General features: G+C 42.8%; 1 protein-coding gene across 1 annotated transcript; it reads left to right on the plus strand.

Annotated features, from left to right (window-relative positions):
* The first annotated feature begins 7,175 nt into the window (after positions 1-7,175).
* On the plus strand, positions 7,176-59,890 carry LOC144769728 (ly6/PLAUR domain-containing protein 8-like). Its single transcript, XM_078653909.1, has 5 exons — positions 7,176-7,227; positions 17,272-17,391; positions 37,726-37,881; positions 49,207-49,356; positions 59,760-59,890. The coding sequence occupies exons 1-5, from the start codon at positions 7,176-7,178 to the stop codon at positions 59,888-59,890; spliced, it is 609 nt and encodes a 202-aa protein (XP_078510035.1).
* Positions 59,891-72,089: the final 12,199 nt, after the last annotated feature.

Raw genomic sequence — 72,089 nt, forward strand, 5'->3', positions numbered from 1 at the left:
GGAACCCCTCCCCTACACGAAAAACGGCTTCAATCTGTACTAAGAATAGCACATTTAGAAACTAGCACAGCACACAATAGGAGCAGTGCAGTATGGCAACCTCTGATGGAATGGGCCAAGGAAATGAGGCTGGTAAGAAACCCCGAAAGTGTCCAATGATTACACCTGGCCCCGGAATAAAGGGGTAGCTGGGTCGGCTCTGGGTACAGCAAGAACTTCAACCCGGGGCGCCCAGGACGGACAGTGGGTTGTGAGTGTTCATTTGTACGTGCCAAGGTGAGATGAGGACAAAAAAAAAGAAAAAAAAACAGGAAAAAAAATCCTTCTAAAGAAGACTTTATAGAGTTTTTCCAGGATATTCCTAAACCTAAATCTCTCCCAGATATCTTTTTGCCACTAGAGGAGGACATTTCTCTTCAAGAAATATCTAATGCCTTCAATACCTTGAAGAAATCGAAGGCTCCCGGCCCTAATTGCTTTTCAGTTGAATTATTTTTAGCCATTTCCTCAATTTTTGCACCTAAATTATCAGAACTTTTTAATTCTTTCATTCCCAATTCTAAGGCTTGTGGTTCTTTTTAATAAGCACTTATTATTGTTATCCCTAAACCAGATAAAGACCCTTCCTTCTGCAAAATATTTCGCCCTATGTCACTAATCAATTATGATTGTAAAATTTTGCAAAGATTTCGGCTTCCCGTTTGGAGAAGGTTATTCCTCTTCTTATTAACCCAGATCAGGCTGGCTTTGTCAGAGGACGTTTAGCCTCTGATAATGCCAGAATGTTTTCTAATATTCTCACTATTAAAAAATACCCTTCTCCCCTAGCTGCATTATCTTTGGGTGCAGAAAGAGCTGTTGATCGAATTAATTGTGAATTCATGTTACACACCTTAAAATGGTTTTGATTTGGCCCAAATTTTATTTCACATATCAAAGTATTATATACAGATCCAAAAGCATGTGTTTTTGTTATTGGTCTTTTTTCCACATATTTTTCTCTGCAAAGAGGTACACATCAAGCCTGCCCTCTTTCACCATTACTTTTCTTGTTATGTTTGGAACCCTTCCTTGAATGAATTAGGAATAATCCTCCTATTACTGGGTTTACTCTGAAATCCCACCAAATTAAACGTTCTGCATATGCAGATGATGTTCTTATTTATATGTCCAATCCTGTTACCTCTCTTCCCCCCTTTTTACATGAATTTAATAATTTTCTACGGTTTCAGGATATAAACTAAATTTCTCCAAGACTGAAATGTTACCTTTAAACTCCTCCTGCTACAGACAGGCGTTTGATCCTACCAACTTTACATGGTGTCCTCAAAAAATTCAATACTTAGGCACATGGTTTTCCTCTAATGTTCGTGATACACTATCCCATAACTTTAATGCTCTAAAACTCAAGATTACCAATCTGTTGACCTCTTGGTTTCCTTTATTTTTATCTTGGTGGGGCAGACTTGATACAATTAAAATGATGATTGTTCCCCAGATACTTTTCACATTGTCAATGTTACCATTTAAAATTCCTGATTATTATTTTACACAGATTAATTCTATATATACTAAGTTTCTTTGGAATAATAAACATGAATGTATTGCCCTATCCAAGTTATGTTGCCCCAAAAATGAGGGAGGTGTCAGATTTCCTGATTTAAAATTGTATCATAATGCTTTTTTGATCTGTCAATTTTATGCTATGTCTAAAGATTATCAGGATTTACCTAAACCTTCTTGGGTTACTGTTGAATGTTCATTGCTAAATGATTTTTCATTACAGGATATTGTTTATTTGACTAATTGTACTTTTATTTCTAAATATCCAATTTTGAAATATTCTCAATATCTTCTACATACACTTTTCTTTAAGAATTTTGATAAATATCAACTTTTCCTTGCCTACTCACTAAGGTATAATAAACACATCAAATTTCGTCACAAATCATTTTAATACAAACATTGGAAAGAAAAGGGTATTTTTTATGTTAACCAAATGATTGTTAATAATAACATTTTATCTTTCCATCAATTATAAGAGACTTTTAATTTACCTGATTCATGTATTCAACAATATAACATTCTAGCTCCAATACTCCAGCCCTATTTACAGAAATTCACCTCTCAGTCAGTTCCAACTTCATTCACACCTAATACACCCTTGTACCAAGTTTCTTCAGACATTATTCCCAGTGCTTTGTTTATATATAGAACATTATCTACCCCTAATTCCACACGGGATAAGTCAACTATTGAGCTATAATGGGAACAAGACTTATCCCAAACATTGTCTGTTTCTCAATGGGACAAGTTTTGGCAAAAACTCTTCAAGACATCCAAAGCTGCAAATATCACACAATACTTATATTTTATTTACAATATAGTCATTATTACTCCCCTACCTTTATATAAATGTAACCAATCAATCCCAACATCCTGTTGGTCATGTCTCAATGCTGAAGGTTCTTTAATACATTTACTTTACCATTGTCCTAAAGTTTGTGCTTTCTGGAAAGCTGTTTGGTCATAGTGTATATTGATTTTTTTCCTTTAATATTCAACTTAACATCCATAATGTATTTTTAGGTACTATGTCGCCGGATTTTCCTCAAACCATCACCAAATCGACTCTATTTGATCTATTTATTGCTGTCGCTTTTAAAGTTATATTAACATGTTGGAAAGACAATTCTAAAATATCCTTTTTACTCTGGTGGAATTTGATATGTGATGAGCATAGAATTGCCTCAGTACCTCATGCTTCAATTTATTCACAAATTAAATTGGATTTATTATGGCTACCGTTTACTACTTATCTGCCATTGAATTTACCTTCTACATACCTTCTTTCTTTATATCCAATATTGTCTCTTTATTTTCTATTTCTTTCCTTTTCCTTTCTCTCCCTTCTTCATTTCCTATCTCTCTATATCTCTTTTTATTTCTTCCCTCCTCTTTCTTTCTTTCTTATAAAAAATTATTCTTCTAATATTATATGCTCACTCATATTTTCACAAGTTTTTTAGTATACCAGTACAAAGTTCGGTACTATTTTTATTATATGTTATTTATTTGTTAATTTTTAGGAGTACCGATACAAGTGTTATACAATCTATTCATCTTATACTTTTAATTCACTTATTTGCTGATGATATTAAAATATAACTGTATACTTGTATTTTCATCTGAACAGATTATTATATTTGTATTCCTATGTTATTTATCTTTAATAAAAATTATTTAACAAAACAAAAAATGTACCCTGCTACTATTTCCAAGCAAAACTGCGGGTGAACCTTCCAATATTTGTTGCTGCTTTAAATTTTACATTCCAAAGCCTTTTTAACACAGAATGTGCTTAGTATATTTGATCAATCAAGCCATACCACTTGTGTATGACTTTCCCAAACTAATTGAGAAATATGGTACTGACCTAAGGCCTGGGCGGCTGATTTCGGATCTAGGGAACCAGATTCGACTCCAAGCATTGGTTCAACACCCTTTGATTCTGGCAAATCACTTACTTCCCGTCCTTAAAATAAAATGTATCTGATCTTGTGTAATATAATTTTGTGTTCCCTGTAAAGCACTTTAAGACCCCCGGACTGTGCTCATGCTATATAAAACCGCAAAATATATAGATTTGAGTCCAAAATGCCCACCAGGCCCTTGTTTTAACCTAAAAATGAATATAAGGCCTTACCTCATATTCCTTTACAGTAGGGGTTCCTCACATATGCTAAAATCATTGGTACTAACACTAATGATTTTCAGAAACCTTGTGATTTTAGTGAATGGGTTCCACAAGCCATCACCCCACTCTGAAAAGTGTTCCAGCCCCAGACTCCGGTGCAGTTAAGTTCACAACCCACCACTTGTATTGGCAGATCAAAATATTGTTAATGGTGATGTGTACTATTTTTGTATTTTAGATTCCCCTGACGGAGGGATGTTTCCCGAAATGCATTGGGACTTTTTTAAAATAAAATTGTGACATTCTGGATATATTTCACGGCTCCTGTGTTTTGATTAAATTTCTGAATGACATTGGGATAAATAAAAAGAATTGAAATAAAATTAGAAAAAGAATGAAAAAGCAGTAGAATAACAGAAGAGGAAAACGATTAAAAATGAAAATTTGATTGATTGGATTCATTCTAAAATGGCCTTCGCTGTGCAGTTTGATTTGAAACTCAGTCTGGTTCCTTCGTGTTCAGATCAAAATATTGGCCACATTCCCATATCGAAAGGCGTAGTCAAGGTTGTGACGTTTACAGTAAATTGCTGTATTTATATTAATAAATCGCCCCACCTCATGTCCCCTAAAGCTAGGTGGACTGGAAAAATTTGTGGCTCCCAAAATTGAGTCGTGTTTGTTGAACAGCTTGAGGGATTGGCCCAGAACCAATGAACGTTCTAAACAGAAGTTGTTAAATTAATTACAGTGATGTTCTAAATGCTCTTTCTCAGGCCAGCTCCAGTTCACACCTGGGCTGCACTTGGCCAGGACCCAGACCAAGCATTAGGAGCACATGACGTTCTATGGCAGCAGACCAAATGAAAGATATACAGCATTGAACACAATCCCTTTCAATGCTTAAATTCTCCATTAGCCTTTTCGACAAAGATTAAGAGAGGCATAAATGCATTATGATGCTTTGGTTAAGACACTAATGAGAGAAGAACCTCTTGTCAGTTTTTCAACTCTGGTAACCCTGAAGAGGGTAAGAAAAGGTGGGATGGAGGCTTGAGTTGAATCCTACTGAATGTAGTGAATCTATTGCGATCTATAGATAAACAACTGAAACGTGTGAACTCGTACAGATGGAGTGTGTTGTATGAACAGTGTGTATGTAGTATGTATGAGGTTGGTTGCATGTTTTCTCTACCCAGGGATGGATGTGAAATGTTAGAAGTTTTATGTGTAAATAATTTTGTAATACTGCAAATTGTGAAAAGGAATTGTATTTGATTTGTAAAAAATTGTTTTTTGATAGCAAAACAGTGTTTTAAAAAAAGAGAAGGGGAAAGAAAAGAGAAAATAAGAATATATAATAATTATAAAGGACTATACAAGATGAATAAATAAAATGAAATAAGAAAGTAAAAAGAAAGAATTGGTCTTTTTTTTTCATGATTTATAGTGTCCTAGTTGGAATCTTTAACATAGATCCTTAAAATAAATGGGTCGTGAGGGAGAGCTTGTATAGGTTTATAGAGGCTTGAGTGGGCAGCGAGCTACAACTGGATCAACAACAAAGAGATATAGCCAGAGGTTACCACCAAGGAGATGTCTGGATGTAGCACGAAATTAACAAAAGAGGGAGGTAGAGTAGTTGAAGTAGGATTCTTACTCCACAAACTTATATGCATAAACAAAAGGAATCCTACCCGGAGACAAGTGTTGCCCAAAAGGGTATGGGAGCACTCAGTGTTTTGTAAAATACCCCTCACACACCAAAAGGCCCCTTGGTGTCATGCTTCATCATCGGGGTCTTCGCACCCCTCTAGCGGGATGCGGCGTGCTGCGACCTACGACTACGCGGGAGCACTGATAAATGACTATGTGTGGTGTGTGTGGTGCAAGTGATAGGGATAATAATGTGAGTGGTGGTTGATAGTGAAGAGTTAAAAAGTACCTGGCTCGTAGGTGATTGGGAATTTTTTTTATTCACGACCTCGAGCTGGCACTACTAAAAGAAGTGAAGTGCGAGGTAAAATCTGTCGTGATAATGGACAGTACCTCATGTGTGCGTCTTTTTAACTCTTCACTATCAACCACCACTCAAATTATTATCCCTATCACTTCCACCACACACACCACACATAGTCATTTATCAGTGCTCCCGCGTAGTCGTAGGTCGCAGCACGCCGCATCCCGCTAGAGGGGTGCGAAGACCCCGATGATGAAGCATGACACCAAGGGGCCTTTTGGTGTGTGAGGGGTATTTTACAAAACACTGAGTGCTCCCATACCCTTTTGGGCAACACTTGTCTCCGGGTAGGATTCCTTTTGTTTATGCATGGATGTAGCACATCCCAATAAATAAAGGGACTTGAATTCTGTTTGTCCAGAGGTTTATAGTTTCTTTTGATCCCTACTTTGAGGATGGGATTCTGGAAAGGACAGAGGTATCATGGACCATGTTGAAGAGTACGCAGTTGCCCAAGGCTTTAAGATGGAACAACGCCTGCGACAGCACATTCATCACACTGGAAGGAGAACCTCATGCTTGCCGGTGTCATGTCTGATGTCAGGGGACATGGATTCACCTGACACATCTATGAAGAATGATGGACAAGTGCAGCGGGCTAGTGTTGGCCTCTGTGCATGGCCTACACAGATCAATGTGCTGCTGGCATGGCACATCTGCTGACCAGGGTAAGGATTATCATTTAGAGTCTCTGCAGTCTGTGCCTTCATTATTTTGTTATTTTTGTGCATTTCTAAACTGTCTGGGCACAGGTACCACCTAACCTTAATACCAGTTTAACACCCAAATACAGCAATAAGCAATAAGGTGACCAGTCAAGCTTTTCAAATAGCCTTCAAATGCTTTAATCTGTTTTGGGAAGTTTTCGGGATAACTGCTTTAGAAAAAGTCTTTTTGGTACAACATTTTTCTTCATTGCAATTTATTGATATAGTTAGAAAACTGCAAACAAGTTCTATTTGTTCCATTTTCCTATATCATTTCAATGTTCTAGGCTAGCATTACTGTCATCATCATTATGTGGGAACAGAATAAGGAGGTTTCTCGGATATTGTAATAAAAAAAGAAAAGTAGGAAGATCCAAACACCACAATGTGCAAACACTTTTAAAAGGTTCTGCACAGTTGCTGTAAATTAATCCCCTTAGCAATTAATAGGTCTCAGGACGTTTTTACTGAGAGGATCCTGGATCACGTCATTCCACGCAGCTGTTTGAATCCTCTCTGGGGGCAGATCCATGAGTCTAGACAATACTTGCAATGACAGAGCAAGTATAAACCACGTGATCAGTTTATTTCCTTTTTGGGAAGTTCAGCTTTCACCCTCCTCCCCACCTTAACTTCGCAGAATGAAAAGTAGTATAAAAACCCTGCCCAGGTCTTGAAAACTTCACAGGACAAGAACAACTGCGCAGACCCAGAACCTCAGCTACACCACCGCCACCATCTTCTCGGCACCATGAGTGCGCTCCTCACCGTGGCAGTCATCTTCGCCGCAGCCTTCCCTGGAGGTAAAACTGAAAGCCACAAATTCTCTATTGTATTTTCAGGTCACATATATTAATTCATGAGACACATGAAGGGCTGGGTACCTGAGAGCGATTAAGTATGGGAGCCACGCAGGCAATGAGTTATGCGTTTTGAAACCCAAAAAATCGAAGAAAGTAAAGAATTGCTAACACCTTATTGGCCCGATGTAGGTACCCAAATACCGATCGGTAATGGCCGAAAATACCGAATTTCGGCCGTTACAGACCGGTATTTGGTGTTTGAGATGTAGGGGGCCTAAAATTTACCGATTCGGTAAATTTACCGATTCGGTAAAATACCGAATCGGTAAATTTACAGAATCAGTAAATCTAGATGTAGATGGCACTGAAAACAGTGCCACAGGCCCTTAAGAATTCGTTATTTACCACGAAATTCTATTTTGTGGTAAATAACGAATTCCTGTGTACATGCACATCTGTGCCCATAAGTGTGTCAAAAGTTAATATTAAATACATGAAGCCAGTGGATTGCAGGGCTACATATATCATTGTAGAAAAAGTGGTCAAAAGTGGAGTGGGCCTGCAGGGAGGACTGGATTCCTACCAACTCCAGAGGGCATGGACTGTGAAGGATTCCATCACCCAGTAGGAGTACATTCTTTAGAGAAAGACCTCTACCTCACAATCAATCAATCAATCAAAGATAACTTAATTTCGCCAACCAAAATGGTGTCATAAAAATTATTCTAAAACATTTACAATAATACAACAAGCTAAGATTACAAGTTTTACACATAATACACATTAAAAAACCACAGAATCAAATATGCACATAATTAGTTACTCTGTTCATATCTTTGATCCATAGGTTAGATGGCTGATTGGGAAATTGCTCTTCTCTTCTTTAAAGCAGACAGAAAAAAGACGCCAATGAAAAACATGTAAAAGTATCAGGTAATAACTCTAGATAAAAAAGGGTCACACGACATTGACTAAAATTCAGTTTACGCATAAGAGGGACAATTAACCTTTTCTTTGTTCCTGATAAAATGTGCAGAAAAATAAAAAAAAATTAAATTATTCTGAAGAGATTGATCATCACATGTGCAAAGAGGCAATTCAGAGATTACATAGGTTTTAGCAGGAAGACCCAACATCAAGGGGATATAGTTTAGCCAAAATCTCAGCAATATGAATCTGTGTTGCAAGTTGGTAACAAGTGATAAATAGCTCGCATTCTCATCCATTGACACGATGCTTGGGACAGCGAGGAATGCTCTAACTGTTGTTAATCTAGGGTTAGAATTCTGCCTCCTTGCTTGTAATCTAGAGAGAAGATGATTTTTCAGATATTTTTTTTGTGATAGACCAACAAGACGATGGATCTACAAAGAGACGATGTAACCCAGCTGTCTTAAGCGTAGATTCCACATAGTTTAGCCAGCTGATCTTTCTCACACCATCTAACTTCAAAACATCATCAATTATATCTCTAGTTAACACGAGAGTTTCCTTTCGCCAAACCGAATGCCACATTAGGATAGGTGAAATACACATTTTATCACTGATGTATGGGACCCCCAGTTCTATATGGCAGTTAAAATTAGAGCATGATTGTGGCAAGGAAATAGCTTTTTCAAAAAAGTGTCTTCAATTCTACGAAGTTTAGGGCAGTCCACAATGCCCCACACTGCTGCTCCATACGTGGCTGAAGATACACTTTTGGCCTCATAGATTTTCTTTATTATTTCAATGGGCTTTGATCCAATCTTTTTTACGAATTTAAAAAATGCCTCGATATTCTTTTCCATCTGTGAACCTCTGTTAGAGATCATACATTTGCAGTTACTTAGTTCATCAAACATAAATAATCTAAAACTCCCAGCTTGCCCCCTTCAGTATGGATATAAGGCTGTTTCCTCTGCTTTGCACCTGCCACTAAAACAAAGGACTTGGGGGCACATTATCAAGAAACGCCGTTAAAATTATCGCTGCTTTAGCGGCAGGAAACTGCTGCTAAAGTGGCGATAATGGGCTTGATAATATGCCCTTGTGAATTCCCATATAAGCCCATGTTCTGGTGTGAACATGGGCTTCTATGGGAATTCTCCAGGGCATATTATCAAGCCCATTATCGCTGGTTTAGCGTCAGTTTCCTGCCGCTAAAGCAGCGATAATTTTAACGCCATTCTTGATAGTATGCCCCTTGGAGTAGTTGATTTTCATATCCAGATCATTCATGAATTCAGTATGCCCCGTTACAAGCCGATGCAGTGCATTACCAGTGCGAGCTAGAAACACAGCGTCGTCTGCATAAAGAAGTAACGGTACCTGCAAAGAGTTAATATAAGTAACATCTGGCGTAATACCCACTAAAGCGGATTCAACAGCATTAGTGTACAACGAAAGTAGAAAGGGGGAGAGAACACATCCATGCCTTACACCTCTAGTAATTTTAAAATGTCTAGTACACTATCCATTCTTACCAAAGCGTATGGATGCTGAAGCCCCACTATACAAATCCTGAATTACATGAATAATCTGCATATTAACCCCAATTGCCTCCATGATCTGCCATAGCCTTTGCTGTGCCACGCAGTCAAAGGCTGCTGACAGATCCATGAAGGCAAGGTATAAGTGGCTGTTCTTAGCTGCCGTATTTTTTCCTACAATCAGATTCAAGTTTAGACACAGGTCCACCGTTCCTTTTCCTTTCCTAAAGCGATATTGGCACGGAATTATAATGTTCTTCTCCAGTGCCCGTTCCTTGAGTCTATTTAAAAGCAGCCGACCCTTTCATTTTGCAGTGGAGTCTATCAAAGATATCGGCCTGTACATTTTTGGCGATGACCTATCTTCCTTTTTATAAATAGGGACGATTATGGTCCTCTTCCAAGAGGGGGTGCACCAGTTTGAGTAATTGTATTAAAAACATTAGTTAAAAACGGGGCCCAAAGCTCTTGATTATCTACAAAGAAATCAATCGGGACACCATCATGTCCTGGCGCCTTCCCACATTTACATTGATTAAGAGCATGTAGTGTTTCTTCTAGTGTTTCTTCTAGGAGACACTTATTCCTACATTGTCAAATCTGGAGGAGGAGGACTGAGTAATTACATCCTCTGTACTCCCAAATAAGCCTTCAAAATGTGTTACTAAGTCCTCCTGGTTAACATGGGATATCCAGGGACATACTTGTTTCCTCTTTTAGAAAGGGAGTGTTAAATCTCAGACCAAAATGCCTGTGAACTCTTTAATGTTACAGCATTTTGGAAGTTTTTCCCACCACTGATCCTTTAGAGAAGTTAGCCTTACACTACTGCATTTCTTAATGACCTGGCATAAAGATGTAACCACAATTTTATTACGAGGTTTTGCCTTGAAAGTCATATGCAGATTTTGAGTGGTTTTTCACAGTCTTCGTCAACCCAATTAAGTTTCTTACGGTGCCCATTACGTACAGAACAAATTAAGATAGTCTTAACTTCCCGCAGGATAAGTTCAAAAGCAGTAACCATACCATTATCCGAAAATGGATCTAAACATGTCTTTGTCTCTAGTGCACACTTAGAAAGTATGTTACCCAAAAACTTCACAGGATCAACTTTTTCTCATTTCAAAATGATCGCATTCTCCCTTGCAATCACTGGAATAATAGGTAGATCAACAGAGCATTCCTTTTTCTTCAAAGAGGGAATGAAAAAAGTAATTGCAGCATGGTCACTAAAGACATAAGAATTAATCTGTAATTGGGAAAAGAGCTTCCTTATAGAATCAGAAACCAGGAGATAGTCAAGTGTGGAGGAAAGGGGACAACTAAAAAAAGTAAAATCCAGCAGTCCAGTTAAAACTATCAATAGTGTTTAAAAACACAAGATTCTTTGTAATAAGTAATCTATTTAAACAATTACCATACTCATTATGGCTAAAATGAGTGACAGAGTCCCCATTATCATCTACCATCCCACATGTTGTGTATCAATTTTACCACAGGGATGGACATTATAATACTCAAGCCAGATGATATCAAAAGGTTTATTGAGTACCTTCTCTAGGATAACAATGTCTCTTTCCAATGGAGCGAGTACTGCAGCCTGTTTGTTACCAAAGTTATTATAATAAAAATGACTAAGTAGCCAGTATTGATCAGCACAGTACTCTAAAACAATGATATGATAAAATAAAGACGTATTTAAAAATGACTTCACTTTTAGGGGAAAGGTATTAGAAAGTAGGGTTATCAATCGATCCTTAGCACACCCTGACAAAGAAGGTGGAGCAGAGGTACAATATGAACGATACGCATTCAGGTGTATTGGGTCAATTTCCCAAGTTTCTTGTAAACATAATATATCCTTAGTCATTAAAAAGGAAAGCCACTCCTTATTAGCTTTCTTTTGGTTATACCCAGCAATGTTCCATGGAATCAATGCAACAGGTGGTGTAGTGCAGACTAACAGGAGTCCTAGTTTTCAAAGCTAGGTCCACAGCACCATTGTGAGTTAGTTAACATGTGCTCATCCAGTCAATCGCATTCCTGCATACCTTTCAATAAAGAAAAACTATTGCTAAGTGGTAAAGGCAAAGCAATTGGAGCACGGGGCTGATTAGGAAAAAAGCATAGAGGTCTCTGACTGATATTTCCTCTTTGAGACAAGGCCTGGGATAAAGTGTAAGGTTTATAAAAGAAACCAAGCGGAAGTGCACAAATTTCAGAATAAGCTGATGGGAAACTTGGTAACAGGGATAGTAACTCACCCACTGTATTGGTAATTATCAAAACTAATATCAATACAATCCCTTTAAATGTTTTAGGAGCCCTTCCTTCCCGATTGACCCTCCTAGCCATAATAATGTGCCTATATACAACATGGTTGTTACCTGTGCAATTAAAAAGCCAATGCTGCACTTTATGTATTAACTGCTCAGTGGTTTGTAGTTGATTCATTTTTAGTGCCGGTACATTGGCCAGCACTATAATATAAGGGCGGGCTGCTGGCGGGAGATCTAATCTTTCTCTAAAGTTAACAGCCCCATCTAAATGCTGAGTGGCCCCCTAGCACTACCGGAGATTAAAGCTCCCCCCTCCTGAGAGTGCAGGAATTGTGGAAGGTTGGGCACGAAGAGTATGTGGAATCTGCCGGGCCAAGGAAAAGGTACTAAAGGGATGAGATGGAGGAGAACAGGTATGCTCAGTACTACTGAAGCGTAAATTGGACGAGTCAATTGGTTCTCTAGAGTTTGTTTGAGATTCGGCCTGTAACGGAATAACACTCTCAGTATGAGTTGAACACCTGCAGTGATTTGAGTCGGCTTCTGAAGGTGACTAGGTGCCACTAAATTAGCGGACACCCCTTTGACAGGTTGAGAAACATGATTTCCTATAGATGCCATCAATGCCATCAGTATTGTTAAGTATCATTGTGCCAATGTTGTGCCGTGACTTGAGTCAAGACTAATGGAAGACCTGTGATGGGTCAGTACATGTATTGCATTCTGAGACAGCCTCCTCTTCAATGATTGGTCTAATAATTACCTTTATTAAAGTTCATTAAACAGTGCCATGCCCAAAGGAGCCATTTATGATGTTTCTGAATAGCGATGAGGGAGCAGCTTTTGGATTTGGCCAGATTTGGCAGTAGAAGGTCCTCGTGCTGAGAATGCTGGTCAATGGAGTCCAGGGGAGAAGAGCAGAAAGTGCCTCGCAGTCCCCCCGCAGCTCTGGGCGATGTGAACAAGCGCTACCCTCTACTTCAAATATGATTGCACAGGAAAAGGATCTAAGGGTTAAACAGACATGACATTTGCATCAACACAACTGTCTCTCCTCCTTAGTCTCTTCTACTCTTCGTTTGTTTTTGGGTTTACCCCTTCCCTCTTCTTTCACCTCTTTTGCTTGATAGCCCCAATCTCTTAACACCTTATCTGCTGCTGATTAGGTGTAGTATTTTGATTGTCCGGCCCCTCTTATTGCACCCTTCAACTTTGATCCGCCTTCCTGCATGGGTCAAGACTGACATAAAAGACAGACTACAAAGGTCTGCTTCTTCCCTTTTTGAGAGATTCATTTAAAGCAATATACAATCTATAAGAATTTCTAATTTATATAGAATTCTCTGGTAATATTTTGTCATTCTTGGGATTTAAAACTGGTTCAACTGGGTTTTCTTCCCAAATGAATACATATTGAGCAGAAGGTATATTTTCACCCTCCAAACTCTTGGGCTATCGACTTGACCTTCTACTGCCAAATCTGGCCAAATCCACAGGCTCCTTTGGGCATGGCACTGTTCAATGAACTTTAATAAAGGTAATTATTAGACCAATCCCTGAAGAGGAGGCTGACTCAGAATGCAATACATGTACTGACCCATCACTGGTCTCTTCCATTAGTCTTGACTCAAGTCACGGCACAACATTGGCACAATGATACTTAACAATATTGATGGCATTGATGGCATCTATCAGAATTCCTAATTAAGAGAAGGTAGATATTATCATGTCTAGTACCTCTGGAATCGTAATGACAAATCCTTTTTAATGGTAAAGTTCGATTTGTAGTTACCATTCTTTAGAAAGTTGGACATTTTCCTGCTCTTAGCCCTTTTGATGACTGCTGCTTGTCTCTGATCACTGGCTGGACTGGATGACAATTAAATCTGTATAATACCTTCTAGACGGTGCCACACAAAGGAAAGGCTGTATGTAACCATGCATCTTCCTGGGAGGAAGAGGAGGAGATGGGCACAGCCTCACACTTACACCTGAATAGGTGGGTCCCTGTTCACACACAAAGGCAGCATACCTCCCTGTAGTGAGTCTGGAGCCAAGACAGGAAGAAAGGACCTCTGCACTTCCAAGACCCTTCTTTGAAGTCATCCCCACTTCATTGGCGCAACTAGGTATGAAGTCACCCCCACTTCATTGGCACAACTGGGTATGCGTACAGGACCTCTGAACCTACCAACTGAGTATACTTCTGGACCTGAAATCAACTTATCAAGAAGAAGGACTGCTGTGCTAATGACTGCTACACTGCTGCTCTGGAAGACTGCTCCCTTGCTGTGCTCTCTGCTACTCCCTCTGACTGGACCTTCATCACTTGACCCAGACAGACTCCAAGCGCTAGCTGAGTAGCCTTCTGTTCTTCAAAGACTCACATGCATCAAAGTGTTATACCCTGCTTGTGTGCCTGGTTTATTGGAAGTGAACCCAGGTGCTCGCTCCAACAAAACCAATGCATCCTGTACTGTGATGACTAGGACCAATGCAGAGCTGCTGTTGGGTGACATACCAATCGCATCACATTTGGAACTGCTGTATTCGCCATCAGAACCGCGGAATCGCCACCACGACAGTGATAGACGAATGTCGCATCACCTCGACTGTATGGAGAAATCAGTTCCATCGGTTTCGGAACCAATGCATCTCAGAACCGGTGCTTAACTACGTAACCAGTGCATCACCATTGTTGCATGGAGAAAACCAACACATCTCCTAGACTATGCGATTGACACCGACGCATTGCCCGGCTGTCCCCCACATCTTATTTTTTGCGACCCGGATTAAGGTACTTTTGCTCAGCAGGGCCTGCGTGGGTCCTGTATTCAATCTGCACTCCTTCAGTTTGGCATGAAATTTTGACTTTGTCCCAGTCCAGCACATCTAATAAACTTTTTAAGCACTTACTGCTTCTACATTTAGGGCCCGATGTAGGTGGCCCATTACCGGTCGGTAAACCAGAAATTCTGTAAATTTCAGGCTTACCGACTGGTATTGAGCCATTTCTGATGTGGGGGATGATTTGGTAAATACCGAATCAGTATTTACCGATTCGGTATTTATCGATTCATTATTTACCGATTCGGTATTTAACGAATCTGTAAATGGCATATAGGAAGCACTTTTAAGAGTGCTTATGTGCTGTAAGGATTCGTTATTTACCACCAACTATTAGTTGGTGGTAAATACCGAATACCTTTGAAAATGCAAATCTGTGCATTTTCAACAGTGCCATGTGGCAGACATACATGCCCTTAGGGCATGTATGTCTGCCACATTTGCACACAAGCACTTTTCAGGGGTTCAACAGGGTGTCAATGTGACACCCTGCCACCCTTGATTGTTTCCCTATTTTACTGAATCAGTATTTACCGATTCGGTAATTCACATTCATTCCTATGGGCCTGGAGGCCCATAGGAATGAATGTGAATTACCGAATCGGTAAATACCGATTCGGTAAATACCGAATACTTACTGAATTTTTATCTGCATAGCAGTTACCGATTCTAAAATACCGAATCGGTAAAATTCTGTATTTTAGAATCGGTACATTTTCATTACCTACATCTAGCCCTATATCTTAAAAAATCATATCTTGACGTCTACTTATTGAAGTTTTGTCATTTCGGTCTTGTTTCATTCATAAGATCATACCTCATTTTTCCAAAGTGGTGTTGCGTCTTTATGTGGCGTTTTCACTGTTTTATTGTTTGTTGCATTGCTCAAAAACTTTACACATTGCCTCTTAAGTTAAGCCTGAGTGCTCTGTGCCAAGCTAGCAGAGGGTGAGCACAGGTTCATTATTGGTGTGTATCTGACTTACCCTGACCAGGATTGTGGTTCCTGCAGAGTGCATACCTCTGCCAACCAGAAACCCAATTTCTAACGGCTCCCCACTTGATCACAAAATAAACCTAGAATTTCATATTCATGTGAACAATGGAAACTGAAACTCATAAGATTGACCGATTACTTCATATCTCAAAAGGTCTACAAAAAATAATTCAAGCATTGGTTATATCACGAGGGATTAAGATCTGACTATTCACTGCCTCCTGTGATTCCTACAACAGCCCTAATAGTGGTCCTCAATGTAGCAATTACAATAATTACTAGCACAAACAATGAAACACATTGCACATGCTCTAATCAAACAACCAAACACATTCCGCCTGCTCTAATCAAACCTGATTGGGATCTTCTTAAAGATCACTACACTTTCAGATTAGCTTGAATGATCATTAAAACCCTGAAACTTAACACTCCTGACTCTCTGCAAAGAGAATCACCACCTGAGAAAAAGGTAGCAATTAGCTCCATTAAGAACGTATAAAATATTAAAAGGCCTTCACATTTCCCCACCTTTTTTCAGGATTTGCTATCAGCATTTGAAAATTTTAACCAGTCAAAATAAGACAGGAACCCAATTGTTCTTCCTTCAAATCACATCTAGAAAATCATCTACCCCTAAATCAGACTAACATTTCATAACATGTCTCCACAATCATGTTGTTTGCATGTGCTGCACCCACTATAGCTGGTTTGCAGGTTAAAACAGACCTCTGGGCTCTATATCTTGCACCAGAGTCTCCAGAGGCCTGCCTCAGCTTTACTACTTCAACCTTATGTAAATGTAAATGTATTTGAGCTTGTAAAGCGAGCTGCTACCCGTCCGTAGGTTTCCTGGCACTGTATAACTCTGGGGAACCCGTCCTGGCTTTCCCTGTGGGATGGTCCCTGCTGGGAGTCCCCAAGGTGGAGCCAGGCATCCCCAGAATTGATGGGGCCGTTGTGGAGATTAGGCAAGCTAATGCCCAGAGTTGCCGAGTGGAACCCCTGATTAGAGTAAGCACCGAAGCAAGAATTATCGAGTCCGCTGACCCAAGTCCACGACCCTGCCGCGTCGGGAATTGAACCCTGGTCCCGGCCCGACTTCTGCTCCCGGGTCTGCCGCCTCTAACTAGTGAGCCACACTACTCCACCTAGATCTTGGGAGTGGCGGAGTGCTAGAGGATTGGGGACTTGAGAAAGATGGATCTTGGAAATGCGTGGGAGTTTGGAAGAGGTGGAGCTTAGGAGGGCACTGGAGTTAGGAATATAAGAGGTACACTATTTGGCCCATTCAGAGCCAAAGGGGCAGTTATACACCCAGCATTTCAACATGATAAGGCCAAAGCCTGGAGCCCTGATCTGTCTTTTCTTCTTGTCTCTGTACATTTAAGTAAAACCTTGAAAGAACACTGATGCCTATACATATGTGCTTCTTTTTTTTATATTCCAGTGGATTCTCTGTTTTGCCATCAGTGCTATGAGGTCAACCAGACCAGCTGTACCGGCCCTTCTGTACGTTGTGAAGAGGATGTCACTCATTGCATCAAAGGTCTGGAGAACAACACATTGAGTAAGTGTTAATACTGATACTAATACTATTTATAGCACTCCTAACACTCCTCATAATACTAATAGTAATACTAACAGTACTACTAATACTATTTATAGTACAACTGCTACTACTGATACTAATACTATTTATAGTACTACTAATACTATTTATTGAACTCCTAAGATTAATACTCTTTATAAATAAACTACTACTAATACTATTAATTGGACTACTAAGACTAACACTATTTAAAGACCTACTAATAATACTAATACTGATTTTATTTATAGTATTATGAATACTATTTAAAGTACTACTAATAATAGTAATACTAATACTATTTTTAGTACTAATAATAATAACAATACTAATACTATTTACAGTACTATTAATAATACGATTACTAATACTATTTCTAGTACTACTAATAATGCTAATAGTATTACTAATACTGTTTATCGTACTACTAATAATACTAATATTAGTATTATTTATAGTACTACTAAAACTAATACTATTTGCTGTAGTGCTAAAAATACTATTACTAATACTATTTATAGTACCACTAGTACTAATAATACTAATTCTATGTATAGTACTACTAACACTACTAATAGTAATACTAATAGTATTTATTGTACTTGTAATAACACTAATACTAATAGTACTACTACTTTAGTTAAAACATTCAAAATAATACCCAGATAAAGCTATAAATAAACAACTATCATTCATACTAGGAGAGTAAAGAATAAAAATATATATATCAATAGACTAAAACCAAACAATCCCACTGAGAAGACATAATAATATTACATTAGCAGCAAAGGCAGATATTAAAAAGCAAATCACACAACCTGGTCTATAGATGGAATGGTAGCCCACTTCAGTCTACACCTCCACATATGTAAAAGAAGCCGGGAGACTTCAAAGACTAGTGGGCGAATTGCTAAGGCAGAATTGTGGTCACCTAACCCCAGGATTACGGCAAAGCAGAACAATACAGGTCCTCCTAGGAAAATTGTACTGAGGGCAAAAAACAAAACATGATCTACAGTTTCCTTGGTACCATTACAAAAGGGACAACTCCTGCTTAATAAGGGAATGCTGACATCTTGCCGACAAAGGGCAAAGAGGCAGGGTCCCAATCCAAAATTTAATGTATAATGTGTTAACAGCCGGAGGCTTAATTTTATCCATATGCTCTTCCAAAAAATAGGAACCTTTGAATTCCAAGAATGCTGCAGTTAGGGGGCCCACATTACCTGACTTGTGAAACCCTTCATCTATGTGTCTCTAATTGATTGCTTTTAACATGGACTTTGTCACATAACAAACAGTTTCAGGATGTACCCAAAGGGTCTCACAACCGATCGCAACTAGGTTGCATTTGAAATATTCTAACCAAGCAATTTTTCCTACCCCCCCTGGCATTTTAAAATGTCTTCAAAACCCAGCCTATAATGTGCCAATTCGGCAGTGGGCCAAATCCTATTTCCAGTACAGTAGCAGTCTGAGTTTAACCCTATATGCAAGAGATCTAATATCCAGATTTAACCAACAAGATGCTAGGGGAGAACTTGCTGGCAAATTGTAGAGGGCACATAAAAACTGGTTCTCCACCGTTACATTCTCATGTCACCACAGTTCACCACAATATAGCAACCCTCCCAATGCCTGGAAGCTATAGATATGTAGCGCAGGAGTAACAGGACAAAAACTAGAGCCTTGGACAGCCTTCAAAATGCTGCCCGTATGACTCTCCAATCTAAGTTTACTCTTCTGGATCTGACAAGACCAACCAAAGGAGTCATTGACGGTAAAGCCCAAATAATCAAAAGTACAAACTCTTTGCAGGGGGACACCATTGTAAATTGGTGGCGACCTTGTGGTGAGGCAAGAATTTAAAACCATATACTTGGTTTTACTAATATTGATCTCCAGCCCTCTCTGCCAACAGAAGACATCTAAGCGATAACGCAGGTTCTGTATGCCCATCGGAGACTTAGAAAACAGCAAGTTATTGCTGGGATCTTTCTATTGTCCAGGGTTGGTGCATCATGCTTGCACTGCTCCAAATGAGTCACTAGGTCATTAATAAAAAGCAAAAATAGGGTTGAGGATAGAACACATCCTTGTCTCACACCCGAGAGACTGGAATAGGATCAGTTTAGTCCCCAGAAATCCTACATCTGGCCTGGGACTTGGACACCCAGGTACAGTAGCAGGCACAGATAGACACACTGGGACTTTGACATAGAGGAAAAGTACCAGGCAGGGATAGACTGACACTGGGAGTTAGACACACAGGCACTGTTCCAGGCGCTGGTGTGCAGACACTGAAATCCAGAGACACAGTCTAGGGGGTGTAAATAAACATGACAGATTGCCGATCCAATTTAGGCGCTCGGGGGCAGATTTATGAAGGCCTTGCGCCGCCGGTGCGTCACTTTTTCCCATGTTAAAAATGACGCACCGGCGGCGCAAGGCCTTCATAAATCTGCCCCTCTGTGCGTATGGAGGCGCAATGAAAAGCGTGCCCTATTAGCTACGATGGTCCAAAAAGATGTTCTGAAAGTTGCAACCTATAGGCAGCGATCCTCCAAAGGAGATCCGGCCCGTCTTGGAAAGGCCTCTCAAAGAACGTTCTACAATCACCGCCTTGATTAGTGGAGAAGGGCTGCGGTGCAACTGGCATGCGTTGAGAGCGCTGAGAACATCCGGTGTTCGTTCCAGGAACATAAGACTTTTTCCAAGTGTTGCACACAACCAACCCCTCCCAACCACAGGAAGGGCTGAAAGGCCCAGTGCTCGTGATCAACGAGTCAAATCGATAGCAATATTGCACAATTCTCCCTCCAGTGTGCATCACGCTGCTTTAAATTGTAATAACGGTCCACTCTGGCCCTCTGGGAGACACCGGTTTTCATCCTTTGTCCTCCCGTTTATACGCAACGCTCTGCAACATGTGCAATAACCCACTGAGCTATCAACATAATTTACTAAAATGTGACCTATAGGTCCTGAGGAAATAACATTGTAAGCAAGACAATGATGATATGGAATGTAAACAATATATACACGTACTGTTTATGGAGTTTTAAAAAAGACGTCATAAATAATGACTGAGTGTAATCCTATACCTTTCTTTACAAATATTGGCATAGCGCATAGAAGTGCTCGCATTGCTCCCTGATGTTTTAACAATGAAAACTGCAGTGCAGCAAATAAATGTGCGTAAAATAACCTATAGTTGGGAATGTTGATGTGTTGTATTACATTGCAACATTCATGCAGCATTTAATTGCCATGACGGGGGCGCTAAGCGCTATGGCTTGTTTATAATATTCAAAAAGCTTCCACTTAAATCCCTGGTGACACCATGACAATGTTGCTGCTCCTGAGATTCAAAAAGAGAAGAGAAATCCAGAGAGAAAATGACTCTTTAAAGGATTTCCCTTTCCCTACAATGCTCACCTGGCATGACGTCATGCTGTAACTTCTCCACTAGTGAGAAGTGGGCAGTGTGAGCAGCGCACATACATGTGCCTGCTGTCACTGCAGTCAGAAAACAAGCATTGGCATAGCCAATAGGTCTCGCCTTTGTGACCTTATAAGCGTTTAGCCATGCAGCACATTATCACCCACCTGGCAGATTTCTGTAAAGGAACTAGTACTTATGTAAAGTGCTTTGATACCTTCATTTGCACTACATAATGCAAAAAACAATAAGGAATGAATGGGACATTAAAAGTGTTTAGCCATCCAACAGTCGATGTTGCACCAAGGATATTGTACTGCATAATTAAATACTTATAAGGTCCTAAAGGCGAGACATATTGTCTATGCCAATGCTTGTTTTGTTTCTGCTGTCGGCTTGGGAAGGCTGTCTGGTCGCACAGCTGCTCCCCCTGCTGCTCCCCCTGCTGCTCACACCCTGTGCCGCTGCAGACTTCCAGGAATCAACCTTTCCCATGTGCTCAAATTTCAAAGGAGGCGAGGCAGCCAGTGAGCCAGCCATACAAGGCCGCATGGGGTTGGAATGGACTGTTTTGGTCTTAGGTCGCCATTATACTGCAACCCACCCATACAAAAGTCCATGCTAGGAACCTTATATGCATGCAAAGACATGCTTTCCAGGTGACACTTTTCTCAAGGTAAAATTTTTAGTATGTTGTCTTTCCAGATTTGGGTAATGGTCTTTTTTTAAAAGTTTATACACTAAATTTGAGTAAGTAGTGCCTTATTTAAAGGGTCCGCAATGTATTATACCCACAAAACAATTAGCTAACAAGTACTTTGTAAAAAATGTCAATGCTGCAGTGATTATGTCTTTATTTCTGTTTTTGAGTTTATTTGTCGAATTTGATTTTATGGCTTAAAATACATCATTTAATTAATAACACAGAGCATACATCTCTTTTTATCCTATTTTACAGGGATATGTTTTAGGTTTAAACTTTATGAATTTATTATCAGTACGTTGTATTTTTTAATTTAATTGGAGCATTCCTTCTACGGGTAGACCTCTGCGTCAGGAAATAAGTGTGGACTAGAATAAGCAAATGGTGCAAAGCAGATGTACAGTAAAATGGGTTTTGTACAGCAAATCTGAGGTATGTAATAACCAAAAACTGTCTCCAGCAGTTGCACCAATGACCCCTGTTGTCTACCATATTTTAACTGCTGCACACTTGTCTTAATTTAGAAATCCGGCAGGGCTGGCACAACCCTTTATCCCACTAATGCTAATAATGGAATCCCATTTAGCTGGTGAAAATTCTGATTCTTCTATATGTGGTCTAAATTGCCTGTAACCTGGCTGTCTAAAGAGCTCACCCACCCATGGCTTGCCTAACTCCAAGAGGCCCAGCTCTCTTCTGAATACTGCCAATTATAAATTTTGCAAAATGCAGGTTTATTTCTATGGTAAAAACCACATTATTAATTGCAGGCTGTCATGTTCATATTTGCCCCTGTTCCCATACATCTACGGTAAAAACACACACCTAACCAAATCAAGTAATAAGAATATATTTCCAATAGAACTCCTCCCTATATTTGTTTTATAACAGCACCACCACAGCATCCCTCACACCACTTTAGGACCAACTCAGCACCACCTCAGCACCAGCGCAGCACCACCACCTCAGCACCCCACAACATAATTAAACTCCACATAACACACTGGAACGTGGCTGCCCTGGAGCTTAGGAGGGGCCACAGACAGGGCCGGACTGGGAACCATAGTGGGAACCACAACCGGCCCTGGCAAAGTGCTCAGCCGTGCCCCCCCCCCCCCCGTGGTTGGAGGGGCCGCCGAGCTCTTTGCCGGGGCCGGTTTTCGGCCGATTTTGGTACAGGGACGATTTTGCAGCTGAGCTGCAAAAACGGCCCTGTAACAAAAACGGCCCTCCCAGGGGCCCAAAACCAGCCCCCACCAGTGCGGCGCACCGGGGGATTGTCCGGTGCCCGGTATGGCCAGTTAGGCCCTGGCCGCAGAGCGGCGGCTCGCGGACTCCTCCGGGTCAACGGAGGCAGCCCCATTATCAGTCAGTTCTTCGACTCGACGAAGATGCTTGGGGGAGAGCCGAGAGCGGCTTCCAAGGAGTTTGTTTTTCTGGCCATCCCTGTCATTCCTGCCCCTCCGGTCTGTTTGGGAGCGGGGGAACTACCCCCAGTAACAGTATTGGAGCAGCTCCGGGAGAAGCGACAGCTTGCAGGGGTTCAGAAAATACAGGTTTGCCTCCCTCCGCAGGTGAGAGAAGCTTCAAAAGTCTCTGGGGCCTAAGGACGGTTGCAAGGGGGGGAATAAGAAGGGCAGGAAACGCGGGCCGCCTCTGGTCTTGGGAGGACTAATGAGATCGCAAAAGCTAACAAATAACCAGCTGAGGAGCAGTATAAAAATCAATTTTTGGAAGGCTCACCAAATGAGGTAGTTCCCATTGACTGTACAGTGTTCCAAACTTATCAGGTCAAGGGCAGAAGCATAAATTATTATTTATTATTATTATGCGTTCTTATATAGCGCTCGATTACCCGTAGGCATCTCGGCGCTTGCCTTGGGAACCCGTCCTGGGTTTTTCCCTGTGAGATACCCGTACTGGGCATCCCCAAGGTGAAAGCCAGGCATCCCGCCGCGGGGGGCCATAGTGGAGATTAAGCAAGCTGATGCCCAGAGCTGCAGAGTGTGAACCCGTGATTCGAGTAGGTACCGAAACGAGAATTATCGCGAGTCTCAAGGGAGTGTCAAAAACAGATGAAATCTTGGGCCCATCTCCCTTTAACTATTCTTGGGAGGGTGAATTTAGTTCAGATGGTAGTATTACCCTAGATAACCTTTCTCTTTAATTCAATCCCCCTACACTTTGACAAACAAGCCATTGATACATTACAGCAGGCCATAAACTCTTTTATCTGGGAATACAGAACCACCAAAATAGCCTGGAAAAGTTAAGGCGTAGGAGAGAGAAAGGGGGTCTCACACTACCTGACTTACAATATTACGCTTGGGCATTTCAATTTTCACATTCCCGGATACTGCTAAAAATGCCGTAAGAACAGGGGCAGGAGGCCTGTTCCTGGCCATGTTAAGAGGGGCTGGTCTACCTGAGGAGGGCTTTTTGTTTATATCTGGGGAGCACATTTTTAAAAAAATGTTAAAACAGGTCCTCCAGGCAATGGTTAGAGCATGGGCTTGACTAAAGCACCTGGTGGGCCTCAATTATTTTTCAAGTTTAGCACCACTTTGGGACTCACTGGGTTCGCCGGAATGTCTTCAGGACAGGTTCGCTTTACCACTTAGAGAAGCAGGTCTGAAAGTATGGGGAGATATCGCCCATGAGGGTACACTCATTTCATGGGAACAACTGAGAGAGAGCGTGGGAGTGGGGCTTTTAAAGTTCAAGTACATCCAGCTGCAGACCTGGGTCCAAACCCAGCAAAGCCAGAAAAAATCTATTGGTGGGGGCAATAGTCTTGAACAACAGCTAGTTGCCAGACCAATGTGAAGGAAGAAGGTTTCCTACTGGTACTGGGCAATAGAAGAGGCCTTGGATGGTGAATTCAAACTCGCACATGAAGTGTGGAGTGAACATCTTCGAAATGTAAAGTGCGAGCAACTGTGGCGTAATTCATTTAAGACTCTCTTTAGCATAGTAAAACCTGCATGGCAGAAGAGAAATCACTTATTCTCTGTAGATAGGGCCTAAGGCTGTCAAAGTTTTCAAATGGGTCTCAAGTCAGCTGAAGGAACTGTGGTTTACTTGAAGCCAAAGTCATCCGTATGTTCAAAGATTGATATGCCATTTTTCCATTTTGAGAAGCAGTACGGAAGACATTGGAGAGTATTCTGAGAGCCCCAATTCAAATGGACTTGGCCTTGATAATCTTTGGCCTTACTAAACTAGTTACTGGTGAGGTGTTGGGTTCAAATCAGGCCTATATACGTTGCTAAACTCTCGAACACCTTAGTATAGAAGTTGGCACGGACACTGGAAAAGGTAAAAGACAAGTTTATTAAGACCCCATGGGGTGGTGATACATTCCCACAGCACCTTTCGGTAATGTAAGAAGTAGCACACCGAACATTGGTGCGCGACCTCTTTTATACAGTTTATTAGCAATAAAAAGATAGGCGGTTACAAGTTACACATTTTAGGTACATATAAGGTCATTTTTGGAACACGGCCAACATGTGGGAGGAGTTTCAACAGCACTGGTCAGTTAGTGTGAACATTCCTAAAGAGTGACCAATTGGTGCGTAATGCGCATGTGCGCTTGACCAGTACTAAAAATAGCCTGTTGCCGAGCAGACTAGTGACCATGGGTATCGAGAAAGGACAAAAGGGCACACTGACCACGAGGCAGCGTGTTCATAGGAAACGGAAGTCAGAGGGATTCAAAATGGCCCCCATTCGTTTTGGTCAAGTTAACAGAAAAGACCGTGTAGCTGTGCTAAACGCTAACTCAGGAGCTGCCAAAACACGACAGACGGCCCTTTTAGCGTTTAGCAAAAGCTACCTCATAGTGAACGTAGTCAGAATGTTCATCCTCAATGTCAATAGCCATTATTTTCAATACTTCATCATTGATCAGTTTCTCTTGCTTAACAACAGCTCGTTTGGACGGAATACAGGCTGTGATACATACAGAACATAATGTAGGGACACATTGAATACATAGACAAAGAAAAAATAGTACTCCAATAAAAACACAGAGAATCGTTAATAATTTCCAACCCCAAGTACTAAGCAGGGTCCAGAACCAACCAGAAAAGGTCCATGTTCCATTTTCTGGATGGATCTCAGCAGCTATTTTATGTAATTTCGTAATCGAATCATATACAGAAGGTGAGTTATCTGGTACGTAAACGCAACAACTACTTCCGATGACGCGGCATGCTCCACCTCTATCAGCTAGTATCACATCTAGAACCATTCGATTCTGGAGCGCTACAATTCTGGTAATTTGTAATTCCTCAGTAATATTCCCTAAAGCAGAGGCAGTTTCATTAGCGACGGCTTCCACCACACGTGTAAGCCGCCTTATCTTCCTGCTATTCAGTGCAGCTCCTACGAATGAAAATAACCCCAAATTGAAATCTACATATTGTTGTAATGTGGTATCAGTCTGGTCTATTTCATCAAAATCTATTGTTCGTTTCACTCTATTCAATATGAAATCATGGTACAAAACATAATCATTGTGATACATGGGAGGAGCAATAAATACAGGTGGTAATACAAAGGCTATATAACACGTTCCCAACCATCCCAATGGTAGACGGTGGTATCCCTTATTTCCACAAATGAAATATGTGTTACGTGAGGCTACAAATGCAATTCCAGTTGGTGTATCAAAGGTAAGTGTAATATTACATTCACTGCGGCCTACAGGGATTGTACCTTTATTTCTAATACACAAATCTGCTTTTGTATCAATGACTGTTATTATATGCATGCTCGTCACATTTATAAGTCTTTGATTCGTATATACGCGAGGTGTAGAAACATTGTCCGGACGGTACTCTTCCCATTCGAATTTAGTTCCTTCAGCGTGTGGATAGCCATCTTTATCGTTATAGCATATTTTATTCAACCGAAAAAGTAGTCCACCTTTCGTTGGCCATCGCAGAGTAAAAAGAAGAGTGTACCAAGCATGACAAGAACCATTATGAGTAAACGGGAGAGGAATGAGTGGTGTTCCTCCCTTCTTCTGATGTCCGGGCAACATTCCACATACCCAACAATTGGACGTGTTGGTCATATTATGAGTATGATGCAAAATCTTAATAAAGCTGTTGTTCAAATAAGTCTGCCTATGTCTTTCTTCGTGAAAAGGCAGAGTGAAATGAAAATGTTCGGATGGACTTGGAGTGGTGGGCAGCAAATGTTCTCGTACAGGAAACAACAGTTCTATAGTCCAGGCTAATACTGCGATCACCACTACGGTCAAGACAAATAAAACAGCACCAAGAATTCTCCCTCTTCTTGTCGACGGAGATGCCATAGTTCACAAAACAATACTCTTCAAAAACAACACTAAGCCGGAAAAATAAAAAAAACGATGGTTCTGAACCGAGGCTGCCGTTGATTTGTTCTCCGGGATTCAAGACGGGTGTCGCTACACTGGGCAGAACTGATCCCCCCCCCTTGATATTCCCGGCTTCCGTTTCACAAACCTCAGAGCGGTTACCAACCAGTTTCAAAAACACAAAAGGAATCTTATTTCCTGGGGCGTAGATTATACTTCACTTTATCAGAAACAACGTGGTCCGGGAAGGCTCCCTCCAATTCATCAGACGTGACAGCTGGGCTCTTTTCTGTATCCAAAATCTTTCTGTAGTCGGATAGCACCACAGGGCTCACCAGATCCGGAGAGACACGTCGGCAGTGCGTTGAATGTATCCACCGCTTCTTGTTGGTGACTCTCACAGCAGTTCGCGTAGCCAGCAGCACTTGCTCAGGGCCATGCCATCTCGGTTCCAAACTGCTGGATCGCTCAAAGACTTTGACCATCACGTGGTCCCCAGGGCGGAGATCGTGAGCCTCACCAGTGGAGTTATCAGGGAGCGCCTCTCGAACCTGTTGATGAATAGAAAGCAAATCATTTGTTAATCGTGCCAGATAATCGTTCATCATTATACAAGGCATATCATGTATCAAACGAGGTTTTGGAACTCCCCAAATATTCATAGGCCTTCCAAACACCACTTCGTAGGGTGTGAGGCCAGATCGAGAATGTGGCACTGATCGAATGGACAGCAATGCCAAAGGCAAAGCATCCGGCCATTTCAGAGATGTAGATGCCACTATCTTTGCTAACTTCAGCTTCAGAGTTGCATTGTATCGTTCTACTAAACCTGCTGATTGCGGATGAAAGACAGCATGGAATCGTTGCTTGATTCCCAATCCTTTCAGGACGTATTCCACTACTTTCCCAATGAAATGAGGGCCATTATCACTCCACATAAGTTTACAAACACCGTAGCGCGGGAAGTACTCTTTCAGTAACACCTTAGCTGTTGTCAATGCTGCATTGTCTTTCGTAGGGTAAGCCTCAATCCATTTGCTGAAGGCACACACCACTACTAGGACATACTTGAGATTATTACAGCGCTCCAGCTGGATGTAATCCATTTGTAGTACTTCGAATGGTGCAGTAGGTGGAACAAACCCACCTTTAGGAGTATGAGTCCCTTGTCCAGGATTGTGCTGCAAACATATCAGACAGGTCTGCACTACTCTCTTAGCCGTGCTAGCAATGTCAGCATTTTCCCAAACTCGTGTAAGCAATTTAGTAATTGCGAGAGCTCCAATGTGTGCCAGCCCGTGTGTCATTTGCACCATTGTTTGTACATAGGCCATGGGTAATTTCCATCTCTCCATATCTTTACTACGCCAGCAACCCTCATCATCCAATACTCCTTCAGTGGCCCATTTCACAAGTTCTGCCTCTGAGGCTGACTTCTGTATATCTAGTATTTCTTCTCTAGCATCATGCCACCGCTCAGCTTGTGACTTCACCACATACATGGGGAAATTATTTTGCAGCATAGCGGTCTCTCTCGCAATGCGGTCTGCGAAAGCATTGCCTTGCCCTATTTTGTCCGTCACCTTTTTGTGTGCACTGCACTTGACTATTGCAACTTTCTTTGGGCATAACAGTGCATTCAGGAGATCGCGTACCAATTCTCCATGCATGATGTGTGCTCCGTGTGAAGTCAGGAATCCTCGTTCCTTCCAAAGTAGGCCAAAATCATGCACTACTCCAAAAGCGTAACGACTATCCGTGTAAATGTTCACATATAGTCCAGCACTTAACTCACATGCCTTCGTTAAGGCTATCAACTCAGCCGCTTGAGCCGATTTTTGGGGTATCCGTGCTGCTTCTACCACAGTCTTAAGTGTCGTGATCGCATAAGCTGCGGAAGTCGTACCATCTGGTAACCTCACGCACGATCCATCAACCCACAGTTCCCCATCTACATCTGGAAATGGCGTATCCTGTAAGTCGATACGACCCTTTGTCTGTTCCTCAGTCAGAAAAACACAATCATGTTGTTCTTCCTTCTGGGTCTCAGCAACAGGGTCCGGCAATAAAGTAGCAGGATTTAGTGTTGCACATCGTTTTAATGTGATGTGCGGCGCCAACAACGTTAGCTCATATCCTGTAAGTCGGGCACTGGTTAGATGCTGCGTTTTCGTTTGATTCAGTAACGCATCTACCGCATGGGGAACTAGCACCAACAATTTGTGTGACAAAACTATTCCCTCACTTTGTCGTATCGCAACTGCTGTTGCTGCAACTGCTCGAAAACATCCAGGCAATCCTCGAGCCACAGGGTCGAGTACCGCCGAGAAGTATGCACAAGGCCTCTGTTTGTCTCCGTGTGTCTGCACTAACACTGACAATGCACACCCATCCTTCTCGTGTACATATAATGTAAAAATCTTCGTGTAATCAGGTGTACCTAACACTGGTGCAGAACAAAGAGCTTGTCTCAATTGTTCAAAAGCATTCTGACATTCTTCCGTCCATTCAATGGGAATCGGTATATCTTTAGACAACAATGCTAACAATGGTTTAACAGTATGCGAAAAACCCAATATCCATTGCCTACAAAAAGACGTCAAACCTATAAAGGCGCGAATATCCTTCTGAGTGCGAGGGACTGGAGTATCTAGAATTGCTTGAATTCGATCTGGTGTCAATGCACGGCCCTCCTTAGACAAAAGATGACCGAGGTAGGTCACCTTTGGTCTACAATATTGCAGCTTTTTCTTCGAAACTTTATGATTATGTTTGGCCAGGAAGGAAAGCAAGGAAAAGGTACTCTTCTCACATTGTTCTGGCGTGTCTGCAGCAAGTAAGATATCATCTACATATTGAATGAGAACCACTCCCTCCTGTAAGTCAAAGGAATCAAGCTGTCTTTTTAATGCCTGACTATAAATGCTAGGACTTTCAGTATAGCCTTGAGGAACTCGACAGAATCTGTACGATCTATTATTTAATGTAAAGCCGAATAGGTATCGACTGTCAGGATGTACAGGGATCGAAAAGAAGGCATTCTTCAAATCGATGACTGTAAAAGTAGTCGCCGTCGGTGGAACCAACGTAAGCAATGTGGTGATGTCAGACACCACTGGATACTGAGGCACTACTATCTTGTTTATTTCCCTCAAATCAATAATGAAACGGTAAACCTTAGCATCGGTATCTCTTTTAAGGATTGGTAAAATTGGGCTATTACAAACATTGTAGGGGACTTCCTCAACTACTCCTGCCGAAATTAAATCATCTACAATGTGTATCAAAGCAAGTTCACCTTCTCTGGAAATCTTATATTGTGGGACACGTGGCAGAGATACTCCCTCCTTTACAGTAATACGCACTGGAGGAATTATCATCTGCCCTACATCCGTATCGGAAGTGGCCCACAACGTTTTCGGTAAGGAGGCCAGAACTTCAGATTCATGGAAAAAACACACTCGCTCTAATTCCGGGTAATTCTCATTCAACACAACTCGCACTCCTTCTGGGGCACAGCGAATAGTAGCTCGAAAGTGTTTTAACATATCGAGTCCAATAATATTATCTGGTGTATTTGGAGACAACAAAAAGGGACAAGGGGCAGCAAATTTATCAACATGAAATGCAACTGGTTGAGACAATGGGCTAGAAGTAGGTGTTCCATCGAACCCTATTGCTGTAATTACCTCGCCAGACAGGGGAGCCCTTGGAACCAAGTATTTGGACAAAGCGCTACGAGTAGCTCCTGTATCGACCAGAAATTTATCAGTGGAACCCAGAACATGTGCTTCTATGTATGGACCCCTCTGATCAACTGGTACCTCAACCGATTCCACACCCCATCCTACGCAATCCTATGCGTAATGCTCATCCCGTGATTCAGCAGGCCCACCCTCATTTATCTGATATTGATTGCGATTATCAAACGTATTATAATCTGACTGACCACGACCCCTTGCTCCACATCCTCCACGATCATTCATGCCATAACCTCCTCTTGACCCTCCATAATAGTTCCTAGATCTCCCACTTCCTCGTCCCCTCAAATTACGCTGCTCTCGAAACACCGGACAGTCTGCAATCCAATGCCCAAACTGTTTGCAGTATGCACATTGATTCACAGAAATGTCAGAACGAGGGGGAGGAGCATTACTGTATGATCCTCGCCCTCCTCTACTGTTTCCCCTCGTAGCCTGAACCTGAGCTAACATTACCTTCGTTTTCAATTCCTTCGCCTTCTTTTCACTACTTTCTTTCGCCTCCAATTCCTGTCTTTCATAATATTGAGCCATAGTCAATAAAGAAGCAGGGGTTGCTGTGGTCCATGAACTTTCACTTGCTTTTAATCGTTTCGCAATCTCCGGTAGGAGATTGGCTACATACTTATCAACGAATAGATGCCTGCCAGTATCTTCTGTCAATAATTGACCACTGTAATCATGGAACGCTTCCTCGAAGCGAGAGAAAAAATCGGAAACTGATTCATCCGTTTTCTGCTTACACAAGGCTAATATAGTCCAATCAATCTTTTTAGCGGGAGCAAGAGTCTTTAGTTTTGTTAGTATGGCCCCTGGAAGGTCTAATATTAATTGACACGGCTTACATGCTGGTTCTCTGTCTAAATCAGCCTGAACAAGATCTTTCCAAGTGGCCCCGAGAGTCGTGAGGTCATCAAACCTACGAATTACTCTCCACATATCAGGGGGCAATATCAACCCGAAAAATAGATCAATATCAACTAACGTCATGATACATGAAGAAATTGCACTTTCAACATTTTCATAAAAAGCCGCAGGGTTTTTACGGGGATCAGGTAAAGCATTCTTAAGCGCCATGACATCTGCTCTATTCCAAGGCGTATAAACCCAATTATATACAAAATACCCTTTCGCGTCTTTGGATCTTTTATCATCATCTGTGCCATCCCCTTTATGAGGGACATATAACGGCGCAGCTTCTCGCATAGGTCTAACATTAATCGCAGCGATCTTATCTGTTTCAAAAATAGGGCATTCTTTGGATATCCCCGTCGCTCCGGACGTAGACGAATTCTTCGACTTTTCCAACTCCCGTAGTCGTGTCGCCTCATTACGCAGTTCAATCAAACGCTTGAAGAAGTCATCCGCATCTGAAAGAACAAAAAGACCTTTACGAAAATACTCACGACCCTTGGATATCTCCTTCGGTTCTAACTTGAGAGAATATTTTCTATACCGCTCAACAACTTCATCTCCAAAATGATCTAAAAAATACAGTCGTTCCTTATCAGGCCACTGTTCCATTTGTTCAGTAACGTCAGAAACAGTAACAGTATTAATATTTAGTTTTCGTGCAAATGAACGTAATTCCGCAGCTCGTTCCGCATGTAACCTGGTACGCTGTGTTCGATCACTATCCTCGTCTGATCCCTCGCTCGGAGCCGTTGGCGTGACGTACGGGGGCGGACAACGATCTAGTAATGAAAAATCATCCGTTTCATTAGTAAGGACTGGATAGAGAGGACGCCTGATAGGGAATTGACCATTAACCTGTAAATTGCGTTCTCGTCTCTCCCTCTCTTTCTTTTCCTGTAATTCCTTCTCCTGTAGCTGTAAAGCTTTGTCATGTGCAGCCTTCCGCTGCACTTTCTCCGCCAAGGCTTCCTCACGCTTCGCTCGTTCACGCACCTCTTTCTCCCACATGCGCACACAATCAAACATATCTTGTCTAGACCTTCGCTGAAACAAACACTGTTCCACATACTGTACCTTTCGAAGGTCAAACGACCCATATAGTGGCCACTGTAATTCACGATCAGTTTTAGTATACTTATGCCATAATGTACTATACATTATTGGTGGAATACCAAATTTGACATACATTTCACGATTTGGAGTCCCCTCTGGGGGAGCCGGCTGTTTTGCACTTAATCGATAATTGGTACCATTTTCAGAACAGCACATCCTACGGAGTGTGCTAAAAACAGGCATGTTTCAAAAGGTACCACGAAAACGCGATACTACAAAAATGCCACCTAACACGGTGTACCGTTCAAATCAAATAAATCAGAGAAATATCCCTACATGCCTGCCTATGTGAGGTGCACTTCACATATTCAAATTCAAATTCAAAGATTCAAAACGTTAGCTAACAAATTCAAATTCAAATTCAAAGTTTCAAAAAGCCACAGTAAGTGTCAGCAGACTACCTCATCAATCAAAAGCTTACCAATTTCTCTTCAAACGTCCAAAGTCCAACTGCCAAGTTCTGTGGTCAAATCAGCCAAAACGGCACATCACGACAATCCAAGATCAGAATCTCAGTCGAAGACCGGCGCCACCTGGAAGGTCAGATCGGAAGGACGGGAAAACACACCGTGGGTGCCGAGACTCGGGTCACTCAGTGGCAGCGTACGCGTCCATGGCGAGTTTCCTGACCTTCGTCACGACCTCTCCTTCGGGCATCCGAGTCGCCGATGATGTCCCTTCGTGGTCGCCAATTGAGGTGTTGGGTTCAAATCAGGCCTATATACGTTGCTAAACTCTCGAACACCTTAGTATAGAAGTTGGCACGGACACTGGAAAAGGTAAAAGACAAGTTTATTAAGACCCCATGGGGTGGTGATACATTCCCACAGCACCTTTCGGTAATGTAAGAAGTAGCACACCGAACATTGGTGCGCGACCTCTTTTATACAGTTTATTAGCAATAAAAAGATAGGCGGTTACAAGTTACACATTTTAGGTACATATAAGGTCATTTTTGGAACACGGCCAACATGTGGGAGGAGTTTCAACAGCACTGGTCAGTTAGTGTGAACATTCCTAAAGAGTGACCAATTGGTGCGTAATGCGCATGTGCGCTTGACCAGTACTAAAAATAGCCTGTTGCCGAGCAGACTAGTGACCATGGGTATCGAGAAAGGACAAAAGGGCACACTGACCACGAGGCAGCGTGTTCATAGGAAACGGAAGTCAGAGGGATTCAAAATGGCCCCCATTCGTTTTGGTCAAGTTAACAGAAAAGACCGTGTAGCTGTGCTAAACGCTAACTCAGGAGCTGCCAAAACACGACACTGGTCCAGCTAGCTCTCTTGTTTTTTACACTATTTTGCTATCCAGGAGGCAAATATGCAACCATTGGATTGATCCTATCCCTCCCACGCATTGTGAATGGTTGGCGTTGATGTACGAGACATCTAAGATAGACTTGTCCAGAGCCTGCAGCGGGAAAAAGACAGCATTTTGGGACCTGCTCCGAAAGTAGGTTAAGGCATGAATGAAAGGAAAGCTTATTCTTGTTCCATCCATGTTTACATGATTATGTAAACATGTCCTATGATTATGCCTCCCTGGTACTCTTTGGACCATGTTAGGCACCCACGCTCGTTTGTCAACGAAAATGTCCATCAAGTTCTTGCGGACCTAGTCGGAGAGAAACTTCTCCCCTTTCAAGGGGAAGTAACATCCATGTCTGCTAATGTACCCTACAGGCTGAAGGCACCATGAGATCCTAATATAATGTCTACTCGTCCCAGATCGTTGAGTAATGGTACTGTATGGACTGTATGTTTAATGGGGTTTGAGGTGCATGTGAATAACAAAAACTACTCAGTGCAACATAACTAAACTCCACATATTTATATGAAACTCAATACAACATAAAAACACCCCACTTAAATGGATTCTATTCCACATACCAGTAACCCTCATAAAAACACTCTACACCATGACATATAACTCCAATAAGCATCATTTCAATCAACGCCACACAAACTCCACAAATTTTAAATACACACCACATAATTCCACACCAAAAGACATATTTCAACTACACAACACAATTCCACAACACACCACATACCACCAGTACAAATCAGATATTCCCACATTTTGCCACAAAATTTTAAAGCACAACACAATTCTACTCCACAACATCTCACATATTCACATATTTAAATCCATAACACAAAATCACACCCTACATAATTTCACTACAGTTAATACAATTTAATTACTAACCGCATAATTCGAAGCACACCGTACCACGTATTTCCACTACACAACTCCACACCACAAAATCCCACACCACACAATTCCACAACAAACAATTCCAGAAATAAACATCTCTAACTCGCACTTCCACCAACACTGTCATCTCTCCTTCACACACTCACTACCCCTCTAATCAGGCCCAGACTGGCCATAGCGGGCACCGGGCAATCCCCCGGTGCGCCGCATGGGTGGGGGCCGGTTTTGGGCCCCTGGGGGCCGTTTTTGTTACACGCCTGTTTTTGCAGCATAGCTGCAAAATCGTCCATGTAACAAAATCGGCCGAAAACCGCCCCCGGCCGAGCACTTTGCCAGGGCCGGTTGTGGTTCCCAGTCCGGCCCTGCCTCTAATCTCTCCCTCACACTGCAACTACCCCCTTCACCTCGCAATTCCACTACCTGTCTTATCCCACCCTCACACTCTGTCTCCTCTCTATACTGCCTGCACACAATTCCACAAAACAAACTTCATACCTCCAATACACATCACAAATTCCCACATCATGCCACAAAATGTAAAAGTACAACACAATTCTACTCCACAACATGCCACTACAGAACACATTTCCACATAATTAACTCCATAACACAAAATCACACTCTACATAATTCCAGGAAATACAATGTACTTACTAACCACATAATTCCAAAGCACATCGTACCACATATTTCCACTATGCACCACAAAAAAAACCCACACCACACAATTGCACAACAAACAATTCCAGAACTACATATCTCTAACTCGCACTTGCACCAACACTGTCATCTCTCCTTCACACACCCACTGACCCCTAATCTCTCCCTCACACTACAACTACCGCCTCTCATCTCGCAATTCTACCTACCCCTCTCACCCCTCCCTCACACTCTGCCTCATCTCTATACTGCCTGCTCAAACTCGCTAACTTCAATTACCACCTTGCCCTGTGCAAAAGTCCCCCTCTCACCTCCCCTGCCCTCTGGGTGCAGTTCCCACTCGTCTCTTTCTTGCTCGTACTCTCTCACACCCTCGTGCACTCTTCCTGACAATGCCATATTAGTTCACTTCAAGTGATAAAGCACAATTTCTTTCCTGTGCTTTTTCAACATTTCCATCCCTCAAACCCATGCTCTCCTCCTCTTCTTAGGGTCTCTTCTGCGTACATAGGTGCTACCTCTTTATGTGTATGTGGCTTGCTGTCCCCTTCTTTCCCCCTTCCTCACACACTCATTCTGCTCCTCTACCTAGAGTTCATTCACCACTTTCTGCAAAAATTACCAATCACACTCTATCTTCCTTCATGTCTATTCTGTCCAGCTCTCACCCCTATCTATTCACCACATCACATGATTACCCTACACAAATACACTCCACTCCACACAATTCACCCACACAGCTCCACAATCTAACAATTCCAATTCAAACCACATAATTAGTCATCGTATTGCACATGGCAAAGGTCCGGTCTATCTCCACAAACTGCTAACTATCTATCGACCCAGACGACTCCTGAGATCCATGGGCAGTATGCAGTTTGTGATACCCCGCATATACAAAGCACGGATGGGAGGGCGCTCTTTCAGATTCCTGGCCACCCAACAATGGAATGACCTTCCTGTTGAGTTACGGATGGAGCCATCGGAAACTAGGTTCCGACAGAAACTGAAGACCCATCTATTTCCGAAAGACTAGGTTTCCTGACAGTCTCCTTTTACACAGGTCCTCTTCTCCTTGGCTTGTTCCTGATCTTTAGTGTTGGAGCGCATCTTAGCGCGGAGACGCACAGTCCTAGTGTATTCAGGCGCTTAATAAATGTTTTTATTATTATTATTATTATAATTCCACTCCAAACCACATACATCCACTCCACTCCAAAGCAAAATACCAAGATAAAAGACATTGCCATTTACAATGCCACCAGTTCTAACTCTCTCAAATGCAAAACCTGTTGCATGCAACTGCTTATTTTTAATGTTTGCATGCATGCATGCATGTATAAATGCACGTGTATTTGCGAGTGCTTTCTCTGAATGGGTGTGAGCATGTTTTGTGAGTGCTTGTGAATGGCGGCTGTCTGCACGTGCGCTTGTGAATGGATGAGTGTGAGTGAGTGTGCAAGAGGGTGGATGAGCGTGTGGCCTACCTCACTGCTCAGCCACATTACAGGCTGCCTCTGTTAGAAATAGTAGGTCTTGCCCGCAGGCCCGGACTGGCCCTTGTGGGCACCGGGCAATCCCCCGGTCGGCCGCAAGGGTGGGGGCCGGTTTTGGGCCCTGGGGGCCGTTTTTGTTGCAGAGCCGTTTTGCAGCTTAGCTGCAAAATCGGCTCTGTAACAAAATCGGCTGAAAAGAGGCCCTGGCAAAGCGCTCGCCCCCCTCCCGCACGGGGGGCGGGTGGGCCGGCCGACCACTTTGCCAGGGCCGGTTTTGGTTCCCAGTCCGGCCCTGCTTGCCCGTAGACATCTACAGAAGCCTGTAGCCGAGACCTGAAATGTGGAACGGAAAGGACATATTGTGAAAATGCTCAAGGCAATGGGCAAAAAATATTTTAAAATGTCATTGAGTATTGCTAAACCAACACCCCTTTACTTAAAACAATAAAACATTCTGAAATGGGAAGCAAAATTAATTTATGTTTTTACTTTCAAAATTAAGACATCTCCTTGCTTTGCACGAGCAGGAAGCAGAACCCTCCGGGGCACCTCAATGTCCCCCTAATTCAGTTAAAAGCAAAATGTTCATTTTGAGTTTGTTTACCTGTGCTGGAATCTCTCTTCACAAGTTCCTACCCTTCTTCCTACAGTGGACAGTGTGATCATGTCTGCATTCAAGGGCTGCATGGATCCATCCAACCAGGTGGAATGCGAGAAAGGCGTTCTCTTCCGGAACTCTGTAGTCCTGGTGCGGATTGAAAGAACCTGCTGCGACACCGACAACTGCAATGCCGACGACATTCAGAGTACGTACATCCGCTGGCCTCTGACTGCCTGACGTGTCTGCATGGGTCTCTGTGTGAGGGGGAGGATAGAAACATCCCAGGTGCATTCTTACCACATGCGCTCCAATTTACCACATCCAGGCATCCCTTTTAGGTTTGGCTTTATAATAGTCTATTCAGACTTTAACCCCTTGGCCGCGGTGGTAATTCCGCCGCGGCGTTCGGGGGAGGTGGGCTGCGCGGCGCCGCTATGCTCGTGACAGATCCACACCGTCACGAGCCACGGGCGCGCTGTGTTTGTGACGGAGTGGTTCCGTCATGACCCCGCCCGCTGATTAAAAGTGCCGCGCAGCCGTGGACTTCCTGCAGCGTGGGCAGGGCGGCCGCGCCTTGACGGAACCACTCCGTCACCAGCACAGCGCGTCCATGGCTCGTGACGGAGTGTTTCAGTCACGAGCACGGAAGGGGTTACTAATAATAATGATCTTTGGCCCATCAAAAGATATTGACAGATTAACCACTGTCTTACAATACAATTCAAAGATGTCACTTTTCAAGAGTAGAGTTCAGCTTTTGTACTTTGCGAATGTTGCATCTGCTGTGTTTTTAGGTCTCGCCTGGTGTTATTGTATGCATCAGTATTCTGTCAGTGACCTCCCGTTTACTTCAGCCTGCTCTTTAGAAAAGGCTTTAAATTCAACCGCTCCTATTTCAACAAAATGGTGTTGAGGAGCAACTCATTTTTGTGGTCAATAGAACATGTTAGTGCTCTGGTTGCTCAGTAGAACTGTGTGGTAGAGCTGTGGCTGATTAATAAGGAGTTATGTGACACACCATTGCTGGAGTTGGAAGTGTAAGTTTCACTCTGACTTGAAGAAGCTTATCACTTGCATGAGAGTTTAAGGTGATTAAATATGCCAAGTACTATACTAACAATGCTATCATGCTTGCGTAATAAGAAAATAATCACTAAAATGTATATACAAAGAACAGTCAATTTCTATATATTGTTTGAAGTGATCATCTTGTACGACAACACCCACAATGCTACATTGTAGGCTAATGTGAAAGTATAACAAGCATTTACAATGCAATGGTCTCTGCATTATTAAAGGTAGAGCTATTGGCATTGCTTATGATTTTTTTTTTAAAATCATAAATATATAGCATTCTCATTTACAATACCAATAGCTTAATCGCTCGCATATGCATTACCTATTGCATTTACACCCACACAGAGCCACACACACACACACATACAGAGCTACACACACAGAGTCATTAACATAGAGCCACCCACACACACAGAGCCACCTACACAGAGCAACCCACACATAGAGCCACCTACAAAAAAAGCTATCTACACAGAAGAAAAAGTAAGATGGGCAGAAAGAAAGACAAGAATAGAAAGGGAAAGGAAGAGTGAAAGAAGGAAGGAAACTTCGAAACAAAGAAGGAAGAAATGGTGAAGGGTGGAAGGATGATTGGACTTTAGAATGAACCAATTGGAGTGATGGATGGAGCAATGGAACGATGAGTAGCAGAGTGAATTGAGGATTGGTGGAAGGATAGGTGATGGGCTAGTGACTGGATCAATGGCTAAAAAGATAAATGGATGCATGCATATACCGACGAGTGGATGGACAATGAAGGATGCATGCAAATGTGGATGAATAAAGGGTGAACGTGAGAACCGATGGATGGATGTGTGGATGGATACGTGAAAGGAAGGACGACGAAAAGGTATAGGAAACTGTTCTAGGCAGTATGGGCTGTGTCGCTTGGTGCTATTTAAGATATGGTTCAAGGTGGGAGCTATTTTACTGTTATTCCTACTCAGTTGTTTCAAAGTCTATGAAATGCTGTAATTCAAGGAGCACTGTCCTGCACTCCCGAATTTTCATATGTTGACAAAGTTTGATTTGTTTCCCCTGAATGTTTTGTCAACCTTTGTATTGCTAAATTAAAATCAACTACACTTATGTGCACAGATTAGCAAATCTATAAATATGCACTTTAATAAAGCAATCTAGAAGAGTGGCTCCTACTAACAAAGAGAGAGGAATAAAATAAGATACAAGAGCACATAAACATTAATGACACCATCTACAATGTGGTTTCCACTGGAATACAATCTGTCAAATGCAAGCGATTCTGAGAGGGGTAAGAATGCGGAGATTATTAAACTGTAAAGTCAGTCCCGGCTGGGGAGCACGCTACCTTCTTTTTCAAGCGGGGCAGGAATACGAAGTAGCAGAGTAGGGCCCCTGAGACAACTCCGAGCACCACTCCCATGAACACGGCAGCCGCCATCAACCCGGGAGCCACCTGCAGCGACTCCACGGACACCCGCAGCACCATATCGCTCAAGCACGAGTCAGCCATCACAGCCAGAGCTGGGACAGAACGAGCCCTGCTCTCCTAGTCTCCCTCTGCGGGGATGATCCCCGTATTTGACCGGGCAGCTGGCTTCACCCCCATTTTGCTAGTGGATTCTTCCTTTAAATGATACATAAACAAAGTATCCGCGGTGCCTCTATAAGAGGCGGGTTGCTACCTAATATCTGCCCTGTATTTTCAAAGCATTGAAAGTTTCTGAAGTGCTCGTCTGGCAACAGTTACTCTGAGCAAATCTGGGAGTGGTGCGAAAAGAACAGCTGCTAGGGATTCTGGGACATTGAGTTTCTAATAGTTTTCCACTGAGAGAAAAGCTGCCAAACATTTCAAGCGCTGGCAAAAGAAGCATAGGAGACCAAGCACTTTTAATCACTTCATATTGGTTGTTTTCGTGTGGTTTTTTGGTTCACGGTGTTCAAAAGGGAGAAGAGGTTTAAATGGACAGAGTAAAGCTCACTACATATCCCGGCAGCGCATAGGCGAGACTTGAAAACACAGGCTGGCCGACCGTTTACAACTCCAGATAGGTGTCATGTTTTAACCAATGGGGAGAAGACAGGGCGGGGTTACAGGGCCTTGTGCAGACTGCAGTTTAGGATTCAGGAATGTACGCGTTCCACTGCGTGGGTGAGTGCTAACTCACAGGCACGCTTAGTTATGTTTAAAGAGTTAAAGAAACTTGATAACAGTACCTACCCTGTGTTTAGGGCGGCCTCTGACTTGAGCTCAAAGACATTAACCCTGCAGTGAGCACTCTTTGTTGTCCCTGATGTGTTTGTTTTTAGCTAATCCCGGAGCAGTCTCTTCGGGGTGGCCTTGAAGAATCTGTGTCACTGGAGCATTTTGTTACAGGAGGCAACGGATTTGCGCTTTCCAGGAGGCGGGCAGGGCTGATGGCGGCGGCGCGGGTCCTTCTGAACTTCGGAGGGATGTCCTGACAGAGCTCGCCCTGGGACAGAGGGGCTGCACCGCTCCCGAGAGGCGCAGAAGTACTATGAGCTCTACAGCCCTCATCAGAGAGCCCGTCCTGCTCTGATGGATGCCCGGCGCTGTGCCCAGGACTCCTCGCCCTCACAGGCCCCCCGGGGCGGTAGCAGAGCCCTGCTCCTGTGGTGCGCCCTCATCTTTGCCCCTCCATCTGCTGGCGCTTGTCGCATCCCTGTAGTCGCAGGCCCCGCAGCAGCAGCGGTAGTCGCGTAGTGACGGTCCAAAGTCATTGCCGTCTATCTCGGGGCATACATACCGAAACGTATCCCTTGTTCGACCGGGTGACTCCGCAGCACAGTGGGCACCCGAACCATTGTTCTTTACGGGCTATGCCGATATTTTTGTCGGATTTCGGGGAAAATGATACAAAAGCAAACGTTAAGTTACATGAGGCAAAAGTGACCATTGTGAGCAAACAAAATACAAGAGGTAGCAAAAGGTACATTACATGAGGAATAGACTGGGACCTCGGCGAGAGGGAGGGTGTCCCTGAACACCACCATGTTTCTCCGAGGCAATGCAGAAATGCCTCGGAGAAAGCATCGTCTTTTTCCGATTCGGGGCGTGGTTTTCGTTCTCTCCTCTTCCCATTGGCTCGAAGTTAAAATTCCAGCCAATGGGAAGAGGAGAGAAAGTAAATAGAAAGAAGCTTAAAAAAACGCCCCCGAATCCGAAAAAGACGGCCCTCTCCTCCAATGGCTGGTCTCCGTTTAGGAAGCCAGCCAATGGAGAAGAGGGGCGGGTTCCAAGCCCCCTCTAAGAAACATTAAATCTTCGGAGCTCCGCCCACTGCTTATGCAGTGCGACGGAGTCCTCGACCTAAAAAGTACAATGGAAGAAAAACTCACCTACTGCAATAAAGGCCAGGGAGGTTGAAACGCATTTGTGAAGGGTTACATGTTTGAATAATAAACCTTGAATATTGGATTGGAGAGTGCAGTGTCCTTTGTTTTGGAATAAACACACACACACACAGACACACGCACGCACCCACAAACCCATGCCTTGGCACACACACAAGACCCATCCATTCATGCACACATCCATACTCACACCACAAACATACACATGAACGAAATACACACAGTGACCTTTAACCACCCATGCACACAAACTAACCATCATACAGCCTTGCACAAAAACCCATCAATCCACAGATGTTTTCATTTCACATGCAATCTCTATTCACATTCTACATTCATCTACACATCCATCTGACCACACAGATTCAGCATTCATCAAAATATAAATTGAGCCTCTCACTCATCCAGTTGTCCACCAACTGCGAGCACCATCCACTTCTCCATCCATCTACTCGTGTGTCTGTACAGCCATTCATCCCTCCACACACAACACAACATATATATTTGTAAGGGAAATGTACCCCTCTGGCATTGTGGTACAGAAATAACAGATTCACAATCATCTATACATAACCAATTTACCTGCTCAATCATCCATGGATTGAAACACACAACCGTACTGAAATATACGGATCAAATATGCAAAGGCGTTTGCTATATGCTGTGTTGTACCTCTTATTTGAAAGAGGAGGTGTAGGAAAGCAGAATATTAGGTGGTGAGGGGGTTAGTCCTCACCATGTAATAATATTGCAATATCTCAAAGATGGTCCTTGGATTCACATTAATAAATCCTCTGCTCAGTCCTGGTAGAGTGGCTAGAGGAACATGTGTTAAGCATTTCAGAGTACCAACATGAACAATAAGTAATTCGCACGACTCAATAGAAATCTGACACCAATTTATAAAAATGAAGCGCATTTTGATCTTATTTTAGACACCAAAACTAATGGAATATCATACATATAACCAGAGTTATAGATTTTAGAAGCAATATTAAATCAGTGCAAAATAATATTTGAAAAACATAACATTGCGGTCAATTGGAAAAACCACAAGTGTCAATCTGCCACTTAGAGGTCGAGTTATGTGAAATCCTTGCAGGGTTAAGATTGTGTGGGTCCTAGGACCAGGCCACGACAGTCAGTACAATTCTACCTAGCACAGGGAGTTCAGATGCAGAGGTGCTCTGGCCGTCCTTGGTGCTAAATGGGAGCCGCTGGTAGTGCCAATTTTACCGCTTACATGGTGCTGCAGGAAACAAGATGCAAAAACTCAATGGGGACACAGTTGTTGATGTCGGCTGCAGGATGCCTGTAGAAGCAGTGTAGAGTGTGGGGGTTAGGTGGCAGATTGATGACCAACAAGCCTTGGCAGTGGTAAGCCCACCGAAAAGGTAAGGACACTTCACAGGATCCGGGGGAGTGAGGTAGCAGCCTGAAACATTGGGAGATACTAGACTGCAACTCCCACAATGCACTGGACCATCCGTTTTTTGTTGATCCCATGGAGGGCCTCATGACCAGCTCTTCTTATGATACTGTAAGTGTTTCTGGCTTTCACAGGGGTCCTTCGGGCAGGGGATGTCGAGTTTTAGCCAAGTGTGTGGCACATTCTTACAGTTCCAAGTCTTTTGCCACAGTGTCAGAATATCCCTCTTTAGCTCTGTCTGGCAGACAAAGTCTTGTTGTCGTAGACGCGGGTTCCTTCTTGGTCCTTCTTTGGTGCCGGTCAATCAGATCTGAGGTTTTGGTGTTGGAAGTCCTTAAATACTAGATTTAGGGGAGTTAGGGGTGTGAAGACTAGTAGCCAATGGGCAGCTAATCCACCCCGAAGTGACCACATCCGGTGGGGTGTGTCAGCTTTTCTGTCAAAAACCCTCTATTCTACCACTTCTGGACATGGCAGAAAATACATTTTAGCATGCAGACCATGCTGCTCATTCTGGAGGTGTGGTTAGTCTTCTGGGGGTGTACACTAGCTTGCAAAGCTAATTTCCCGTCTGTCCATGAGCAAATGTGCCTGGGGCTGTTTTCTCAACTGGGAGTCTGCCCTGGTCCATAAGAGGCAGGGCAGCCTTTGAAGCTCACCACGTGATGTGCCCATTCACTAGCCTGCATGGGAGGAGGGTGGTGTGACCTCCTTCCTGCCCAGGCCTTTATTCCTGACTCCTGTGAGTGCTCACACTGTCTAGTAGGAGTTCAAAATCTTGTCTTGGTGGCAGCAGACGTGGGATAGTGGGGGATTTCTAGCCAAAGCGTAGTACAGCTATGGCAACCAGGTGGGAACCATCTATGGTCTCCACCTGGGTGAATGCCACATCTCCCTCGACATGAGAATCGTTTCAGGGTTGAGAAGTCATACTGTTTGATACTAAACATGACATACTTTGGCAGTACCATAATGGAGCTGGCAACCTATAGTATGCCCAGGTGCCAGCCCATGTTATCCTAGGGAGCCAATAACACTTATAGTGGTTTTCAATGGGAAACACCACTATAGAGACATGTAGGCTTGCACTTATATGTCCTCACCCTTAATATACTGCACCTGCCTCCTGGGCACAGGTGGCCTAGTGTCATATATATGAAAGTCAGTGCATCTCACTGTTCCACTCATGGTGAAGGCACAGTTGAGTTTTAGCAGTTTGCACCGCTGCAGCAGTCTGCCATGGCAGGCTTGCTGTCCGTAGGTTGTGTGGGTCATATGGGAGATACAAGACCATGCTGCAATCCTGGGGACCCCTTTTGCCACCAATGCCCTGGGTACCCCTGGTATCATATACCAGATCAACGCCGTATCCTCAGCCTGCTTTAACATCCTCCGCATACTCCAAAAAACGTTCAAATTAATCCAGAAAAACAGTCACTGATGCCCTCATCAGCAGCAGGCTGGCCGCGAGGGTAATCACATGGAGAGAGTAACAAAGATGAACAATAAGAAGGAAGATAATAGCATTTGTTTTGTTAAGAAGCCTTTTCATCAGCCTGAAGGTGAAGCAAACTGGCAAATCAGCTACACCACACTCCTTGGGCCGTATTTACAAGCCCCTTGCACCACCGGTGCATCACTTTTAATATGGGAAAAAGTGATGCAATGGCAGCGCAAAGGGGTTGTAAATAAGTCCTCTTGTTTCATATATTCCAAAGGAGGAAAGTGAATGTGTTAATTGGACAGCAACCACTAGAAATGAAGGGGCACATGTACAACAAAATGTCAGTGCACAGAGCAGCACCAAAGTTGGAAGTGTTTCACTTCTACATTTTTAAAACGCAGGCAAGCGCCATATTTACTACAATACGGCGCACCTCTGCGTTTTCCCTAGTGCAGGTGCTAAAATGAACTGCCTCAAGCCAACGCAGGCACCCTTGCACTATAGTGCAAGGGTGCTTGCATTGCAGGGAATAATTGTTTATGTGCCGGAAGGTGTCCCCTCCTGCACATAAACAATCCAGGGTTTGTTACCCCTAAGTGTGGTGCATTCTGTGGCACATATAGAAGTAGCAAATCGTAATTATTTAATGATTTTGTATGTGGAGGAGACACCTTCCTGCACATAAACAATCATTAAGGGCTTTTTGCTCTTTCTATGTGTGCTGCGTAATGCTAGAACAAACTGGCCCTTTTATCTAGTCCGAAGGCAGACATTATTTGTATTCAGAAGACACAGAGTACTTCTGGTATTCACTTAGCTCATTAGCCTACTTTAAATGAGTCTGCAACATCATCAAAAAGTGATCTTGCGATCCCCTGAATGCATCCCCGTGGCGGCTGGTGCATGGGGCCCTGTGGGTCCCATATTGTTTCCTCACGCGAAGCCTTTATATGGTGGGCTAACTGCCATGAAAAGGCTGGCAGCGGGGAAACTCGAAATATGCTCGGCCGACCACGGTGGTCCCACCTTGCATATTGGACACCTGTGTTTGCTGCACCACCGCCAGTGTACCGTGGCTCCCTTGTGCAGCTGGTGCCACAGAGGCAGTCTGAAAGGCGGCATCAGAATGTTATATTGAATTGTTATATTATATTGAATTTGTAGCGCGCACTGTTACTCTAGAGTGTCCTGGCGCGGGGGAGAGGTGGGGTAGAGGCGAGAGGCAGATTAGTAGGTCTTGCTGAACAGATGTGTTTTTAGATGCTTTTTAAAAAGTTGAAATTCATGAATAAGTTGGAGATCAGGAGGAAGTGCATTCCAGGCCTCAGCAGCTTTGACCTAGAGTGCCTGGCCACCCAGCTGCACTCTGCGGAAGCGCGGGATGATCATCCGGCGGCGACACGCCGATCGCAAAGGGCGATTCGGCACATAGAAAGCGAAGCGCTTCCTCAGGTAGATGGGACCCAGCCCGTGAAGGGACCGGTGGGCCAAAGTGATAGCTTTGAACTGCCCCTGCTGAGCCACCGGCAGCCAGTGCAGTTCCCGTAAGTATTGGCGCGCACTGGATCTCCTTGAGGCATTAAAGAGAAGCCTAGCTGCGGCGTTCTGAATAATTTGGAGCCTGCGCAGCAGGTAGCCAGCAGGCCAATGAACAGAGCATTGGCATAATCCACTCTAGACAGGATCAGGGCACGGGTAATACGGCGGTTGCAGGACCACCACTGCTGTGTCGCCGTGAGTCTGGCGGTCAAAGACCACCAAACTCTGAATCAAGCCCTAATTCTCTAAAGGCAAACATCAATTAGAGACTGAACCACTCTTGGTTTCTGGGGAAGGAAAAATTGGAAATGGGCAAATCATATGTATATTTAGGGATTTTTTTTTACATCAAACCTATTTAAAGGAACCACGTATCTTCCTAGGGATTCAAAACTTTGAAGCAAGCTAATGGTCTGAGAATGTTTTATAATGCCCTAGGTTTTAGACTTTTCTCCTTTTTACTCCTGCTCTAACGCTAAAAAACTTCTCTAAATATTCTGCATGCAATGGAGATGGTGGAGATAGGCAGATGGTCCTTTATAGACTCAATCGAGAAAAAGATTCTCAATAAATTATGGAATTTTAACACCTTAGCACCTACAAACACAATTCACCTGGAAATGGGCTTAGGACGTGATTACGTTTAAAGGTTGACAGCAGTAATTCGTTGGGGCTTTCGCTTGATACATTGTGAAGCGAACTCTAATGTGGTTACAATGGAGAGATATCTTTAGTGTTCAGAGATCAGATAGCATCTTCCTGAGAAATCTTTATGTTGCCTTGAACTTATTTAAATTACAACTAGATGCATTGGTTGCATTGAGGTATTAGAGCTCAAATCTTTCCTTAAAAGCTCTTGCTTGCTTAGCATGGCACAAGATATGGCATCTTGCCTTCCAAAGGTAGCTATGAAATGATCCACACTTTGTCTAGTGTAAAATGTAGGCAATCACATAGGCATTGGAAATTGAACCATGAAGTCCATTGAATGATTCTCCTCATAAGATTACAAATGCTGCCACTAAGGAGTGTTACCGGGGAATTGAAAAATCTCAGCAGAACAAAAGAAACATACAATTTATGCACTGAGGGGATTCAGGATTTTGATCATTTTTTTTTGTGCACAACATTATGTATGGTGCGTCTAAAGCAATTAAAGCCGCTTTTTATTCAATATGATATTTTGGATAAGGCACCTGTATGTTTAAGTAATCCAGAAAATTAAAGGGTTTCTTTTTAAATTGTAAAAACTTTTTTTTTTTGCACCTTTTTAAGGTATTGATCTGTTAAGGTTGTTCAATCTGTGAAACACTATACTGGGACTGGTCTAATGAATGTGGAATTCGAGCAGAGTAATTGTTGTCTCAGATCTGGACTAAAACAACTAAGGTTTTTGAATCTGTGCACAGGTTTCATTTGAAATGTGGCCATAGATGTGAGCAGTTGCAGTACAGCAGCATTGTTGTAGAGAATATTAAGGATAATGGGCCAGATGTATCAAAGGGTTTTACCCATTCTGTGTCTATGGGAAAATGGTATACAACCTTTACAACGAAATTTTTACCACGCACTGCCATTGCAACGCGGTCATTACAACGCAAACCATTACAACGCATTGCGCTGGGGGGCGCTCTAGGATAGGGAATAGGTTAATTTACTATCCAATAACCTTCCCTTGTGTCCACGGGGAATGGAGTTGGAATAGTAAATTAAACTATTCACTATCCAGCACCCCAAAGCGCTATGCGTTGTAATGGTATGCGTGGTAAAAACTGCGTTGTAATGGTATGCGTGGTAAAAGTATGCGTTGTAACGTCATACATCCTGGGAAAATGTGTTCATACAAATGGCCCAAAATATTGAACAGGTAAGTGCGCAGAGGGAGGTAAGGATTTACTATTCCTAACTCTGCATCTATTTACCTTGAGCACACATTTATCATCAAGGTAGCACATGTGCAGTTAGGGATAGAAAAGGTATATACAAACTTACCCTTCAATGTTTTGTCTCGTGATATCTGGTCATGATATTGTGGCCATTCATTATTTTGCCCTCAATATTCCTCACCTAGATCACAAAACAACACTGACTGGAAGTGCTGGGGCTGTAAGAAAGTGTTCCTTGGCAGCTCAACCTACTGGACCGGCTTACAGAGATCATTACTTTACTACAGTAAAAGCACCTCAAACGTGAAGCACTCTACACATCTCCACATGTTTACTACTCCTGGATGGGCACAGAGCAGGACCGTTAATGGTTACCCTAAACTATGAGACTAACTAGTAACCCATAGCCATAACTGTGCTTGGAGCCTCCTTTTCTTCTTACAGGCTCCAGAGCGAAATCTAAAAAGCTTGGCTTTAACCTAAAACATATAGGATTCTAAGAATTTGTATAGAGCCCACATCTTCATAGAATATAAAGTGGAGAAAGAGATGGAGTTCAGCAAGTTGGGGAGGGGTTGTCCCACAGACTTTGCTTGCTCTCTACTCTCGGATACTGTGAGCACTCTTATCATACTGTTGGGTAGGTGGTGGGTCTGGGTCAGGCTTAAAAGGTTTTTATTAAAGCCCAGACTTGTCTCCCATTTCCCAGACTAAAGGTATGATCCTCTGTCTAATCCTTCTTTTCCTCTGTTGTCATGGAAGCAGCCTCTCACTTTGCATTTGTTCCACATTTTTTTGCAGTGACTGATGTAGACGAGACCCCCAATGGATATACATGTGACGCTTGCTTCAATGGTGAGATCTCGGTCCTCTGCAACCCGACTAAGAAAATCCCGTGCATCGGGGAAGAGGACACCTGCGGCAGCTTCAATGGATCTGCATCCAGACCAGGTAACTAATGCATACACTGGAGTTTGTACAGGTATAATCAGCCAGGTGTGAGATGAGTGAGCCTTACTGAGGTGGTTAGAACCTCCATGAAACAAGGCGATGAAGTTCTGATCAGGCATGGCAGCATCAGGAGTGGGAGACAAGATCAGTATTGGAAATACATCATACTATGAACAATATTGAGCTCACTGTACACTGCATTGTACTAGCACTACAGACCACTGAATGCAAACACATACTTCCTTATTCCGTGTACCCAAGATAAGAAACACATACACACAGCTGCAACAGGGCTCACCGGCCACATTCTGCCGTGTGCTCCGACTGCAATGACTAGGCCTGGTGGTGCACATATGGGGTTCTGGTGCAAATGTTGGTTCTTATGAAGAAGAGTAAGAATTGTAGGGATTGAGGAGTCTCAAAGAAAATTATGGTCAAAGATGATGGTGACAGTGCTAGATCTGTGCCTGGCGAGCATAAAGACACTACAAAGCTCCTAGAGTTACTGATACGCTGCACTGGTGGTGATCCTACGCTGCGTGGCAGCGTGTACAGCAGACTCACTAAAAGTGGTAAACCAGCAGACCCAAGAGTTCCCTGATGATGAAGTTGAATTGTGAGACCTCCCACTATGGTCACTACAGTCTAAGAGAGGTCAGGCCTCCCCAGATCCCAATAGGAGTCAAGACATGGAGCTTGAGGAAGGCCTCCAGGACTACATGGGAGCAGCTCATCTCCTCCCTCAATGTGCAGGACCAGAGAGCGGGCATTTGGCTGCAAGGCACTATGCCCTCCAAGCTGCCGATTGAATGCAAGCAATGATGGCCGGTGCCCAGGCAAGGTTAGATTCTCTGCCCAGTGAAGATGGTAACTATCTTAATGAGCTCCCACACTTTGGGTGGTGTGTGTGGGGTGTGTTGGAGTGAAATGGAATGCGATTTGTAGAGCACACTAAGCCCAAAGGCGTCAAAGCTCTAATACAAGGATGAAATAGAACCGCGAAGTTCAGAGAGCTACAATCACAGAAGGTAGAATAGCTGGTGTACAATTGCTTGCGAAACACCACAAAGGAGTCCAACCTCATAATGTGTGCTGGCATGGTGTTGCATAGTTTAGCTGCTGGTACAGAGAAAGAGCAGCCGCCTCACCTGCCTTTACGGAATCTGGAAATGGTCACCTTCCTAGGAGAAGATGATCTAAGCTGTCTTTTAGGGGTACACCACTGGACTGTAGTTTTAAGGGCCTCAGGCCCTTGATGGTGGAGAACCAAATGGGCCATGCAGAGCCCTATATGTATCACACGCTTCCTAACTGGCAGCCAATGAGGTAGCGCATGCCATCCCTTAATGAAAGGGGTTTAGATCTGAATGACCTGAAGCTTCTTAAGCAAGGACTTATTGATGTTCAAGTATAAAGCATTGGAGTAGTAAATAATTGAGGCAATAACCATTGCTACTCTGAGTTCAGCAGGAATAAGTGGAAAGATCTTTGTCAGAGTTTCGATAATGAAAAAACAGGAACTCACAGTCCTACTGACCTGGGAGTCAAAAGTAAGAGTGTTATCAAAAATACACCCCAAAATGTTAGCAGAAACAATTGGTGAGGGTAAAGAACCATAGGTCTCTGGCCAACAGAGTTCTGGCCACCCCGAGTGTTGTGCCCCAAAAACCAAGATCTCCATCTTTTAGGGGGTCCAATAGAAGCAGTTATCCTTCATCCAGGTGTTAATGCCATTCATACAGAGTTTTAACTTATCTGCTACCAGCAGCAGATCATCTGATATGTGTGTCGTCCATGTAGGGCAACACCTGAAAGCAGAACGAACATATCAATTCAGCAAAGGGGGCGACATATAGGTTGAATAGAGAGGAGCTGAGGGAGGATCCCTGCGGACCACACCAGGGAGCCAGAACAGCTCTGCTCTGAAATTACCGTAGCTGACTATTTGGGTCCTATTAGTCAGAACAGAACCCAAGAGGTCCAGAGCAGTGTCCCTCAGCCCCTCTTAATGTCATCTTTGAACCAAGTGGTTTGAGGACGTCGTATCAAATGCCACTGACAGATCCAGCATTACCAAGATAGCAGCGCCTCCTAGATCTACTTAGCAACGAACGGAATCTGCAGCGGCAACCAGCGCCGACTCAGTGCTGTGACCACTTTAGAACCCATTGTGTGAAGGATCCAAGAGGTCCTGGACAGGAATAAACTCAGCTAATTCCTGGTTGACATATTTTTCAAGGATTTTTGCCAGTGCGGGTAGAAGAGTGATTGGGAGATGATTTTTTAGGTCCTCTGGGTCTCCATTAGGTTTTTCTTTTAAGGAGAATGACTTCTGCATCCTTCTAATGTCTTGGATACACACCCATCATGTGAGTCTGATTTCATGAGATCATTTATTACTTTCAAGGGGGAGCTTGGAAGGAATGCAGCCATGACTGCAGAGGAGTGCCAGTCAGCAGGGTCGTCCGCTTCAAACGTGGGGGAAGCCTATCCTCAATGACGCTGACGTCGGACTAGATCTTCACGATCTTATGCCTGAAGTAGACTGCATCATTGTTGAAGAAACTTTGTGAGCTCACTAAGGACTGCTGGACCAGAGGAGTAGAGAGCTCTTTGACCACCTTAAAATGTTTGTTAGGGGTGCTGCTGACAAACCTCATTCTGTATATGTAGAGAGAGGATTTGGGGACCACATTGGCTTGCTAATACATAAAGATCAGTTCTTTATGCTTATCATTCTCCTCTGGAGTAAAATTTGCCCTCCATTTCCGTTCCTGCCTCCATCACTGCCGTCTGAGGTCTTTCAGTTCTTCTGAGAACCAAGGTGCAGACACTTTAGCTCTAGTGCAGATCTTCGATTTAATACGAGCAACATGGTCGATTTCGGCCATCACCCAAACATTAAAGTCTTCTGCGGTGTGTCCCTGTGAACAATTATTTTTCAATAGGGCCTCTCTAAATGCTGATTCCATTACATTGGAGGAGACTTTACTCCAACTCCTGTATAATATAGGTTTACACTGCACCTATTTTGCCCCCTTCTGCAGTATAATTTTAAAAGTCACCACTCAGTGATCAACACAACTTAAAGGGAGAATATCTTCGACACCCAAGGCCGAGTGGTTAGTGATAATCCCATCCAACATATGGCCAGCTATATGGGTTGGGGATTTGACCAATTGGGTGTATCCAAAATATATTATAAGTTCAAGAAAGTTAACCAAATCTTTACACCCCTTCTCACCCAATATTGCAAAGTTGGGATTTGCAATGTAGGGTTCCAACACATGGCCCGGGCCTCGATAAACTGAGTCAGAGAGCCAGGGAAGAAGTAAACAAGGAGCCCAGAGAGAGTATTTTTACTAATAGCTTTGAGTCTGAACCACACCACCTCATAGGTATCTTGCAGCCCAAGCTGCTAAGGTACAGTTAATCTAACTTCTAATTATAATGTCCAGTCCCCCACCTCTGCGAAGGGCCTGGTCAAACCTGGCATTATTATAACCTGGGAGTGGGAGGCTGCCACCAGATCAGCTCCTGAGTTCTCCTTTGCCAAGTTTCAGCAATAAACAGAGATTCTAGGTCCAGCGTTTGGATCAACTCACACACTTCCAATGAACCAATGAACATGCATTAACTAAAGCACATTAAATCTCCTCCTTGGCGTGATCTCCCCTTTCATTGATCTCACACCCTTCTTGCTAGTAGGTACAAGCACTCCCTGATCCATGGTTACCACGGAGTGCCAGTTATAGGAAGCACTGAAATCACAGAAAGGTGAGGATTTTTTAAACATTCGAGATAATCATGAGACCACTGGTTCTGGGGTTTTTGAGCATTGATTCTGCTTACTTTTTATAATTCAAAAATAAATTCATAAATCAATTGGACATGTATTTTTTTTTATTTAATCTTTATTGTTTAGTTAATTAAAACCATAACAATTTGATTTACATCACACAACCGTTATTAAAATATTTAAGATTCTCTTTAAAAAGGAGAAAGAACATTTAGTAAGAACAAGAGTTAAAACTAGATTATTTTCCTTCAGATCAAGATAAAAACAGTCAGGCAAAGAGTGGTTTATTAACAGTTAAAATCTTCCTATTATTTTAGACGTTTCTCGAATGCCTGCAAGAACTTAACCAGCTTGCAATGTGTTTGAGGGGCAGTCGCATTCAAGCCTCCAATAATGGCGGATCTACATGTTCGTAGCCTCTCAATCCGAAAGATATGCTTTAAAAAATATGTCCTTCCTTGGTTATCATCTTGCAATGACAAATTATATGTATTAGATCTTCTTTGGGGCTACCACATAGTCGACATGTGATGGCAGAGTGCTGTTTCCAAGTTGGTTCCTCAGCCAGGGTTTGAAATTTACCAAACCTCAATGACATCAGCTTTTTCTTAATAAAAACTGGAATATGTTGTTTCCAAATAGAATGCTGGCGTTAGTGATTAATAACCATTGATCACAGCCCAAGAATGAGAACGATGGGGAAAAGTTTCTTTGTCCGTAACCAATGAGTGAAATGTGGCCACTTTATTTAGTGCCTGTTTAAATGCTGGGAATGGCAGATTTTTATCCCAAAGATTTGTTGAACATGTGACCTCCAAAGCATATGTAATGAATTGATTTGCTTTTGATTTTTTGTGTGATTTCAACTCTTGCCATAGGTAGGTATTAAGATTATTGTCGGTTGCTTTTTGCTTAATCTGGTACCACACCTTAATGTATGAATATAGTCTGCCCAGCCTTTCATTTTTTAAGCCAAATTCAAGTCGCATTTGCGCTGGTGAGCACATGATGGGTAGTCGAAGAACTTTTTTATAAATTTTAGTTGTTAAACTGTTTAATAGGTCGGCGTCCTTTCCATGCATTGCCACACTTGCATATGTCAGGGTGGGAAGAACCTTGTTCGCCATCACGATTAAAAGAGGTTTTAATGATGGACCTTCCAATTTCTTCGCCAGAGTAATTAGACCAAATATCAATGCTCCTGCTCTTTGCGTCAGATATTTCTTCTGGTCTATTAAATCAAGCTTGTCATCTATAAAAAAGCCCAGATATTTATAGTTTGAGACTTTCTCTAATGGTTTTCTGTCTAACTAAATATCATGTTTTGAAACACGGCAATTCGTTATCAACATTGTTTTACTTTTTGTAACATTTAAGGCCAACTTGTTTGCCAACAGGAAGACTGAGAGTTCTTTTACTAATCTGGTTAGGCCCACCTTCGTTTGGCTCATGAGGACAATCTCATCAGCATAAGCCAGGTGTGTGAGCTGTAGATCACCTAGTTTCGGAGGATGTGCATTACAAGCATTTAAATTGCCGGAAAGATCTGAAATAAAAAGATTAAATAAATGAGGCGCAAGGACTCACCCTTGTTTAAGGCCAATCGATGTAAAGACTTTTCTCGACAGCCGTGAACAGCAATTGGACATGTATTTTAAAAGGAAACACCACATTAGTGAATCACACAATTGCAACACATTTGTATGCGTGATTTAGAACCATTTCTTTTGTGAGACAATATATAAAACACATACAGAAAACCAAATGTTATTTGTGACAAAAATGTATACAACAAACCAATGATCACAAGACAAACACACATAATTTATCGATGTTTGTCTTGTGATCATTGGTTTGTTGTAAACATTTTTGTCACAAAACTAAGCAGAATAAATGCTCTAAAACCTCAGAACTAGTGGTCTCAGGTTGATCGCTAATATTTTTTTAAAACTCCCTTAACACCTTTCTGTGATTTCAATATTTGGGTGGTCCAGTCTGGGGAGTACAGGACCCAAGCCTTCCTTGTTTTCACTAGTTATAGCAAGCACAGCAGTGTGTTAATGTATTAGCTAGGTTTAGGATGCCACAATCCTTCCTCCTATCTGTAGGACGCCAGTTCAATAATTCAAACAGAGAGTACTGGATATGCCTTCCCTCTTTAAAAATAGTGCCCATAAGAATAGCATTTCTGGCCGCTGGCACTGTCCAAGAGCAGACGGGCTTGCCTTTGGCGCTTCATCGGCGTGCCAACTGAGCGTTCACACATCGGCCAGATTTTTATGTGCAATGGGGCCTATAGCAGAGTCAGCACTAGAAAGCTGACCTGCTCCTCTGTAATGTACAAGTCAGCATTAGGAATATCTAGTTTGAAATATCGAGATACTAGAATATCGTATCCGAAATATTGAGGGCCCAAACATCGAGGAGGTAAGTATATACAGGTAAGTATAGATTTACGATTCTTAATTTCACGTATACATAACTTATAGGTATATACATTGTCATGGTACATCGCTGTGGAGTAAAGTATTGTAAAGCTACATTTACCAATATATACCACTCTCCTTGATATTTTGACTACGATATTCTCGTATCTTAATATTCCATACTCAGCATGCCATACCTCCAACCATTATGCACTGCGTTGCCATGTAATATTGTGCCTTTTACCCCTTGTGGGGCCTAATGATTAAATGTAGCGTTCACCTGCTGTCAGGCCAATTTCCTACTCTACTTTCCATAGCCATGATTCATCTATGGTGAGGTCTTTGTTGGGTCTGAACTTTTGCAGACCCCAGCATTGGGTAGGGCTTCAACCTAGCTTGGGAGGTATCTTAGTGCGCACCTAGGTTGCGTCTTCCAAAGACTAAGAGCCGACGCTTTACCAATCCCTCTCAAATATATGGATTGATTCCAGGGCACCTCTTGACCTTGTCCATGTCTCAAATAACTGTCTTGTCTACATTCAGGGGCAGCTGCATAGTGATCCATGGGTGGCCAGGATGGGGGCTTGTGAGTCCAGGCAGAATGTGGAAGACCTGTTGGGGGGGTGCAGGACATCTCGAAGAGAGAGTACGGCTGTTCCAAAATAGCTCCTTCTAGTTTTCCACACTGATTTATACTAAGCAATAGCATTTAATTTACTGGAATATAAGGGAATGTCATGAAGGCTGGGTTTACACACACAGCCTTATCCACAATTATTTTTAGGAGGTAACATTGTAATGCTCCATTTCAGTTAGAATGTGATTAAAGCCTGGAGCACTGCCCTTAGTTCTGTTGAGGACAAATATTGAGATGCAAGACAGCTTTGAATAAAATTCCCTAAGCCCACGCACAATAACCCCAGGTTCTGTCGCAGGGAGCAGAAGTCTGGTCACTACCACCATCTCTTCACTTTTGTTCGCTGTCTCTTGCAGAGCACTCTCCATTCTCACAAATAGTCTTCTTCAAGGTACTTCTTTTTGGTGTTCCATAATCAGCGTAACAGGATATGTACCTTCTTAGGCAGGTGTTTCATGAGTCTTTCTTCTCGTCTGGTTTTTCTCTTCTGCTCATGATTCTGCTTTGCTTCCCTTCCCCTCCTTTTATACTTCAGGGTCCCACTCCTTTCCTTCCGCTGGACTCTGATTGGCCCAGGTTATAATCTATTCTTCTCCCTTTTCTCTTGGCTTGTCACAGAGTTTTACTCTTTTGATTGAGAAAAAGTAGTCTGTCACTTACTTTTTTGCCTGCCACTTTTGTATGCACCACCATGCTGTTCTCCCCATGTGGATTTTCTGTCTCATTCACTGTTGCTGCCTGTAGTTTAGAGGGGGTCTGTCTCTGTGGTTTTCTCCATGTCCAAACCACATCTTTTTATGCCTGGCCATATGTGCATGACATTGTCGTCCCACCTTGGCCATTCACAGTGGCATGAAAAGAGCTGTGTCCAATGGCAAATACCTTTTCTTATTTAAAAAATCTGCAAAACTGGTGTATTTTGATAGTTTGGCAGAAACATCTAAAAGAAAAAGAAAGGGTCTAGTGAGAAAATAACAAAATAAAACAAATGGGCCATGAACAAAAATGGACGTAAGTAACAAAGAAAAGGCACTGGGATTGGGGAAACGAAAGTCCCTTTCCTACATCCTTTCCTACATCCCCACAAAAACATTTCTTTCTCACAAATGCATTTTGGTGCTGCTCTCCAACCATTTACACTTATGCCACCAGCTCAGAATCAATCACCCATGCCTGTTTTCTCGTGACCTTTCCCTTGGACACATACCCATGTTCAAATCCAGTGTGAAAAGGGCCAACTCTTGTCAAACTGAAACAGTTTCTGGATTAATTTTAAGATATGTTTCAATTTGCTTTCACCTGGTGGAAGGGGATCCATTGAAGAGATTAACCTGTGCTTCCCATCCATTTTTTGTGCTACCATTAAAGGTCTTATCATCCGCAGTATAAGAGACGGCTGAGAGTTTTAATGGAGCATGTACAACTGCTATCATTTTGGTTATCCTGATAGTGGATTTAAAGGCATCTTTAGTGTTCAGTCACTCAGCTGCCATTAGTTTCCTCAAGTCTAATTTAATCCATCAATACATGTGTTTATTTAGTGGAGATAACCTACTGTTATTGAGAGACGTCAGCATAGCTGAGTGTACTCCACTAAAGCTCAACCTGGCGTAATGGGAAATGTTGGTTTTAAGACCAAGTTCATAAAGCTGCTCCTGTGGGAAGCCAGTCTTTGTCCATCTTCCATTGAATACTAGGCTACATCCACCTACAATGAGTGTTGAGTGTTTCATGAGCGAAGTGCACTAATCAATATCAGTAGAAGAGCCAACACAGTTATTTTATGGTTAATTTCTTTTGTAAGAGACGATGGATGTCAGTCCGCCTTGATTGTCTGCCTACTCTTTTGTATTACCTTTTTCCTAACTATAGTAAAGAAAAGGCAAGATTTAAATATATTCTGTGCTTACGGGATGGGCCAATGGCTTTCAGGACTACCCAGACTGGTTTTCCAATGGCAAATTTCTTCTTTCTTCTTCATTCAAGGTCACACCAAGTTATAAGTCCATTCCAGCCACTTTGGCAACTTAATGAATTCATAACTAGAGTTTTCTTTGGATAGGAAAAGCAGTTTATTCTCTTCTGTCATGGAGCTCCCACACACCCATAGACTGCTGTGAATCCTTTAGAGATGCAAAATGGGATCTACTGGGCCTTTAATAAAATGCCCGATGCTTAAATTAACAAAGAAAGTCCAATCATATTGCTGTGAAATTCAAAACTTTTATAGCAGTAAACCTGAGATTAAGATGGTATTTAGACAAAATAACGTGAACACAAATATCGCGAAGGTAAGTTTCCATAGGTAAGCAAAGTTTTACTATATATAACTCCATAGTGCACATTTATTTAAAGTTTTACATGTGAGAAAACCTACAAAGTCGTTTTTCAGTGCAGCAAGACTCGCCCTCTCATAGGAAAAGACAGGGTTACATTATAACACCTTCTAATGATTAACATCAGTAGGGGAAAGTGAGAAAATGCTTTAAGGACTCATTTTAAAAGCAATTAATGTGAAAGTCAGATTTTATATTACTATTTTGGAAATGACACTTTCAGAAAGCTCATCACTTCAAACGCTGGGGCGTATTGACGCCCCAATCCGGACGCACAGTATTGAATTGCGCATTACAATAATGCCACAGTAAATCCATTTAATCAGTTTTTATTCCAAATTAATCCATTTTTTGTACAATTTCATTCTCGTTGGTCTGTCACATGTAAGACACTTGTAGATGCATTTGTTTCCTTTAAACGCTGTAGGAATGCACGTGGCCTTATCCTAAAGCACGGAATGCAGCATAAGTATTTCTCCTGAAATAATCTCTTTCACCCAATGCATTTCGAGCCCATCACGGCTCTTCGTCAGGGGTTTATCTTCAAATGTTTAAAACATATCTGTTAGACTATATATTCACGATTAGTTATCAATTAAGTATTATCCAGAGATTAAACGATAAAGATTAATGCATACACTTCATTTACGGTCTGCCATGTGACAATGCGATTTATGTATTTTTATCATCTGTTGTCCCTGGGTGCTACACTGTGTCATTTATTTTTGATGATGTTTCACTATACTGCCCACCCGACGAGTAGCACCCAGGAACAACAGATGATAAAAATACATAAATCTCATTGTCACATGGCAGACCGTTACAACACTGGGCTCTGGGGAGAGACTGATAAACATCTGTGCTCTGATGTGATCTTTTGATTGATGGATGCAGTATCCTCGTTAAGAGTGTTCATTGGGTGCCTTTTCCACTGTCTTGGGACAAGTCTTAGGCAAGACAATATGTGATGGCAGCTGAGCTGACTATAGCGAGGTGCCATGCAGACCGTACTAAGGGCATCTGGGCCCCAATTGCCAGGGCACAGGATCACAATGACTCTTCCAAGAGATCCAGACAATTCATGCATTATCATTGTGTGTATGCTCGAGTTGGGTTGTTTGAAGAATCTCTGTCTAAATCATTAAATCTCAGATTGTGTAGTACTACTGATTACTGAATCTTGTGTATATGTTCTTGTTCCACAGGGGAGGTTTCGCAGCTGTGGAGCCTGCGTGGGTGCATTACCAAAGAGTCCTGCGACCGCAACGCTTTGAACCCTGCAGGAGAGAGGATGTACCAATATGATTTCAAATGTACACCCCCCCTGTTAGTTTGAGATGGCGCATACACCTGCATGATGCCCAAGCTTAGAGTGAATGCCAGTAGTACCACTCCAAAAGCACCTGCACCCACAACACAATGCTAAGCCTTTTTTAATGAGGTATCTAAAGCTGACAGTGATTGGATGTATTGCAGCCTCCAAACGACACATGGAAAAGAAACATGTTGTGTAATGTTCACAGAATTCTCCAGGAGCCATTTTGCCACCTTGCCATCTCCGCTTCATGTATTGAGCCACACCAGCCTGGAATGAGGACATCCCCAGTCAACTCTGGTTGGCCTATTTTTATGTAAACAAATTGTGTACATTGAGCCCAGCTTAAGTGTTCCTTCCTTAGCAGCCATAAGGAGTCACAATAAAGCCTTTCTTCTCAGCATGAACAACACTTTCCAATGAATTCTGTACACACAGATTGTGTAAACAATTAATATGGATTTAGTCAGTCACAATGTATGAGGCATGCCATGGGTAGGAGCTTCAAAGAGGGGTTTCTTATCTGAATGTTCCCACTATGGTTTTCATGTATTCAGTGCCTGCACAGCAGTGGGAGGTAGAGAGTGACTGTAACAGGCTTATGAGCACCTCAAGCTCTGCCCTCTTCAGTTTCTTCATGCTCCATCATCATGACCTCCCAATGCCAGCTCCATCTCCATCTCCATGAACAGTGCTTGGCCACCATTCGTATGGAATCTGAAGCAGGGTGCCTGCCCTGCCACTGACCTGTGTTTCCTCCTTAAACCCAAGAGATGATGGGTGACATCATGACCTAGACTTGCCTGTCTCCCCACTCTGAATGTTCAGGCTTTTCCACTATTGAGGGTCGCCCACTCTGATCTGCTCCAGTGCTTCGCTTCAGGCGTCAAAGCCTCAAATATCCTGAAATATCCTATTCCTAGGTTGTTTGTTGTTGATGCTAGATTAAGGCCAGGTTGTACAGGGACATTGTTATCTATCCTTCCTTACCACACTAACATGCACATCTTCACAACACTGAATTTTGACAAAAATAAATAACATTAGTTTAAGCAACTGCAAAAATGAGTCAGTGTCTTTTCTACAGATTTGTGATGACAGTCATTTTGGAAAAGGGAATTAAGGTGAAAAATTAGGTGACATTTTACAACTGTAGATGCCAAAGTCAAAGAAAGATCTTTATTCCATTGAATGGGCTGTAAAACAGTGGTGATCCGGACTCTACTCAAGTTTATGAGTCTTTAGGATTAGATTGTAGGTGAGAGCACGTTACTGTTGAAAAGTATCCTGAGTGAGACACAGCTGTGGTCTAACCAACTGATCAGAGCCATGAGTAACCCTACTAAGGGCCCACATACAAGTATTGGTGCTATTTATCACACCTGATGAATAACAATACCATGGGGCACGTTAGATTGTGGGTGCTATTACAAGTTGCTGGGGAATAACATGCAGATTTTGAGTGCTTAACACACCAACATCTGCATGATAAAGTAACTACTGTATGCTTTTCCTCTGTTAAATTTTGGCAGGTTTGACCTGCCGCGTTTTGACGAAGGTTGAGGTATTTAATGCATCTGATAATTATCGGGTTCCTTAAATAACACTGAACTCGTAAATCAGACCCCCGTGCAAACACGGATTTACACAGGGGTCGAAAAATAAGGACCCAATAGTAATCCGGGCATATGTAGTGTAAAACATCATCGTCTAGACCTAATTAAGGTTAGGGAAAATTTCAGACTGATGAGCCAGATCCCATCAAAGATGAGAGGCTTGAGGCTGCCAAAGAGCGAGGCTTTATTCAAATTAAGCAGGAACTTCAAGTTGTCCATGAGACAGAATCAATTCAAGCAAACTGGATGCTAAAGTGTTGCTTCAGTCAAGTAAATGGGGCTCTAGATCTGGATATGCTTGTGAACCCAATTAAGTCAAAGTGTTCAAAGGAGTTTTCCATAATCAAGACTCAAGGTAAAAATTTTGGTGCACCCTTTTGTGCGTTAACTGTAAATAAAGCCTAGAAACACACAACTGTCTACAACCTAGATGAAGAATGAAGTCTTAGTTCTACAGCCTGATGAATACCTGCTTCTCCCATCTTACTTGATGAGCTGAGCCCCTTAGGTTATAAAATTCTCCATATTTGGATCAGAGCTACAAATTAAGTGATCTTGACAAATGACGGTCTACAGTTCATCAACTACAATTTCAATTGTTCCTCATTTAATTCCAAACCTCTTCGCTGCAATATCCAAATCTCAGGTATGGCAATTCCGTCTTGGGACATATCTACAACTTGGCCAATAACATCCAACCATTGTCACAGTGAATCATCATCAAACTCTTAGATGTTCCTCCAAGGCTAGGATTGAGCCAGCCAAAACACTCCCCCACCGAGAAACATGGCACACATTTTATCTGCTTTCCACTATCTTTTCCACAAATGCTGCTCGCTTTAAATAAAAAGGATCATTACTTTTTGGAGCTCTATGGGCAGCTGAAAACTTGTGTGGTTCTGCTGAGCTGACTTATTATTTGTTTAGCCCGGTCTTCTGTGCCGTTGACATCTGTGACTCCACACGCAAGCTGTCCAGCCGAGCTACAGGAACGGAGTTAGAGTATCGCATGCTTTGTGCATGAACTGCGCTAACTGCAACATCAGGTCGAAAGGCCATTGCACCTAAGTCACAAAACACTGTTATTGTATAGTTCATTTGTGTGTGTATTGTGCTAGGGATGACTGGCCTGCTTTATATTCTGCCTACTCTTTTTTTCCAACCTTGTTCATATCTATTATACAGAAGACGTTATCTAGACACGTAGTATGAATTTGGAGGGCTCAGAATGTTGGCTTCTTCTCGGTCGGGGTGACTGTAGGAATCTGGCTCTTTATATAGTGCACCAAACACTGTGTGAGTAGTCCAGGCAAAGTCCAATTGGTTTACAGAGGCACAAATGATATCCCAAATGCTCTCTTTTGGGGTAGTGTGGGCGAGCAGTTAGGTGTATCAGAGGGTAGTGCTAAGCATTTGTTGTACTCACAGAGGCAATAAATGAGACACACTTCAAGAATATATCGAAGACCAATTTAGAAGAAAAAGTCATATTTTTATATAAAGTTTAATACCAAGAACTTCGGTTGTAAGTAAATACATTTGTAAATATTGAATTTTGCAGGTAAGTACTTAAATTTGCCTTCACCCACAATGCTTTCCTATGGGAGAAAAAGCATAGATAGCATACAAGCATTCATTGTCGGCTTCTGGGGGGTCCTTCAAGTCTTAAGGTCGTAGGTTGCCAAGATCTTGTTACCTGCACCTTTAGGGTTTCTACACCCTCTTTATAACCACTTCCGGTGGGAAGTGGGCATGACACTGATCCAGAAAGCCTACTTCTGCCAAAACCAAGATGGGGAAATTCTAATAGTCATGTCCACTTCTGGTAGCCCTCCTTAGGGGTGGTACTAGCCTGAGAGGGGGACACGCCTCCTGACTAGCTAATTTTCCTGAGTGTCCCAGTGCCAAATGGGCCCGTGCTAGAGGGTGGCATTTCCCCTGTCTGTGGAAGCTTTGGGTCGCATATCAAAGGAGGCAGAGGCCTTTGAAACCTCCTGCCTTGATATGCTAATCAGTTAGCCACCCTGCTTGGAGGAGGTCACAACACCGGAGCAGGCATTGGTTCTGCCCTCAGGGAGCTCTGGCTCTCACCTACAGGGGGTCTGAAACCTATCTGCGGTGGCACCTACCTACACCTGTCAGCCAGCACACTAGTAGTCAGTAGGTTTTCAGGGGGCACCTCTAAGGTTGCCCTCTGGGTGCATGTATTATTAAATCCATCACTGGAATCAGTGTGGGAATATTAATGCGAGATGTTTAATACCAAACATCCTTGGTTGCAGTGAAGCCATCATGTAACTGGGAAGCTTATAGATTCCAGTGTCCAGCACATGAACTCAAAATGGCTGCCCTGTTTTCTTGTGAAATCTAAGATTCGACTTAGACATCACAGAAGCATATCTGCTCATACCGATATGTCCTCTCATGTTGTATAGTGCACCCTGCCTTAATACTGTAATACCTGCTATAGGGGTGACTTACTTATACTGCATGTAGTGTTTGCAGGCATGGCACCAGGGCTTGCAACCTGCAATGGTAGTTTGCATGTTGGTGGTGCATGTAGTGTCTGCAGGCATGGCACCAGGACTCGCACCTGCAATGGTAGTTTGCATGTTGGTGGTGCATGTAGTGTCTGTAGGCATGGCACCAGGACTCGCACCTGCAATGGTAGTTTGCATGTTGGTGGTGCATGTAGTGTCTGTAGGCATTGCACCAGGACTCGCACCTGCAATGGTAGTTTGCATGTTGGTGATGCATGTAGTGTCTGTTGGCATGGCACCAGGACTCGCACCTGCAATGGTAGTTTGCATGTTGGTGGTGCATGTAGCGTCTGCAGGCATGGCACTAGGACTCGCAACCTGCAATGGTAGTTTGCATGTTGGTGGTGCATGTAGTGTATGCAGTCATGGCCCCAGGACTCGCAGGCTGCAATGGTAGTTTGCATGTTGGTGCTGCATGTAGTGTCCGCAGTCATGGCACCAGGACTCGCAGGCTGCAATGGTAGTTTGCATGTTGGTGCTCAGGAGTCTCTTAGGGTAGCACAATATATGCTGCAGCCCTTAGGGCGCCTCTTGACCATATAGTAGGGGGTACCATTTAGTAGGGTCTTATAGGTTGTGCTATAGGTATTGCCCATTGGGGAACAAGGGTACAGTGTTAGGCAAGGAAATTTAGCACGGAGGACCTGGATAGCAGGAGGTCAGTGTACTTCTGCCAAAATTGCAGCAGATACCAGGCACAAAGTGGGGTGAACGTGTCAAAAAAGTCGGACTTTACTACAGTGACTATCCCCTATCGATAGTCTGTTTTGATGCGATCACAATGATGGGGATAAGTAAGGAGGTAACCTCTTTCAGTATCATCAAATTATTGGATTGTTACCGGATATGAGTGATTTCTCACCATCAGTACAGTCTGGCTTATAAAACGGGTTGGTATTGTAATTTTGAGTATATTGATATGCTGTAGATTTAAATATCTAGGTTATTGGTTCCTCTGATATCCCAACATCAAATGGCAACAACTGGAGTTTTTTTATTGACTTATAAGGTTACACTGAATAACCAATTATTTGAAAATAATAATGCAGGGAATTCAGTTAATCAACTAACTTTTCCTATTTTGTCGGTGACAAATGTCACGGTGAATACATTGATTGCAATAGTCCAAGATCCTGATCAGCAATTCAGACAATGGATATCATGGTTGTTTTCTTGCATAAGAGTGTTAAAGCAGATACTTCAATCTCAACTTTATCAGCTGGTCTTTAAGAATTTAGCTGATCTTAAACTCCTAGGTCAGGATCAGCCAACATGCAACTGTATCAAGGACACCATTGAATACATTTGATTGCTATCACTCTTGCTTTGGTAGAAGATGTTTGGCCACAATCTATGGGGCACTCGCACCACGGTTCGACCTGCGATTGAGCATTCAACCTGTATGATTCTGAATGAAGTAACCAGACACTTCAAATAACTTACCAGACTCCCCAATCCTGTCTGTGAATCTTGACAGTAACAAAGACTTCCCACCATGTGCCAATGGCCACCTTTAAATCAGTGACAATATCATTTAAACATGCAAGTCATGCAACCGTAAACTCAAACAGATCTTGAGAGTAAATAGGTGTGGGGGATGCAAAATGTAAATCAGGATTAACGACTAGCTACAAATTTGGATTTCAAATAAACACAGGACCTTATACGTAAAGTAAAAATGTAAACAATATAAAGAACAACACAAGGGTTTTTATTATGGAATAGGTGGTCCTGATGCATTGGCATTGACATGAACTTGCCTGACAAAGTGTGTCCTTTGGGTTCCTCATAATTTGGCACTGGGTTGCAGACTCAAATCCTGAATTAGACATCAGGTTAAAATCTGTTACATAAAAACTCCAATCAAACGCATTACCCATATGGAAACACACTACTATTTAGTGTGCCAAGGGTCGTAAACTCAAATCAAATTAGGGGCTAACCTTTTTAATCCGGAGAACCCATGCCCAGCTCAGATATGTGGCTACACCAATAACCACTAAAGTAGAAGTATCATATTTCAATATTCTGCTCGCAGCCTGCGCTGATAGAGTTCTCAATGACAAACAAACAGGTTTTAGCCAAATGTGTCTAGATTGTTGATACGCAGGGCAGACAAAAAGGAAGTGCTCAACAGATTCAACTTGATCCACACAAAATGGGACACAAAAAGCAGATTCTTTGGAGCTAGCCTGAGCAGTGCACCACCGCACCACAGCTCTTTTGGAGGGAGCACAACTGGCAAATGGATTTATTGAGTTTTATGAAAAGCTTAGGATTTCAAGTCACCCAATAGCATCTTATGTTACATAATAGATTTCTTTTAACACTAAACGTATGCATAGAGATGTCCAGATCTATAAGTACCTAATATGTAATTCCTCAGTTACTGAGCTTCAAAAGGGTCCTGGACACTGAACTGTTTCATATTGCTTTAGATTGAACTTCGTGTGCTTGTCTACAGTGATGAAGAATATCTAACTAGGCCCTCCATCACTGACTAGACTTTAACTCCGCCCCCTGCCCCCGCCCCCCCCAACCCCGACACAGAGACGCTGTTATAGTTACAGCGCTCTCAAGTAACTGAAAGTTGAGGCACAACACTACATAGGGCCAGATGTAGGTGGCCATTTACCGGCCGGTAACGTCCGATTTCGGCCGTTACCGACCGGTAAATGGGTTTTTGGGATGTAGGGGCATCATTTTACAGATTCGGTAAATTTACCGAATCGGTAAATTTACCTAATCTGTAAAACACTGAATCGGTAATTTTACCTATTCGGTAAATCCAAGATGTAGGTAGCACTGTTTACAGTGCTACAGGCCTTCAGAATTCAGTATTTTACCACACAATCCTATTGTGTGGTAAAATACCGAATTCAGGTGTGCATGCACATCAGTGCATGCACACCTATGCCATGTGACAGACAGACATGCCCTTAGGGCATGTCTGTGTGCCACATGGCGCACATGCCTGTATTTGGGGTGCTAGAGGGTGTCAAAGTGACCCCCCTGCACCCTTGCTGGAATCGGTATTTACCGATTCTGTAAATACCGATTCGGTAATGCCCATTGATTCCTATGGGCGTCTTAACGATTCGGTATTTACCGATTCTGTCTTACCTACATCACCCCCCCTCCATTTTACCACTTCTTAAATACCGAATCGGTAAAATTCGGTATTTAAGAAGTGGTAAAATGAAATTACCTACATCTAGCCCATAATCTGTTAATCTAGAAGTAAGTATCATGTCCATTGGAATTTACCACTCTAACAAAATGATTGTCATCTCTGTAGGTCATTTCCACACTTACAAAGCATTATGTAGTTGTGTTTACAACTTTTAATCAATACCATTCCAAATCAGTGCATGCATAATGAAACTCCAGACTATCACTTCTTGAACTGCGTACAATTCACAGACAAATCTATGTGGCTCCACAGTCTGCCCTCATCCACTGCCATGGTTCTCACCTGTACACAAGCATGGCTGAACCCAAATTCTACTTCCCTTAGGAGACAACTATCTTCCTCCAGCAGGTTTTCAGAGGTATGTGCTGGAGATGAGAAAGCGCTTGGGTGACAGGGACGAAAAGTGTCTGCTTCCTCTTCAGTTCAGTTTAGAATTTTAGATTTATCTCGGCAAGAGATCGACAAATTACTTATAAATTTAATTCCATGTATATTTGCTGTACATCTAAAAGGGATTTTAAAAAAGGTTAAAAAACCTGTAGCCATCAGCCATTGTTGAAGGGTTGTGTATGAAAGACAATGCTTAATGGCTGATCTTACACTACGGTGTTAAAGCATCAACCAAAGGTGTTTGCTTCTGAGGTTTAGCGGCACGGGGCAGTCAAAACAGAATGTGTTTTACTCCTCAATCACTTTTTTTGTAAACAAAAACCTTCATCCTCTATTATTCCAATATTCTAAAATTAGAGCTATCAGATTAAGTTCAAGTGATCAAACACAGAGCAGCACGTCAGCCATTAGCTCTGTGGCTCTTTGAGAGTTAGTCATACAAAACTGTTGCTCAGAATGTTACGCTGGCTACCTGCACTAGCAAGAATGCACATTAATGTATTTTTTGTTATGTTATGTGCATTTGTTAAGCGTATTATATAACCTGTGAGGGTATCCTGGTGCTGAGCAGGTGTGTGTGCCTAGTTGTGCTTAGAATTGAAGAGAGGACGAGGTTCTGATGTGGAGAGGGGCTGTTCCACACTTTAGGAGCAATGAAAGAGACATACAGACAAACAGTTTTGAAGATGCCCCATCCTTTCTGAAAGAACTTTGCCTAAAAACGCAATCTGGCAAGATCTTATTCTAGCATGTCCACATTTGAAAAAGAATCCAATGGGAGACAAATCCTTTTCTGTGCAAGTCCCTAAAGTATGAAAAGTGATGCCAGCAGAAATTAGACGTGAATTTGACCAATTTTAGGAAAGCCATACATTTCTACCATAAAACGTAGTTTAATTGCTTCTGCATAGATAGGTTGATCAGGCCTCCTTCCTAGGTCAGAGAGACCTGTTGAGTGGTTTGTAGGCTTATTAAAAACTAAATCCATAAAATAACAATTGTTTGAATATCTTCAGGAATAGAAAGAAGATTGCTATGATCCTTCCACTGTCTGCTTTTACACAAACACGTTTCTCATGACCACTTTATTTATTTGTCTTGTGTTCTCCAAACGAGTGGTCAACTATGGTCATGCTGGCTGTGGAATCACAGAAAGCTGTTATGTATGTAACTTTTTGCTTTTTATTTAGTTGCAGACAATCCAGAGGGTCGACAGAGTGCTAAAAAAATTAACAGCTGTTAGACATAAACATACAATAGGGTGAAAAGGAAGATGAAAATTGAAAAGTGATCCAACAATAAAATTGCAACTGTACAAAATTTTGGAGTTTTCCGAGCGCATATTCAAGTTTGGAAGTGATACTGAATGAGTAAGGTTTTTTAAATATTTTTTTGCGGTTTCAAAAGATGGTATTGTACTGATGGCTGCTAGAGCTCCAGACCCTGGGAGCACTTCCAGCAAATGATTGTTCAAGAGTTTTTGTTTTCTTTCAGGTATTTTGAAGAAGTCGTCATCACTCTATTGAGGAAGCTTTTCACTTCAGGTGGGACCTATTTAAAATTCATTAGGATCAGCAAGATCTGGTCACATTTTTCAGAGCCCATGGATAACCTGGCAGTCGCATGGAGGGCCACTTTGTGACCTGCCTACTGTCCAAAGAGAAGGCAACAGGACATCCTATTTTTGCCTAAGCTTTTCTGGGAAGCCCATGATCATGCCCTTTAGGGTTTTGTTGAACCTTTCAACCAACCCATTGAATTGTGGGTAAAAGGGTGTGGTGAATTTGTAATTCACTCCACACTCCTTCCACATTGCAGTTATGTAAGTAGACATAAAGTTTGTACCTCTGTCAGTTAAGACCTCCTTAGGGAAACCCACTCTGGAAAAAATTCCCAGGAGGGCGCTGGCCACCACAGGAGCAGTAGTGGTTCTAAGGGGTATAGCCTTTGGATATCTAGTGGCATGGTCCACCACCACTAGAATATAACTGTGCCTACAACTGACGTCTCCATAGGTAATGGACAGAGTCTACCACAGCACCATGAAACCACCTGGTGTACGTGCGCTTTATAAATCATTCTTAACATTAACATAACAGATGCAGTTTGAGGGTTCATGGGACCAATTATGTCCACCCCAACCCTCTAAAAGGGAACCCCCACAACAGGTAGTGGTATAAAGGGGGCCTTTGTGGTACCACCTGGCTTACCACTTGCTTGACAGGTGGTACAGGAGCGACAAAACTCCCTGGTGTCCTCTGATATGTGAAGTCAGTAAAAGTGAGGGACAAGTCTTACTTTGGCCTAGGTGTCCTGCTAAGGGATTGTCATGGGTCAAGGTGAGTAGGAAGCCCCTGAACTTCAGAGGTATGACCAACCTCCTGGTTGCACCAGGCTTGGGGTCTCTAAACTGTGAGTAAAGGAGTCCCTCATCCCAATAGATCCTGTGGGATCCACTGACACTCCCAGCAGCCTCAGCAGCAGCTTGCTGCTCCTGGCTCAGATCTGCCCTGGAAGGGCCCCCTGACCCCAAGAACTCAACCTGATGAGTTTCCAGTTCATCTGAGACAGTTCCTTCACAGGGACTGGGATCATCTCCCTCAAGAGATTGATCCTCTCTCTGAGTCTGGGGGGAAGACACAGCCTTACCCCTCCTGATCTTTCTCTTGGAAGGCACCTGGTCCATTTTTTCAAAATCCATGGCCTGTTCAGTAGACATCAGTTTGGCCTGTGACCTGGTTACAGCAAACACATCTGCAGAGATGCCCAGCATTGCTGCATGAGTCCTTAATTCTACTTCAGCCCATGCTGAAGGTTCCACATCATTGCCAATAAGCATTCCACTGGAAGGTCTCAGCTAACCACAACTTTCTTTGGGCCCGTTACCCCTCCCCAGCTGAAATTAACAACTGTCAATGAATGATCAGTCCTGACATTGTTAGCATTGGTCACTTGGTACATCTCACCAAGTATTATGTGATCAGGCTTTACAAGATCTTTGGTCACCAAAGTGACACTTGCACCTGTGTTCCTGTATGCCAACGCCTCCTTGCCATTAATCAAAGGCTGTTGTCTGTATTTGCCCAGGATAGTGGAACTGACAAATAAGGTGGCAATGTCCATACACCCATCACCGACAAGCACAGACTGAGCTGGAGTTCTGAATAGGCCAGAACCCACCTCAGAGCCCGGTTAACCCTACTAATCCCTTGTTCCCTGTACCACCACCTATAACTGTGCTGGGGGCACAGTTGCTTTAGGGGCAGCAGTGGTAGGAGGATTTTCCTTGGCTTTTGGACAATCAGCATCTTTTGTCCAATAGGTCTTTACCTTACAAAAGTAACACCAAGGTTTTCTCTTGCCTTTTCCATTGTTGGATTGTGACTCCACCCCCTTCCCCCTCAGATGAAGGTTTTTGGGTCCCTGATGAAGTCTTTTGATCTTTACCCTTGTCGCCACCCACCCGTATCTGGAGTTTTATCTACCTTCTTTCCCAATTCTTTGGGGGGGAAGTCAGATCTGAGTCAACCAGGTATTGATGCAACATCTGATTTTGGCAGTTATTAAGAATATGCTCCCTCATAATCAAACTGTACAACCCTTTGAAATCATTCACTTTGCTGCCAAGCAACCAGCCTTCCAGAACCTTAATAGCATTATCCACAAAGTCTACCCAGTCCTGATTCTGTGCCTTCTGGGTGTCTCTGAACTCAATGAATGAATGAAATGAAAAGACCATTTCTAAAGTGCGTTGGCTACCCTTAGGCGTCCCAGAGCTGTAGAAGTCGCGCCTATGACTGAGCCGGTGAGAGCTACTCTGGTTTATTAAAGAGCAGGGTTTTTAGAAGTTTGTGGAAGGTGAGTAGTTTGGGTTCTGATCTAAGTGAAAGAGGGAGGGCATTCCAGAGTCTGGCGAGATTATGGGAGAATGAGCTGCCACCACATCTAGCTTTCTTGAACCTGGGTATTACGGCAAGAAAGGAGGATCCTGATCTGAGCTGTCTGGTGGGATGGTAGGCAGTTATCAGAGGAAGATTGATAATGGGGCCTGTTCCCCCGAAGGATCAATGCACAATGCAAGCCAGTGGAGGTCCTTCAGTCTGGTTTTGACCGGGACTCGTCGGGGGATTTGAAGGAGGGTTCTGGCGGCGCAGTTCTGAATTATCTGCAGTTTGTTTAGGGTGGCCTTCGGCGCCCCAAGATATAGGGCATTCCCAAAGTCTAAACGGGACAGAATTAGACCCTGGACCACTATCCGTCTGGCGTGAAAAGGTAAGAGGGGAAGAATTTTGCGGAGGAGTCTTAGAAGGCCGAAGCAAGTGGCGGATAATTTGGTCGCCTGGTGGTTAAAATTGAGCGAGTTATCTAACCAGATGACTAAGCTTTTGATTGAGTCTTTGGGTGCGGGGGATGGTCCCAGACAGGGGGGCCAGAGTGGGTCGATGGTCTTATTGATGGAGTTCCCAAGGAGCATGAGCTCT

This window comes from Lissotriton helveticus, chromosome 7 (assembly GCF_964261635.1).
Source record: "Lissotriton helveticus chromosome 7, aLisHel1.1, whole genome shotgun sequence".
Lineage (NCBI taxonomy): Eukaryota > Metazoa > Chordata > Amphibia > Caudata > Salamandridae > Lissotriton > Lissotriton helveticus.

Coding starts and splice junctions, on each gene's coding strand:
- LOC144769728 (XM_078653909.1), top strand. CDS start 7,176: ATGAGTGCGCTCCTCACCGTGGCAGTCATCTTCGCCGCAGCCTTCCCT. Junction 7,228..17,271: donor CGCCGCAGCCTTCCCTGGAG/GTAAAACTGAAA, acceptor TTTATATTCCAG/TGGATTCTCTGTTTTGCCAT. Junction 49,357..59,759: donor TGGATCTGCATCCAGACCAG/GTAACTAATGCA, acceptor CTTGTTCCACAG/GGGAGGTTTCGCAGCTGTGG.